The 72,089-nt window shown below is 39.8% G+C and overlaps 1 protein-coding gene across 1 annotated transcript; it reads left to right on the forward strand.

Annotated features, from left to right (window-relative positions):
* Positions 1 to 8,367: 8,367 nt before the first annotated feature.
* Positions 8,368 to 56,772, forward strand: Txlnb (taxilin beta). The gene is made up of 10 exons (XM_070010155.1): positions 8,368 to 8,473; positions 12,267 to 12,726; positions 22,462 to 22,553; positions 27,279 to 27,449; positions 37,266 to 37,460; positions 40,079 to 40,198; positions 43,422 to 43,496; positions 50,469 to 50,561; positions 52,798 to 52,893; positions 54,395 to 56,772. The coding sequence occupies exons 2-10, from the start codon at positions 12,282 to 12,284 to the stop codon at positions 55,217 to 55,219; spliced, it is 2,112 nt and encodes a 703-aa protein (XP_069866256.1). The 5' UTR covers positions 8,368 to 8,473; positions 12,267 to 12,281; the 3' UTR covers positions 55,220 to 56,772.
* The last annotated feature ends 15,317 nt before the right edge of the window (positions 56,773 to 72,089 follow it).

Raw genomic sequence — 72,089 nt, forward strand, 5'->3', positions numbered from 1 at the left:
GATGGCAGAAGGCCTCTCTAGAGAAGGAAGTTTATGTCTTATAGAAAGATAAACAATGGAGGTTTACTCAGGCCCCTAGAACCAGAGATCACTAATTACTAATCATACTTCCTATCAATACGTATTTTCCTCCTCCTTCTTGTCTCCTCCTCCTCCTCCTCCTCCTCCTCCTCCTCCTCCTCCTCCTCCTCCTCCTCCTCCTCCTCCTCTTCCCCTTCCCTTTTTTTTTTGGTTGGTCATGGGGCTTGAACTTGGGGCCTAGACACTGAGCTCTTTTGCCCAAGGTTAGCACTCTGCCACTTTGAGCCACAGCTCCACTTCCAGTTTCTGATGGTTTATTGGAAATAAGAGTCTCACGGGGACTTTTCTGTCCCAGCTGGCTCCAATCCTTGATCCTCAGATTTCAGCTTCCTGAGTAGCTAGGATTACAGGCATGAACCACTGGTGCTTGGCTTCCTTCATATTTTTTAGTGTTCTCCAATCTCTCTGGGGTATCTGGAAGGAAAGCAATCAGGAATTTGTCCTTCCCACAGACACCATGATTCTATTTGTCTACCATTCTTAGTATATAAGTTCATGTTGAATCAAGGAATACTGTGTTACACAAATCCATGGGGCCTACATCTATTTTATTTAAATAGCAACCCATGGAACTAATAAGGCAGCTCAACCATGATCCAACTACAATCTGAAGTCATAAGTTGTGCAGTTGCTAATTCATACAAGGCAAAGAGCATAAAATAGTTTAAACATTATAACTGTGGTATCTCTTCCTAAACCTTGAATTTGAAATAAAGAGCTACATGGTAAATTAATCTAATCTAGGGATGAGCCAGTTAAGAGAGTTAAGAAAGAAGGCTCTCCAAGGTCAGACAGGCAGATAGACTCAACAATGTCTGTTTCTGGACTGGGAATGTGGCTGAGTTGTAGAATGCTTGTCTAGCATGTGTGAAGTCCTGGGTTTGATTCCTCAGTACCATGTAAACAGAAAAAGCCAGAAGTCGCTCTGTGGCTTAAGTAGTAGAGTGCTAGCCTTGAGCAAAAGAAGCTCAGGGACAGTGTCCAGGCCCTGAGTTCAAGACCCAGGACTAGCAAAAAATGAAGAAGAAGAAGAAGAAGGAGGAAGAGGAGGAGGAGGACGAGGACGAGGACGAGGACGAGGATGAGGACGAGGACAAGGAGGAAGCAAGAAAGTGAGAAAGCAAGAAAGGAAGGGAGGGAAGGGAGGGAAGGAAGGAAGGAAGGAAGGGAGGGAGGGAGGGATGGAGGGAGGGAGGGAGGGAGGGAAAAATGTCTTTTCGAAGATGATCAAGCCTAAAAAGAGATATAATGAGGAGCAGAGAGAGATAAGGAATCAGAGTATGAACATTTGCTTCCTCGTTCCCCCATCTTTCTGGCCACCTTGCCATGCCAACTTATTGTAGAACAATCACCACACATTTAGACTTTTAAAATAAATGCATGCTCTTCAGAAGCACTACCTCACATTAGAGAGAAGAGCATTCATTCATTGTCTATTAACTAGGTGACTGCCATATCACACCACTGTTTTTCATCACATCAAAATAGCAGACTCCTGAGTAATGCTTTGTGACCAGCAGGGGAAGAGAGTCCTCGTGACACTCAGGTAGGGGATAGAAGAATTTAGGATCTTTGGGAAGGGAAGTAAACAGAAAAGTGGTAAAAAGGAATGTAGTAAACAGAAAAGAAAAGGTAAATCCTGTAGCCATTAGAAATCCTCAAAAATGCACTTGAAAGGAGTCAAGGTGTTTATGGAATAAAATACCATGGATCTATCATTTTTGGAGGCTGTATTTCTTTAACTATTGTGAGTAGAGCTATCTTATTAGGAATGGAGGATGTATTTTTCACATCAAATGTCATCTGCCAAAAGATGGATCAAGGTGACTCTAGACGGGACCTTGGAGCTATTTTGAAGTTTCTAATGTCAGTGGGTCTTTTGATAAACAGATTCCAGCCCAAACGACAGCCCAGAACCCATGTAGACAAGCCACTGATGAAGTCATCGTGTGTCTTGTGAAGTGGACTAAGAGAAGTGTCCGTGCTTGTCATGGGCTCTTGAGCCCTGCTCTGGCACTCGGGAGTTGGAATGTGGAGGCTGTTTGAGAGAATGTCATTGCTGCAGTATATGGCAGCTCTCAAAGCCCAACGCTGTTCTGTGGGTGGGAAGTTGACCCGCAGTCCTATGCTCCTGAAACTACCACATCAAGAAGAAGGACTCTTCAAAGAAAGAAGGTCCAATATTACTGCAGTATGATAGATTGTTATTCTGACTTTCCTGGGAGAAAATATTGGCATGAGTCAACTCCTCCTTGTAAAATGCATACAGCAAGACCTTCTTAGTTCAGATTAAACAAAGAATCAATATAAAGAAGCATTGTCTAAAACTTGTTTGCACTACTGCTAGGATGTCCATGATTAAAACTGCTTCTATGAAAAAAAATTAAGTGTAATTTAATAAGGCTATTGGAGAAGTGAAGCTCTTTACAAGTGCATACAAGTATAGTACCCAATATTTATTCAAATTTCAAACTGCTCATTTTATTCATCATAGCCAGTCCACTTTACCCTTTATTGGAAATAAGCTTTGTTTGCTTAATTCTAGCTTAACGGAAATAAAATAAAATCCTTTTCCCAGACTATGAATCATATTTTCCACATGTTGAGATCCACCACACACAACTAGTTCCAATGAGAGTTGTCACCATAAGAAATAACTATTATAAATGTGATGCATGGCTCGAGACTAATAAAAAAATACCTTCTGAGGAAGAATATAATGTTCCAACATTTACACCCTTACCCCAACTCGGATTTAACCCAGGTAAAATACATATCTGTATATCATGATATGACAGAATGGATTCTCCCACTTTGACTTGGTTCTAGACAACAATGCAAATGCCATTAGTGGAGGAAATATTAATTCCTATTCACAGGCTTAATTTCTTATCTATAATATTTATATGGAAACTATTATGGTAATTTAGTACATGTATAATAGTCAAGTGAAGTGACAAGTATTTCCACTCTTCACGCATGAATCTATATCAGGAATTGTGCACTCTCGCTATGCTAGAGAATGAGAATTCTTTCATTCTAACTTGCTTTGTTTTTGTTTGTTGTTGCTTTCTTGCTTTCTTTTTTTTTCCCCTCTCCTTTTGCTTGCTTGGTTGGTAGGTTGGGTTTTGAAATGGTCCAGCTGGCTTAGAACTTGACGTGTACCCCAAGCTGGCTTTGTACAATCCTCCTGTCTTTACTTCCAAGTGCTAGCATTACAGATGTGAGCCACCACACTCAGTTTTCTGTGTTTTGATACCCCTTATTTCATCCTGCCTTTCTCAGTCTTTGGTAAACACTGTTTCATTCCATTCTTTGATAAGATTGACTTACTGGTTTCCATCAATGAGTGATATTTGACTCAGGGTGACTGACTTATTTCACTTAACATAATGACACCCATTTCCCTCCATGTAGCTACAAAAGACAGGATTTCATTCTTTTTCTAGGACTGATTCATGTTACACTGTGTATATAGACCACATTTTCTTCATCCATTCATCCATTGAAGGTTACCTAAGTTAATTCTATATTTTAGCAATTAAGAATAGTGTTGCAGGGGCTAGGAAGGTAGCTCAGCAGTAGAACGCTTACCTTGCATGCATGAGGCCCTGGGTTCGATTCCTCAGCGCCACATAAGCAAAAAGAAAAAAGCCGGAAGTGGCGCTGTGGCTCAAGTGGTAGAGCACTAGCCTTGAGCTGAAGAGCTTAGGGACAGCGCCTAGGCCCAGAGTTCAGGCCCCACAACCAGACCACCCCTCCCCCCAAAAAAAGAGTAGTGCTGCAGCTGGGTGCTGGTGGCTCATGCCTGTAATCCTAGCTTCTCAAGAAGCTGAGATCTGAGGATCACAGTTCAAAGCCAGCCCGGGAAGGAAAGTCCATGAGACTCTTATCTCCAATAAACCACTAGAAAACCGGAAGTGGTGCTGTGGCTCAAGTGGTAGAATGCTCACCTTGAGCTGAAGAGTGCAGGGACAGCGCCCAAGCCCAGAGATCAAGCTTCACAACTGACAAAAAAAAAAAAAAAAATAGTGTTGCATTAAAGCATTTGAGTTCAAGTATCTTTTGGGGTACCATTATTTCATCTCCTTTGAATATATTCCTGGATTATGTGGTAGCTCTGTTTTTACTTTCCAGGTATTTTTAAAGAAACTTCCATAATGGGGCTGGGAAGGTGGCTCAGTGGTAGAGCACTTGTCTTGCATGCCAGAGGCCCTGAGTTCGATTCCTCAGCACCACATAAACAAAAAGAAAAAAGCCAGAAGTGGCGCTGTGACTCAAGTGGTAGAGTGCTAGCCTTGAGCTGAAGAGCTGAGGGACAGCGCCCAGGCCCAGAGTTCAGGCCCCACGACTGGAACCAAAAAAAAAAAAAAAAGAAATTTCCATAATGGCTAAAGTCATTTATCGTCCTAACAACAATGCATAAGGGTTCCATCTTCACCCTGTCCTCACTAGATCGGTTATTCTATGTCTGTTTGGAGCATAGCCATTCTAACTGGGATGAGGTGGACACAACTGACTTTTGATTTACATTTTATAAGGACCAAACATAAATCCTCATTATGGATCATTCTCCGGCTTTTGTTCTTAGTCACAGAGGAGGGAGTTTCCCTCCTGTTGTGAGTATGAATCATTACCTGGTAGACACAACCATCTAGAGCTTACTGAGGCATAACTTGGCCAGTGTAGAGTCTTTTCGAGCCAGTGCAAGTTTTCTGGAGCAGCCAAAGCCAGAGCAAGGCCTCCAGAGGCAGAAATGGTGGCTTCCGTGGCATCCAAAGCCGCGGTGGTCCTTGCAGCTGCGGTGGGGCGGCCTCGGAGTGATGCAGAAGGCCTCAAAGGCAGTGTCCGCTGGTCGCCAAAGAAGGGGCTGCTTCGCAGACAGCTCCTCACTCAAGGCAGCTGGACACAAGGGAGGGACTGTCAGCTGTCCCTCGAGCAGCAACTGGCTCACACTTGACAACTTTTGCCCATTGAAAACAGCAAAAGATGCTTACAATGCAGTCCTGGGAAAAATAGCCTTATTAGCAGTCATTTATAGGGCCTAACTCCTCGTCAAATACCCTTGGGGAAAATTGGAACCTTCAGTCTGTTTTTTTAGGGTTTTAAAGTAATATCTATTTTAATGTTAGTGTGTAAAAACTACAAATCTAAAGATGCATACCTAGTTCCCCTCTTTTTTTGGGGGGGGAGGGAGGGCACTAATAGAGTTCAAACTCAGGGCCTCACACTTGCTAAGTAGGTGCTGTACCACAAAAGCCACTTCACCAGTCCCTTTTGTCATTGGTTATTTTCAATGAGGATTTTCATTTTATGCCAAGGCTGGCCTGGTTTACTAGGATAGGTTTTCTAGGATAACAGGCATGTGACACCAGACCCAGCCATTGGCTGAGATAGAGTCTCGTAGATTTTTTTTTTTTTTTTTTTTTGGGTCCGGTCGTGGGGCCTGAACTCTGGGCCTGGGCGCTGTCCCTCAGCTCTTCAGCTCAAGGCTAGCGCTCTACCACTTGAGCCACAGCGCCACTTCCGGCTTTTTTCTTTTTGCTTATGTGGTGCTGAGGAATCGAACCCAGGGCCTCAGGCATGCAAGGCAAGCACCCTACCACTGAGCCACCTTCCCAGCCCCAGTCTCGTAGATTTTGATGCTAAAGCTGGCCTCAAACCACAATCTCCTAGTCTCTGCTTCTCAAGTTTCTAGGATGATAGAGGGTTTTTGTTTGTTCATTTTTTTGTCTTTGTGTGTGTGTGTGTGTGTGTGTGTGTGTGTGTGTGTGTGTGTGTGTGTGTGTATGTGAGTCATGGGGCTTGAACTCTGGGCCTGGGCTCTGTCCCTGCACTCTTCAGCTCAAGGTAAGCACTCTACCACTTGAGCCAAGCACCACTGCCGGTTTTCTGGTGGTTAATTGAAGATAAGAGTCTCATGGACTTTCCTGCCCAAGCTGGCTTTGAACCTTGATCCTCAGATCTCAGCCTCCTGAGTAGCTAGGATTACAGGCATGAGCCACCAGCACCCAGCTGGATGATAGGTTTGTAATTATTGTGAAGGTCTATTTTCATATGAGTACATATTGGTATAACTGATCATTTAGTTCAATCAAAGTCAGATATTTTTCCTTTAAATTAATTTCAACATAATTTAAGTTATTTTGTTAAAAAGATTCTGTATATTACTTAAATTAGAGAAGCATAGGTATATCATTAGGGTTTACTTAGAACTCTGACTGCCTTGCACCCATCCACAATATGATGCTTCCTAGTCTGACAAGTTTACAAAACACTTGGTAATGCAACACATTTTTCACTTATACATTTTACTAGCAAGCAATGCACTGACTATCTTTTATTTCTTAAGTACTGAAAAGGTTTTATTTGGAACTCTATTTGTTAGGTTAACTTATCTACATATATGTCTCTACTGAATGCAGAGAAAGAAGTAAGGAAACATTTGAGAATGGGAAGCTTTCATTTCCTTTTGCTGCTGTAAGAACTGACCACAAACTTAGTGGTTTTAAAACAACACAATGGTACTATTTTACAGTTCTGGTCCTCAAATGTCTAGCATGAATTTTGCCAGCTCACTATCAGCAGGACTGCATTCTCTGTAGGCTCTACAGGAGAATGCATTTCCTTGCCTTTCCCGGCTCCTACAAGCTTCTTGTATTTCTTGGCTGATAACTCTATACCAATTTGACCTATGCTTAGAGTACCAGATCTTTTTTTCCCCTCACTCCAACCTTCCATCTCTCAATTATAAAGACCCTAGAATGACAGTGGATTCACTCAGAAACTTCTAGATAATACCCCTACATCAAGAGTCCTAACTTAATCACATGTGCCCAGTCCCTTTTGCCATAAAGTAACATATCACTGAATACAAACATTAGAACATGGATTACTTTGGTAGACAGCATTATTTTGCCTGCTACAACTGTGCCAGATTAGCCACATAACAAAAGCTGGTGGAAGCCAGGCCCAAAGAAACATAGGTCCCATGGTTTCCCTTATTTGCAATAACTAGTATATGTCTAGGACAAGCAGAGAAGGTCAAAAGCTATATACATATGACCCTATAAGATGATGTTAAGTGAAATGAACCCCAAAACAGGGACAGAAGTGGTTTTTTTCTTGCTTGCTATTGGTTTTAACGCATTTGTAATGTACTATGTGACTTTTTTGTGTTTCTTTATATGTTCCTCCCCCACAGTATAACACCTGTTTTCACTGTATTTGATTCCGGTGCCCTGCATCTTGTATATACATTTTTCTAATTTGGGGAGGGGAAGGGAAAAAACAAAATGCTTAAATAGGGATACAGGTTGACCCATTGTAACAATGAAATGCACAAGACATTATGTTGAAAATGAACTTTACAACTTCGGCTGAGGGGTGGGGGGGAATAGTTGGGAAGGTAGGGATGGTAGGGGAAAAACAAAGGAGGAGGTAACAATGCTCGATAGGAAATGCACTCATTACCTTACTCATGTAACTGTAACCCCTCTATACAGTACTTTTACAATAAAAATATATTTAAAAACAAAACAAAGCTGGTGGAAGAAATCTGCCCCTACTGGGGAAAAGTGTCGATATACATTCTCCAGAACAAGAAGAGAGGAGTTATCTGAGAGAAAGGCACCTTGTGTTGAGTGTGGATGAGACTTGCAAAGAGTGGCGGAGCTGCAGTGCAGGCCAAAGAACAGAGCTCCCTCAGGGCTCCCCCAAGATGACATCACTTAGCAAGATTGGGGTCCCGGGTTGGGCCAGTCATGTGCACAAGAAGAGACACAAAACCCAGCTCCAAATGGCCACTTCCATTGTTTAAAATTCGAATTCTGCGAACAAACCAAGCAGTGCCACGGTCCTGGGCTTCGGCATCCTTCTTCCACGAGGGCTGGAAGAAACCTGACACTCATCAGCCTCGTCCCAAGAAGGGGGAGGAGCAGCGGGAATCACCACATTGGAGTGGAGCCAAGAAAGAAGCAAAAGGGATGTCGCCCCCACCCACCCACCCAGCCAAAGGACAATGGTGAAAACGGCCAGGGGGTTATTTATCCAAGGTTTAAAATTTTTAAAGCACAAAACATGGAGCACCCAATTTAATCTTCCAGTTGCTTTTATTCTCTTAAGATACTCCCTTGGCAACAGCTTCTGAAGCTTGGGAGGATTTGTCTCTTGCTGTGTCATCCCATGTTCCCTTCCCCGCCCCCCTCCTGCTGCCTGTGGGCTCCGTGTGTGTGTGTGTGTGTGTGTGTGTGTGTGTGTGTGTGTGTGTATTTGGTTTCTCTCTCCCCTGTAAGAGCACAGCCCTTCTCCTGTTCCTGCTCTTGCTGCTCTGCCTGGCTTTCTGCTGCCTCTTTCCTCTCCTTTCTCTTCCTGCTTAGCTCCAGGCCCTCTGGTAAGTGTGACAAACACTCCCCCAAGCCCGAAGAAGAAAGTGCAGTTTGTAGTGCTGGAAATGTGCAACTTGGACATGGCCAGGGAACTGCTGAAGAACTTGCCATTGTTGTATTCAAATTCGTGTGTTGCTCAGGAAGGGAAGTGTGTGTGTGTGTGTGTGTGTGTGTGTGTGTGTGTGTGTGTGTGTGTGTGTGTGTGTGTGTGTGTGTGTCCACTGGGACTGCCAGTGCAAAGGAAAATTCTCTCAGAGGAGGGAGGAGGGGTCAATAAAGTTTTTAGAAGATAAAATTCAGAAATTGTTTCTTGGCTATAAAATACATTGCTAAAAAGGAATAATTGAAAAATAACAAAGTTCTTTGTCCTCCTCCCTGCCCTCTTGCTAATTTGTCTAAGTTCTTCTTTTAGGAATTGTGTTGTACTGTTATGCCACTTTAAAATACTTGTGACGGTTCTTTCTCCCTTGTCATTACATTTGGAGTTTGGGGAAAGGAAAACAGGACTAGCTAGTATAATAAACAGGACACGTATATAATAAACATATACAATAAATTTCATTTCTATTTTATTTTATAGATAAGTAGTCAGAAAGAGACAGACAGATGGGTGGAGGGGTCAAGGATAAAGGGTCATTGGTAAAAGTACTTTTGTAGGACAATGAGGCCCTGTGTTCCCAGCACAACACCCAAAATACAGCAACATCAACATTAACATAAATATGGTATAGAAGCTCAAGGAATGTCCATAGAACTAAGAATGAAAACTTGAGCAATTATGACATCCGATGAATGAGTAAGTCAAGGACAAAAAAGAAAAAAAAATTTGCATGTAACCTAACTACAGCAAAACTATGGACAGACATGTCTTAATTACTTACTTGGAAGTTCAGTTTACTTTAGGTTTTTTTTCCATCCAAAAATACTTTAAAACCCACATAGGGATTTAAACCAGTAAGTGCTTACTATTTTTAATTTGATTTTAAAATTATTCTCTGCACTTCCAAGGATAAAGTGCCACACACCATGACTCATTTTAGATGAGCTTAAAATAGCTCCTGGCTGGACCGAGGGTGACATGTGTCTTCTCTGAGTTTAGGGGAGGCAGAAGTTATATATAGATGAGTTTGTCTAATAAGGAGAGAGCAGGAGAAAGAAGTTATAGTCCTAGAGACCATTGGTTTTATAGATAAGACCATTTTACTTGGTAAAAGTTGGTGAATGAACATTGATGAGCTTACTTCTTGGTAGTTAACGGGACTGAGAGGGAGTACTAGTAGTCACTTTGATTGTTCCTCTTGGGCTCGCTTCCAAGCATTTGACTTCGATCTTGACCATGGAAGAAGGAAGCCATGCAGTTAGGAGAAACAATTTTTTGTTTTCATTTTGATACCAACACAACAGCAAAAAGCTGTGAACTAGAGGGCCTTGCTGCCTTTTTGTGTGGCTAATTAGCAACTATTAAATATTATTTACAGGGGCTGGGAAGGTGGCTCAGTGGTCAAGCGCTTGCCTTGCATGCTTGAGGCCCTGGGTTCGATTCCTCAGCACCCGCCCATAAGCAAAAAAAAAAAAAAAATCCGGAAGTGGTGCTATGGCTCAAGTGGTAGAGCTCTAGCCTTGAGCTGAAGAGTGAAGAGCTGAGGGGCAGTGCCCAGGCTCAGAGTTCAGGTCCACGACCCTACCCAAAATTAAATATTATTTACAAATGAAATGCATCATACTTTAAATGTCTAAGCCAAACCTATTTACCCTACACAGGGTAATAACCAGAAGTCTTAGAATCTTTTTTTTTTTTTTTTTTTTTTGCTAGTCCTAGGCTCAAACTCAGGGCCTGGGTGCTGTCCCTGAGCTCCTTTTGCTCAACTAGTGTTCTACCACTTGATCCACAGTGTCACTTCCAGCCTTTTCTGAGTAGTTTATTGGAGATAAGAGTCTCAAGGACTTTTCTGCCCGGGCTGGTGTCAAACCATATCCTCAGATCTCAGCCTCCTGAGTAGCTAGGATTACAGGTATGATCCATCAGTCCCTGGCTTAAGTCTTGGAATTCTTAACTCATTCCCTCAACCCATATTTTCCCAAAGTTCATGGTACGTCTGAATTATATCCCTCATTGATTGACTCCCTGTGTATTATACATAGGTATTTCTTTTTAAAATATTATTAAATTTCCTAAGGGATTTTTTACTTAGAAGTGAAAGTTGTCATCTGTTTTCTTCTAAAAGGAAGTCATTTTAGAGTAGAACAAAGACTATTGTAGAAATTTAAAGAATTAATATCACAAGCATCATCATGTTTCCAAATTAGTTGGCTTATTTATGCCCTCTCTCATTCCTTGTCTTACTTATTAAATGATGATAGTTTGAACCTCAGAAAACCTGTTTTTTTAAAGTGATAATTGCATGTTCCCCTCTAAGAAAAAGAAAACAGAGAAGAAATAATTCCTATTACTAACATGTTTATATCAAAGAACACTAATCCAATGATGACTTGTGGAACAAAATAGAGCTTAGGGACTTATTTATTTATGTAAACCCATCCTAGGGCTTGCACTCAGGGCCTGACTCCTGTCCTTGTGCTTTTTTGCTCAAGGCTGGTATTCTACTGCTTTAGCCCCAGCTCCACTTCTGGCTTTTTTTAGTGGTTAATGGGAGATAAGAGTCTCAAGGACTTTCTTGCCTGGATTGGCTTTGAACTGCCATCTTCAGATCTCAGCCTCCCGAGTAGCTAGGATTACCCACGTAGCCACTGACATCCAGCTTACAAACCTAACTAGGATGAATGATTTTAGGAAGCACATTAGTTTTTGTACTAATTATTTTAACTTTGAAAAAAATGTATATATCTATGTAGCTCCAGTGATTAGGAATTATCAGTAATACTGGATACTACTGAAATCTGAAGATCAAACCAAAAATATGCCAGTAATAGATCTTGATTTGAAAAATGTTTCTTGTTGTTTCTACCTCACTAATTGTAAAGTCAATGGTTTGTGAAGGTACATTGAGATCTTCTTCCTTCTTCTTCTGCTTCTTCTTTTCTTCTTCTTCTTCCTCCTCCTCCTCTTCCTCTTCCTCCTCCTTTCTTTTGCTAGTCCTGGGGCTTGAACTCAGGGCCTGGGCACTGTCCCTAAGCTTCTTTTGCTCAAGACTAGCATTCTACCACTTGAGCCACAGCACCACTTCTGGCTTTTTGTGTGTATGGGTACTGAGGAATCAAACCCAGGGCTTTATGCATGCTAGGCAAGTACTCTATCATTAAGCCACATTCCCAGTCCCATAAAGAGTATTTTAAATATTCAGAGGAGTTACACCTTTAGGTTCCTCCCCTAAGAGCATCCTCCTTTTTAGGCTGACTGTGTGTGAATGCCTAGAGTCCTATATAATTTATCGTGTCCCAGAGTATTTTAGATCTAGCTTCCACATATGAAAGAAAACATGCGCTGTTTGTCTCTCTGATCTTGGCTTACCTCCCTTAACATGATTTTTTCTAGATCTATACAAATGACATAATCTATTTTTTTTTTTTGCCAGTCCTGGGCTTGAACTTAGAGCCTGGGCTCTGTCCCCAAGACCCTCTGTGCCCCAGCCTAGTACTTTACCACTTGACACACAGCACCACTTCCAGTTTTTTCTGTTTATGTAGTGCTGAGGAATAGAACCCAGGGCTTCATGCATTCTAGGCAAGCACTCTACCACTAAGCCACATTCCCAGCCTGGAGATCTTTTTAATTGATATCTTTGCCATTAATATGTCATTGGGTTAACTGGGTTAATACTTAACTATGTTTACCACCAGATTCTACTGCCCTTTATGGAGGCTAATCACTCTGAACAGCCCTCAACCAAACCAGCACCACAGTCAACACCCCCAAATGACAGTTCATCATCACCCAATCAAAATGTCATGGGAAAGCAAGATGGTCAGGATTCCTCAACTTCACTCCAAGCAGCAGAGCAGATGGCAAGTATACACTCTGAGAAAGGAGTTCACGATATCTCCGACGAATTGAATAGACAACTGGAAGACATCATAAGCATGTATGGGTCTGCTGCGGGTACAACCGGCAAAGAAGGCCCTGCTAAGCCCAAGGAGCAGTCTGAAAATGCAGAAGTACCTGACCATGAGGATGGGGACTGTGAAGAAACTGCTGAAGAGGCTGAAAGAGCAGCCAGTGCTCCTGGAGAGCCATCCACAGGCAAAGACCCAGCCAGCAATAAAGAGCAAAAATTGGAAAAGAAGATCCTAAAAGGATTAGGCAAGTAGATATACTCCATATTACCATTTTTTTGCGGGGGTGTTGGTACTAGAACTTGAACTTGGGGCCTGGGTACTGTTCCTGAGCTTTGTTGCTCAGGGCTAGAGCTCTACCACTTGAACTGTAGCTCCACTTCCAGTTTTTGAATGGTTAATTGGAGATAAGAGTCACCTGGACTTAACTGCCTGGATTGGCTTCAAACTGTGACCATTAGCTCTCAGCCTTTCGAGTAGCTAGTATTACAGGGATAAGCCATCAGCACCCACCCAATTATAGTACTTTAAAAAATAAAACTACAAAAGCAGTGTACTTCTTAACCTTTACTAAAAGTTACATCTAATATTTACACTACGATAGCCCCCTCAGGACTTTCCTAAATTTCTTCTTGCTTTGTTTGTCCCTGGCTTCTTCCTCTTGATAGAGGTCACATGAAATTTCAACTGGTTTTTCATCTACTCTCTATGGCAGTGGTAATTCCCATTGGTTTTGGAGAGAAGATATATTTTTTCAGAAAAAAAAACACATTTTCTAAGGCCTTGGTCAAATTCCAACCAGTCCCAGTTTTACTTCATATGAGGGTACAGCCAAAACATTCCCTTCCTGAACACCCTCTCCTATTCCATGTACACTGCAATCCTTCTGATCTTTCTCAGTGTTCAAACTTCCCGTTGTCCATCCCCTATATCCATTTCCCACTGCTCAGTTCAGCCCTCGTCTGAGATCTTTATTGTACCATGCTCTTTTTTTCTTTGTTTAATTAACCAGTATTTGAAATTATATATTTATTTTGGGGATCTTTTATCTGAAGAGTAGGGTATCAGTGTGTTTAGACATCACTGTATACCTACTGCATAGGTCAAGAAATGACATATTCTAGGCTCAATAGATATTTCTGAATATCTACTGGAAAAATTGGGAAATAGCAATTGGAAGAATTGCTTATACCCGAGCTATTGGAGTCTGCATACAAGCAAAATATAAAAAGGTAAGTTTTTTTTCCAAAAAATGATTATCAATGAGATCACTTAGTAATATATTCCATGACCACATAAAATATTTTGATTAAACACAACTCATCAGAAATGTATCGATTATCTTTGTAATTAATTGCAGAAAATATATACTCCATTGGTTTAATAAGAAAACATATACTTCATTGGTTTTATAAGTATGTTAATGTCTAGCCAGCATGGGACACTGTACTAAGTATACAAAAGTAAAGAAGCTCTAGATAGGATAGATAGATAGATAGATAGATAGATAGATAGATAGATAGATAGATAGATAGATAGATAGATAGATAGATGATATATAAACTACTTTGTATATAGATAAGTGCCAAAACAGCAGGAGGATTTTCTTTTAAGTATGGGGGACTGGTAAAACCAACAATAGTTTTAAAAGAAGAGTGAGAATGTTAATTTTCTAGAAGTAACTGAAAAGATGTTAATGTACATAGTAAAGTCCCACTACCAATCTGTCTTTCCTGGTGAAATTTCGCTGACAGTATCATTAGGTGATAATTTTCTCATTGTGCTGGGCTGAACTGAGCCCCCACCTTTTATCCTCCATTAAATTTTTTGCTGCAATCATACGACTGTCTTCCATGCTGGATAGATAGCTTATCAAGGGAAGTAGTGACATCTTATTTGTTTCTGGAAGAGACTGGGAGAATGAATAGGCATTGGGGCTCAAACTAGATTCAAACTTCAGTAATAGATTGGCCTGAAGTATGTCTACATTTGAGTAAGATAGCACTATGATGAGTAAAAATCATTGAAGGGCTAAATAATACCCCCCAATAACCCACTTGACCCACTCAATAGAGAGATCAATCTTTAAAAATCTCTTCTATTTCCAAAGTACAACCTGTGAATCAATCTAGAGAGTTTTTTTTAATATTAAGATAATGAAGTTGCTCTATGTTGCAGAGCAAGTCTCCTTCTCTAATCAAAACATCTCAGACATGCCCTTTTGAATTAATGGCGTTAAATTTTCCATAGCAAGTTACCATAAACACTTATTTCAGAGGTAAACAAATTCAAGTGTTTCTAATCAGTATGTTCCTAATGCACATCCTTAACCATTTTACCTTATCAATTCAAAACATTCACCCAGGAATCTCTGTAGAGTATGCCATATTGAAAGGAAAGATATGAGGAAAAGAGGAGTAGAGTTCAAAGTAGCCAGTTCTGGCTTCTAAACTCTTTTCCATGAGTTATTTTATAATATATATTAAGATTATAACTATAGCTGGGTGCTGATGGCTCATACCTGTAATCCTAGCCAGGTTGGAGGCCAGCCCAGACAGGAAACTTTGTGTAACTTATCTCCAACTAACCACCAGAGCAACAGAAGTAGAACTGTGGCTCAAAATGGTAGAACACTCAACCAGGCTTGAGCTGGTTGAGCTTGAGCTCAGGGACAGGTCCAGGCCCTGAGTTCAAGCCCTACAATTGACAAAATAAAAAAGCTGGATGTGGAGGTGGTTCAAGAGCTAGAGTGCCAGCCTTAAACAGAAAAGCCAATCAAGAGCATAAGGCTCTGGGTTTCAAGCCCCAATACCAGCACACACACACACACACACACACACACACACACACACACACACACACACACACGCACATATGCACACACTTCATAATTATACAATTACTAAATAATTACAATTACACAATTGCCAAATAATAATGGATATGAAAATAGATATGAATTTTGTCATTTCCTAAACTTACTGGATCAGGATGACCTTGTGTGGTTTTTCACAGCTGAATCTACAACCCAAGCATTCAGGACTTGTTTTTCCAATAGAGTATGTGTATTCTCCCACAATCAACACACCATATCCTGACGCAGTTGGGAGCATTTTTAAAATCTTTTTAGCTGGTAGAGTCTCTTTCCCCTTGATCTGAACTGAAAGAAAGAGAAGAGTCTTGCCAGTATACAGCTCCCTGCCACGTCCCATTAATATCTACCATGTCCCCCTTGTCTCCCTCACCCCCACTGCGCAAGCTCAGAACTGGCTTACTCATGACTCCCTTCACAACCTTATGTTGCCTGCATAAGCACCACATAATAACAAGCACAAGACAATGATATCATATAATATACCTTCTGCTATTTCACTTGTAACTGATGACATAGAAAATCATAGGTTTGAAGCACAAACCTGGGGGTTGAGGAAACAAAGCTAAAGTCCAGGTCCATTCTGAGCTCAGAATCTATCTACTCAACCTGCTAATTTTATAGACAGGGAAATTAAAGCCCAGGGACTTTAGGAGTCTGCCAAAAGGAAAAAAAAAAAGAGTACTCAGTGACTTGATGTGATTAGTCACAAAGAAGGCAAGGGGGTGGAACTGGTATCAGCATAGCAGGATCAAGGTATTAGAAACAACTGGCTTGTTGGTTGAAGAGAACTGGACTGTAGCTTAGTTAATGGATCTTGTCCTCCTGATGCTGAGAAGTTTCACAATTATTCTTTTCTCTCTGAAGTGTCAATACTTTTAGTTTATGAAATAAACAGATATAGGAGGGGAAAGAAAACTTAAGAATTTTATTACACGCCAAGGCATGGGGGGTATGAAACTTAAAGAAGAGCAAGATGGCTCAATCCTTATAAGGAGCTTCTGTGGGGAAGAATGGTAGCAGGTTATGGAAGGTCGAGGAGAGGATCTAACCCAAGTAAAGGGTGTTCCAGGTGACAGTAATGCATTGTGATCCGTTAGCACCACGGGACAGATCCCAATCTTGTTAGATCTCTCCTGAACAGAACAACTCTCACTGCACCTATTTACATTACTAAAAGAAAGCTTTCAGAGCCACTTCCATGACTGCAGAGATATGTAGTTTCTCTGAGCAACTGGTGCCAAAGAAATATATCTGTGGTGGGATATTTTACCCACCCACACCAGATACAGATGAATTTTAGTACCACCTTCTGAGAGGTCTCTAGCTAAGAAGTTGGTATTTCTGTGGTGTCTTCAGACACCCATTTACTTAGTCTTTCTTAGACTGACTTCTTCTGAGATGGTCTGATTCATCCTTTTTGGGTTGATATCTTTATACTCTGAGAGGATACTATCCTGTGGCTTAGATGCAGATGCTAAATGTTCTAGAAGGAAAGATAGAACATCAAAGGAATATAAGGAAAAGAGGAATTGGCAAAGACTCATGACACATAGGGAAGCTAGAACTTAGGGCAGAATCTGAGTGGAGAGCAGATTAGAGAAACAGATGCAAGAGGAAAGCGTGTCTTGAGTGATTATTGGTGATCTCTTCTGCCCATGACAGGAAATGAATGTGCCAGTATCTTACTACTCTTCCTGGATTTGTAAAAATGTTTCCTCTATGACTGTTAATATTTTTTTTAATTTTATTTTATTTTATTTGAGAACATACTGTACAGAGGGGTTACAATTACATGGGCAGGATAATGCATACATTTCTTACCAAGCATTGCAGCCTCCTCCTTTGTTTACCCTTCACCTCCCTTCCCAGCCTCCCCCCTCCCCCCCACCCAATCATACCCCCCTCCCCCCCCACACCGACATTGTAAAGCTGGTTTTGACATGACATTTTGTACTTCTCATTGTTGCAACAGGTCACCTGAATCCTTAAACGACTTGTTTGTCCCCATCTCCTCCACATGTTATACTGACATCAAATATAGTGAAAGCGGGGGTTACACTGTGGGGGAGGGACATACAAAGCAACAAAGAAATAATCTTATAAATGCATTAGAAACACATGCATGAAAGAAACGAAAACATTAAAATACATATTTAAGGGTTCATTTTCCTAACATCACATTATCTGACCTTTTCTGCTTGACTCATAGCTATACTAGATATTGCAAATAAGGGAAACCATGGGACCTATGTTTCTTTGGGCCTGGCTTACTTCACTTAATATAATTTTTTCCAAACCTTTCCATTTCCTAACAAATGGGGCAATGTCATTCTTTCTGATGGAGGCATAGAATTCCATTGTGTATATATACCACATTTTCTTGATCCATTCATCTACTGAGGGGCATCTGGGTTGGTTCCATATCTTAGCTATGGTAAATAATGCTGCAATAAACATAGTTGTGCTGGTAGCTTTAGTGTGGTCTTGTTTGTAAACATTTGGGTAAATGCCCAAAAGTGGGATTGCTGGGTCATAGGGGAGATCTATGTGAAGTCTTTTGAGGAACCTCCATACTGCTTTCCAAAGTGGTTGAACAAGTTTACATTCCCGCCAACAATGAAGTAAGGTTCCTTTCTGTCCACATCCCCTCCAGCATCTGTTGTTGTTAGAGTTCTTGATTTTTGCTGTTCTAACTGGAGTGAGGTGATATCTCAATGTTGTTTTGATTTGCATTTCTTTTATGGCTAGGGATGTTGAACATTTCTTCATGTGTCTATTGGCCATCCTTCTTTCTTCTTCAGAGAAGCTTCTCTTTAAGTCTTTCGCCCACTTATTTATTGGGCAGTTGTTTCTTTGAGGATTTGTTGTTGGGTGGTTTAATTTTTTGAGTTCCAAGTATATTTTATGACTGTTAATATTTTAAATACATCATTGGTTGAGCTAATAAGTCAAGGTCCACTCCCCAATTGCATAAGAAGCTCCCAATTTAAGATTCCTAAACTACCAGAGACACAAAATGCCAGCTAAGTGGAAAATGTTTGGCCAGAAAATACAGGTAGGGTAGTACTTTTCAAATTGAAAGTAGCAATAAAACTGTAAAACCTCTATGAGAAGAACAGTACTAGGTAGAACTCTGATAAATTTCAAAGGTGGATGAAAACCTTCTAGGATGACTAGACCATCCAAACAATGCTGCTTTGGTTTTGATTGTTATTTAAATTAAGTTACAAATGGTTACAATTTCAGTTCTAGAATTATCTAACCTTAAATGCTAAACTCAGGATCCATTTAATCAGCCCATTAATATTGTATGTGTGTGCGCGCGTGTGTGTGTGTGTGTGTGTTTACACCAGTCCTGGAGCATGAACACAGAGTCTAGGCACTGTCCCTAGCTTCTTTTGCTCAAGGTTAGCACTCTACCACTTGAACCACAGCTCTACTCCCAGTGTTTTGGTAGTTTATTGGAGATAGAGTATCATGGACTTAATGCTTGGGCTTTCTTTGAACTTTGAACTGGACTAACTTTGATACTCAGATCTCAACCTCCTGAGTAGCTAAGATTACAGGCATGAGCCACTGACACTTGGCACAACCCATTAATTATATACAAGGAAGTTGAAGCCACAGAATGTAAATGTCTACCAAATAAAGTTGCACAAATAATTGAGGACAGAGTCAGTTCTAGAATTTAGGTCTCCTGGTCTTAGTCCAATGTGAATTTAACTACCCTAACTTCATATTTTTTACATACATAAAAAATTCCCTGAAAAGATATCTGCAGATGCTCAGTGATTATTTAATTATTTTTTATAATTCATAAGAAAACAAAAAATGAAATATGATTCTGGGTCTACCATTTGAAAGAGGACACTTAATCTTCTCCTATTTTAGGTTTTGATTTCAATACATAGATATCAGAAATAGAACAGAGAAGCACACGAGTTATATTCAAGGCCAACTTTTAAACTTAAAGATAGAAAGTGTAATTTTGGAAGAGAAAAAATATATAATTCTGAACACATCAGGTTTGTGTGTTATCAAATTTAATATAAACAATTACTTCTATGTAAGAAGTTTGAGAAATATCCTGGTCCACATTTCTGGTCTAGTTGTTTGATGTGATGGATTTTACTTTTCTTCTTGAAGGATAAAGAGGTTTTTTATTTCTTAGATGTCAAAACAATTCCATTACATTCCAGTGTAACTGTGCCAAGGCCACGGCCATACAGGACACTGTGGTTTGTGCCACACGGTTGTCTTTCCTGCAGACTTCCCACTAAACTGACCACTTCCCACTACATGCCTTTGCCAGCTTTAGTGGGGGAGAAAAGGCCCTTGCTTTGGAATGACACATTAGGGAGAAGGCGGACAGAATGCCCCCACAGAAAGTCAGTTTTCCTTTTGGGTCGGTAAATGCCCCCACGTTTGTGGTCAGTTAATGGTAGCTTTTCTTAGAAGATAAGTAAGTCACTGCCCACTCCTCTTTTCCATGATCATACCATGCAGCTCTGGAGTCCAATAAAACCAACGAATGTTCAAAACCTGAGTGTTGAGTCTCTGAGTTCATAAATTTATGAATTTTGCACATTCTCCATTTTCTTAGATTTTTCTTTGATGTTTCTGTTAAAGAGAGAAATGACATTTGAAGCTATATTGACCCACCTGAATAGGAATCTTCTATCCAAAACAACACATTTTCTGAGCAGAAAGAGACCTTAGGAAATATGAAGGTTAAACAACAGAAACAAAAGCTACTTTTCACGACTACACAAGAAAAAAAAAACAAAAAACCCTAAACACATTTAGTTCAGGAAGAAAGATCTATTGGATTCATTCACTGTTTTTATGAGAGTTGTCCCAGAATTCACTAAACATCACAGAAAGACCTATTTCACTTCTAGTCAATCAAGACAGTATTCATCTGATAAACACGATTCTACTTTGTGTTACTTGGCTTTATTATCAAGCATTTACTGTGAATAGTTAAGTGTTTAGCAGAAGACTAAGCACTGTGGTAGCCCCGGCCCCATAATGATCTCTTGACTTTTCTAAGTGACTTGTGACTCAGGACCCTGGTCTTCCTATGAGCACCATCCACTGGCTGAAGTCAAGATCAAGTCAAGGGTGAAGAAATGGCCTGGTCAATGTAGATCATGTGGGCTTCTAGAGAAGTAATTGGAAGCACTTGCTTGGCAGGAGTGGGGCAGCAATTATCTTTAGGTACAAAGGACAGAGCCCTGTGTCATAGGTTATAACTGGAGAGTCAGGACACCCTCATCCCCGGCTCAACCCACTTTCTCTCTTGTCTTAGTCCGTGTTTCCTGTCTGAACTTACTCACTGGGCAAAGATAAACCAACTGTTGGGAATGTGGCCCTTTGTTCTTGTTTGCTTTCTTGCTTGATTTTTCAAAAGTTTCCATTACTTCTCTAGGTTTTCCCCACACCAAAGAAATGTAGCGATTTAAAACAAGAAGAGTCACTTTAGATTCAATCAGAGCCAAACTGATTATATAACTATGGTCTTTTCTGGGCTTTTGTTACTTTATCTAGAAGACTTAACTGTCTGGATGACCTCTGAAGTTCCTTCTGTACCTAACTTTCTTTTATTCAAGGTAGTATTGCTAGATTTAGTAAATAAAAATACTAGGTTCCCAGTAAAGTTTGAATTTCAGGCAAACAACAACTAAGTTTTACACACAAGTATGTCCCATCCATCTGTCATCGGGCTCCACCTTAGTTCTATATTCTCTGCCTCACCAAGACGAAAGCACAAATTCTAGCCAAGGGGACAATATTTATTCTTGGGGGAAAGGTGGGAAAGTTGTTAGCACTCTTCCATAGATTTATATCAGGAAACATGAGCTCTGTTTGGTGGCGTGACTCCCTGCTCTTACTAGACAGAGAAGTATCACAGAGAGTTGAGGACAGGAAAATTCCTCCATCTTGAGTGAACAGCTTGAAAAGATATCATTAGCAGTAAATGTGGGAGTTAATGTCCCAAACCTTCCTCCCAACGTGGAATGCTTGCTTGAAATCTTGAAGACAAAATGTCTAGACAGAGGCTGGGGATGTGGCTTAGTGCTAGAGTGCTTGCCTAGCATGCATGAAGCCTTGGGTTGGATTCCTCAATATGCACAGAAAAAGCCAATAGTGGTGCTGTGGGTCAAGCGGTAGAGAGCTAGCCTTGAACAAAAGAAGCTCAGAATAGTGCCAGGGCCCTGAGTTCAAGCCCTAGGACTGGCAAAATGTCTAGACATCAAAGAAGAAAAATTCTGAATAAAGGAAGAACAATGGGGAAAGAAAAGAAAAGCCTGAAAATCATTTTTCATAATTATGATGAGTTTTTAATGTAGTTTTGAAGTCCATCTAGGGACAAAAAAAATGGAACCACCAACAGAAATTAAGTCCTGGATGGGAGAAAGGAAGGTCTGAGAAAGCTAGGACACAAAAAGACTTATGGAAACAGCTTTCCCTATCTTCACTGTTTCCCTTTTATATCCATTTTATTCTGATTGGTAGAAAATATGATCAGAATTATTACCATGCAAGCCTCATGCATGGGCTTTTACACAGAGAGGAGAGAATTGGTTCCCAAATAAAGAGGAACAAGGGGTACTGGGAGAACTCAGGGGGAATGATGAGCCCAGCGCACTATCCTGCCAAGATTCTCTGCTTTTGGCTGTAATTCTAGCAAGTGCATGTTTCATACTGGCTGTTGCATGCTCATCACGAAGTTGTTTTGCTTTTTTAAAAAATTAATTTTAGAAAAGATAATTATTTTTTCATAAAGTCAGTGTTTTAATGCACTGTGTATCTTTTGAAAATTAAGATTTAGGAGGGAAAGTAACAAGATTGGAGTTGAGAATTTGGATGCAATTGTTCTATTGTTATAGCAGACATTTATCCAGTCTCCCATGAATCTGACCTTGTACTCCATACACGATCACAAACTTCCCAGCTAATCCCCACTCAAAAGCAGTCTATCTGAGACTCAGATAGTTTAAGTGATTTGGCCAGGATTGGTAGTAAATCAATCTGAGATACCAACTCATGTTAACTGACTACAATTTCAACACTCATGTTTTAAAACATCTTTATATTTTTAAGGCAAAGAAGCCAACCTGCTAATGCAGAATCTGAACAAGCTGCAAACACCTGAAGAAAAGCTCGAGGTTTTATTCAAGAAGTATGCTGAATTGGTAAGATCTTTGATCAGTTCTTTTGGGAAGACATATCTAGTCTCTTGTTAGAGCTGTGTCTCTTGTTAGACTGTTAGATTTTTATGTACTTCATTCTAGACTAGAGCTGGTTACCTCACACAAGCCAAAGATAGAATTTATAAAAGAAGAATCTTCTTTAAGGTAAAGAAATCACAGCAAAAGGAAGAAAAGAGGATTCGAGTCTGCTGTTACTAATGGTGTTTTACACAATGGAAACAGGGAATGAGAGAGAAAAGTAATGGAAAAATATGAATATTTTAAAGTTCTTTTTTTACTTCAAAACAAAACAGAAATATACCCAGAACAATGATAAGCAAAGCTTACATTTTCATCCAGTTGTCATATTTAGGGTTTCCAAGGGTTAAAAAGAGAGGAAAACAGAGAATGAGGTAAATGCCACCCTCTTGGAATACACTTGTTTGGTCTGGCCCATTTCTGTACTTTTCTTCCATTCTTTCCCTTCCCTACAATATGGGTGGTTGAGTGCTCAGTTCCAGGTCTTCCACAGGCAACCACACTCTCAGTAGATAGGGTCCTGGGAGTAAGGAAAGCCACTCCAATCCGCCCAAGGCTTCTTGCAGGGAATATCTGCATAGTGCTCTAGAATCTGCCAATGGAAGAAAGGGGGAAGGGCTTAGTGAGAAAGTCTGAGATGAAGATGACTGCTCTCTAAGGTTTGTATACTTGCACACAGAGAGAGGAAACTGGCAGCTGAGATGTTAAGGTGTCCAGACATGAAGCCAGTGACAGGAAAATGAAATTTAGGTCTGCATATTCCAAGAAAACTTAACTCTAGCCAGGCGCTGGTGGCTCATATCTATAATCCTAGTTACTTAGGAAGCTGAGATCTGAGGAGCCCAGTTCCAACCTAACCCAGAAAGGAAAAGTCTGTGAGCCTCTCATCTCCAAGTAACCACCAAAAAGCTGGAAGCAGAGCTGTGGCTCAAGTGGTAGAGTCCCAACCTTGAATGACAAAGCTAATGGACAGTAACTGGGCCCTGAGTTCAAGCCCCAATACTGACAAACATATGCAGAGAGAGAGAGAGAGAGAGAGAGAGAGAGAGAGAGAGAGAGAGAGAGAGAGAGAGAAGCACATCCACACACATGTACATTCACATTTGGGGGGGGGGGTCCAGTCATGGGGCCTGAACTCTGGGCCTGGGCGCTGTCCCTCAGCTCTTCAGCTCAAGGCTAGCGCTCTACCACTTGAGCCATAGCTCCACTTCCGGCTTTTTTTTCTTTTTGCTTATGTGGTGCTGAGGAATCGAACCCAGGGCCTCATGCATGCAAGGCAAGTGCTCTACCACTGAGCCACCTTCCCAGCCCACATTCACATTTTTAAAAGAAAAAGAAAAGAAAATCTTACTTCAGGGAGTTTATTGAAATGCCTCCCATGTCTAGGTAGATTTATTTTACAGGTAAAGAAGCCCCAACATGGGTCATCTCACTTTTTAGGGTCTCTAGAAGATCTTAGACTTTATTCTTCCTCCTTAATTTTTTTTTTCTTAAGTATACCATAAAATCTGACTAAGCTTCAGGCCCACAAATTCTCTAAGCCTGTGAATTAAGTGGAGTAAATGACTTGCATTTTTTGTTGTTCACTCTGACTTTAATCCTGTAATCTTTATTGGTTCTCTCCTACCACTTTGAGTCACAATACCACTTCTGGCTTTCTGGTGGTTTATTGGAGATGTGTCTCATAGACTTCCTGCCCTGGCTGGCTTTGAACCATGATCCTCAAATCTCACTTCCTGAGTAGCTAGGTTTATAGGCATGAGTCGCCAATGCCTGGCTTGAATTATTTGTAATCCACCAATTACATTATGGTGGTAGAAGAACCCTGAATACACAAAACTTTTTTTTTTTAACTCTAATCCCATCATCTAAAACACCAGCTTTTTAAGAGCATTCTAGTTCTGCTAAAGACACATCTTAGCTGGTATCTGGTTTTCCTGGCTCATATGACAGATATTTTCTCAGGAATTTTACAATTTTCATAGCCATATTTTATAAGTATTATGTCACATTAAATCAGGAATGGTATCATATAACTATAATTCCAGTTATCTGTAGACTGAGACAGGAAAGTTGCAAGTTCAAGGCTGGGGCTGGGAAGGTGGCTCAGTGGTAGAGCACTTGCCTTGCATGCATGAGGCCCTGGGTTCGATTCCCCAGCACCACATAAGCAAAAAGAAAAAAAGCCGGAAGTGGTGCTGTGGCTCAAGTGATAGAGCGCTAGCCTTGAGCTGAAGAGCTGAGGGACAGCACCCAGGCCCAGAGTTCAAGCTCCACGACCAAAAAAAAAAAAAAGAGTGGCCCAAGAAAAAGTAATTTTCTTAAATTCAAATTTTTGGTACTTCCTTTTAAGTACATAAAACAATAACACTAGTACAATTCTAATTTAGTATTTGATATTAACTTTACCTTGCTAATTTGGTAAGAAAGAGAGAAAACATGAAAGATTGTAGATAAAGTCATATATGCCTGTTACAATTCTACAGTCAGCTGCAGCCAAAGCCAGCACTTGGCGAAGGTTGATCCAGTGACAATATGTTCGCTTTCATTCATTCATAAAGAAATCCCAGGTACTCATGTGCATTCACATAAGTTTGAATTATTCTGAGTGTAATTATCTACCAAAAAATCAGAAAAGTTAAGGGGTTTATTTTAGAGCAAACTAAAATACAGCCAGCTAACTTTTACAATTGTATGATCTTTCAGTATAATTGTAATATTAACCAGTCAAGCACAAATCATCAGTCTTCCAACTTATAAAACACTTTTTTTCCTTCTGACCAGAGGCAGTTTTGCTCATTTCCAGGGGTCAAAAAGTATCTGTCTGGAGATGGTTTTAGATGTCAGAGTAAGATCGTGTTATTAGCATATAGTGAGTAGGTGTCAGTGACGTTAAATTGCCTACAATGTACATTGTTTTGCACAATACAAAATACATGATCCAGCATGACAATGGTGCTGAAGTTGAGCAGCCTTGACATGTACTTTAATCTTCAAAAGGTAAAGTCTAAATCATAATAAGAATCACAATGTGTAAATTCCAAGGAAGAATGCATTCACAATCCAATATAATCACATGAATCAATTGCAGCACTGTGGAATAATGGTACAAAGTCAAAGAACATATCTATCATATAAACAGGAGTTCAGCATGAGAAATATAATTTAAAAAATCATCGACTTCCAAGAGAAATATAAATTTCAGTCAATATTTTTAGTAAAATGGCTCTTGTTTCCCCCCCCCCAAGTTAATTTCTCCCTAGCAAGTAAAAAATTATACATGTGTATGGAGACATCAAATGTATATACCCTTTGCTTAATCTGGCAAGCATTTTATAATGGTTATTTCAGTGTGGCAGAAAGAAATGAATAAAGCAAAATGTCAACGTTCATACAGCTCACAAAGAATGAATTCCTTTTCAAAACATTTTAAAACTAACACATACAGCAGACACATGTGGTATGTGTATGCATTTGCATAGGCTTTTTGAGGTACCAGGAGCAGCTGGGGTCTGGAGAGGTACCTGAGAGCTCTCCATGGCTTTTCTTTTCTATTAGCCAACAAGCTCATCATTTGTACCTTCAACATAGGTACTACATCATAGTACCTTCCTGGCTTAGGCACCATTCAGGCACTAAATGAACACACAGTTACACACAAAAGGCTGGTGCGTGAATTTGGCCACACCATTGGTCTCTCTGGAACTGACATTCCAACAGTGTGCTAGTGTCTTTCTGAAGGCTTCTGAAGATTGATCCCTTAATCTGGATTAGTATTCCATGATGATGTTATCAAATTTAGTAAATAAAAAATGCATCCATTAAGTTTTCATTTCCAATAACTAATAAACACTTTTATGGTAAAAGTGTAGCTCACCTAATATCTGGAATACATTTGCCCTTAGCAACATTTCCTTACATATCTGAAATTTAAATTTAACTAGGTGTCCTGTGTTTTATCTGGCACCCCTACCCTAGAATTTTAGCATCTCAGGATGGAAAGTACAGGGGTAAATTGGTTTCATTTCACATGCCATCTGCGATTGCCAGAAACAAGTGCTTGTGGTGTCTTTGCTGTAGCACAGAGAGGGTGGGGGCTGGGTAGGCAGGAAACAGATATTTGTGTTCTGTGTTGTTGAGTTATGCAGTGGTTATTTCTGACTCTGGTGACAATTCATCAATGTTTAAGTGTTTGAAGGATGCTTTTTCTTCTACTCCTTTCCCACACCCAAAATATCCAAAGCCTAAAATTATAAAGAAGAAAATTCATATTTTGTTCACCAGTAGGCCATTTTCCTCTTTCCTTTTTTAAATAGCACTACAAGTTTGTTTTGAGAAGGACTTAGAAGAAGGGAATTATAATCCAAGCAAATTGTTGACCATTGTTTGAATGAAAGGTTTATCACAAATTCTGGCAATTTACAGATTCTGAGATATGTCCTGCTAGCTATACTGTTGAACTCAGGAAAAATAGTCCTAAGACAAACAAACAAAAAAAAAAAAGGCAAATCAAAGAAGAGACTACTCCTTCTGGTAGTACATCGAAAACCTCTAGCTATTATGTTAACACTGTCTATAATTACTGCAAAGGTGTGTGTCCACTTCATGATCATTAGGGTTTGCTTCTTTTCTGTCAACCCTCAAGAGACTCCAGTCAATTCCATTCTCATTTGCACCCCCCACCTTTAGCTGGATGAACATCGCACTGAGCAAAAGAAGTTAAAACTCCTGCAGAAAAAACTGGTACAAATCCAGAAAGAAAAAGACCAGTTACAAAGCGAGCACAGCAGAGCGATCCTCGCTAGAAGCAAACTGGAGAGTCTGTGCCGAGAGCTACAGAGACACAATAAGACACTGAAGGTATGTGTTCCCCCGCTGGATTAATGACATGTTTGCTTGTAGGCTGCATAGACACAGGCCTCTGCTACCCAGGGACAGATGAGTCCAACCATCAGAAAGCACTGAGTTTGCTTGTTTGTGACCTTCAATGCATCATTTTTCACCCTTGACTTTTCTTACCAATAAAATGAGTATTTCTATGAACTTCCTTCTGGGGTTGGGGAAAAATTAGGTAAAATTCTATATTTAAGGAATCCATAAGTACCTGATACAAAGTAGGTCCTTAATAAAATAAAGGCAAGTCTTTTCCCCTTCTTACTATGTTGTATTTTATAAGGTAGCCCTTGGTTTACTATTTAAGACATTTGCAAAACTTTAATATTTCATATTATACTAAATGCTACATGACATGAGACAGATCCAAAGCTAATTGATATGAGAAATGAGATTGAAAGCCAAAATGTCAATAGTTATCTGCCATGGCGGGGAGGGGCGGGAGGAACTACTTGAAAAAAAAAACAACCATAGGGACTCTTCAGACTTAATTATTCAATCTAAAAATAATAGACTGATCACTTCAGTCTGCACAAGGTTCATTAATTATAGCGTAAGCCCCTAACAGTGTGGTTAATTTGATTACATGCAGACACTAGCTCCATTCAATAAAATAAGATGCTGGGCCTTCTAGAATAATGCTGTCTTTGTCCATAGTTTCCTTTCAGTGGAAGATCTCAAAGCCCTGAACAAACAGTAATTAACCAGACACTAATGTTTCTGTGAGGTAGTTATTAGCGCATGTGATTAAAGGAGATACTTTAAGAGATGATGGCTTTAAGGACTCTGAGAAACTCAGGCTAGCAAGGGCCTGGAAATGGATGTGTTATCCTCTGCTCAAGATAGGCATCCATGTGTGGTTTTCTTTGCTTCGCTGAGTCTCCAAACTCTTGAGAATGTCATCTAGTGAGGACGTGCAGATTAAATCAAGCAAGTGGGAAATGTTTCAATCAGGAGAATGATGCAGGTTGGGCCCTATGATGACACAGAGAGGTAGGATGGTGGAAGAGGCAAAGACCTTGGCAGTGTGTCTACATTCCTGCAGTAATGGCTCATGGCTACAGGCGATGAAATGATGCAGCATTGCTACACCAGCTATTGTGCTATGCGCCTTATTCTTCACAAACAACCCGTGAGTGCTTATATCTCCATTCTAATGAAGTGGCAGTCCAGATCAGTCATTCAAGGCTGTGACTGCTTTAAGCATCAGAATTAGGATTCAAATTCAAAGTATTTCTAGTTAGTTCCTTTTCTGCTTTTTTTTTCTTCGACCCATGGGTTTTGTTTAGAATTACTGTTTAAATTTTATAGCCATTTGCATATGGTCTCTCTTAATAAGTATCTGGGCAACTTACTGTGCATTTGTATTCCTCTGTAACAATTAGCTTTAGGTCGTGTCTAACTGCTGAGGAATGGGTGTTAACAAAAATTACCCTAGAAAATTGTTGGAACACTCTGCTTCTTTCAACCGTATCAATTTTTGTTTCATGTATTTTGAAGCATTGATACTAAGTATATGCTCAATCATGATTGTTTTGTCTCCTTAATGTATTGGCCATTTTATCATTATGAAATATACTTTGGTATAGACCTTTGTCTTAATAGTTACACTATTTGATACCAAATTAGCCACTTTAGTTTCCTTACTCTCATTTTTTTCCCCCAAGTTATCTCCTTTCATCCACTTATTAGACCTGGGTCTATAAGTTAAAGAGTATTTCTTATAGGGAGTACATAGTTGTATTTTGCTCCTTTTCATTTGCAAATATCTCCCTTCAATTGCAGTGCCAGTCCATTAATATAGAATATAAAGATTGATGTGATTGGATGAAATGGCAGGTGCCATTTTATTCTTTGTCTACTATATACCACCTCTCTTTTCTGTTTCTCTTTTCCAGTCTTCCTTTGGATTATTTGCCATTTAAAGATTCTTAAATTATATTTAATATCTTACTTTTTTGTTTTGTTTTGTTTTTTGTCAGTCATGGGGCTTGAACTCTGGGCCTGGGTGCTATCCCTGAGCTCTTCAGCTCTACCAGTGCTCTACCACTTGAGCCACAGAGCCACTTCCAGTTTTCTGGTGGTTAATTGGAGATAAGAGTCTTGCACAGTTTCCCACTCCAGCTTGCTTTGAACCGTGATCCTCAGATCTCAGCCTACTGAGTAGTTAGGATTACAGGTGTGAGCCACAGGCACCAGGCTAATGTCTTAGATTTTTAAACTATCTCTGCATTATTGTTCAGTGATGACAATCTACATTCTTCACATTTCATATCATACCTGGAGTTCAATACTGTATCAACTCAACACATAGAACCATCACAACTAAAGAGATCTTACTTTTTATATCATTAAGCTATGGCTGTCACGTATACACAATGATGTTAGACTGTTTTCTTAACCATCATGCATATTCCTTTAAAAATTAAACTATAAAACTATCTTTTTACAAGTACCAAGATAGTTAACATTCCTGATACCTTTATTTACTCTCAGCCTAAAGAACTTGTGGTAGTACTTGTTCTATGGTACAGTTCTTCTAGCAGTCAATTCTCTTGATTGTCTTTTTTTCATATTCTATTTTTTGTTATTAAGGAGTTGTACAAAAGTGGGTTACAATCCCATGTTAGGTAATGAGTACAATGCTACTTGGGCAATGTCACCTCTTCCTTCACTTTCCCCCATTTTCCCCTTTACATTCCTGCCCATAAATTGCTTCATTCATTTTTTTACATAATGCATATTGAATACCATGGCTGCATTTGTTCACCCTCCCTCCATTTTTGTGCCCCCCTTTGTCTTTTATGTTTAAAATGTCTTTAAAAAAAAGTTTACTACTTAATATAATTTTTTCCAAGTATTTCCATTTCCTAACAAATGAGGCAATGTCATTCTTTCTGATGGAAGCATAGAATTCCTTTGTGTATATATACCACATTTTCTTGATCCATTCATCTACTGAGGGGCTTCTGAGTTGGTTCCATATCTTAGCTATGGTAAATAATGTTGCAATAAACATAGTTGTGCTGGTAGCTTTAGTGTGGTCTTGTTTGTGATCATGTGGATAAATGCCCAAAAGTGAGAAGACTTGGAAAAAATTATATTAAGTGAAGTAAGCCAGGCCCAAAGAAACATAGGTCCCATGGTTTCCCTTATTTGCAATTACTACTAAATGTCTAAGACATACAGAAACAGGTAAGTTGATGTTAGGCAAAATGAACCCCAAGATAAGGACTTAAATGTTTTTTTCTTTCTTGCCATTGTTTCTAACATATTTATAAGATGATTTCTTTGTTTCTTTGTATGTCCCTCCCCCACAGTATAACCCCTGTTTTCATTGTATTTGATGTCGGTATAATTTGTGGAGAAGGGGAAAAAACAAATTGTTTAGATAGGGATACAGGTGGACCCATTGCAACAATGAGATGTACAAGACATATGTCAAAAAATGAACTTTACAATTTTGGCAGGGGGGGAGGAAGAGGGGAGGGGAGGGGAAGATGGGAAGGGAAGGGAAACAAAGGAGGAAGCAACAATGCTTGATAAGAAATGTACTCATTACCTTGTCCATGTAATTGTAACCCCTCTCTACGGTATTTTCACAATAAATTTATTTTTTAATTAAAAAATGTTTACTACTAAAGACTATATTTATTGGCTATAAAATTCAACATTGACAGGATTTGTTTACAGTTTTTCTTTAAGCTTTTATATAAATTGTGTACTGTAGTTTCTGATGAAAATCAACAATAAATTTGAGTTGCTATTCTTCTATGTATGATATCTCATTATCTGGCTACTTTCAATTGATTTTTTTCCTATACTTTCTACTGATTTTTGGCTTTCAGAACCTTAACTATTTTATGACTAATAACAGTTTTCTTCATATATATCACACTTGGTATTTGTTGAGTATTTTGTATCTGGATGTTTTTCATCAAATTTGGGGAATTTTTCAGCCATTATTTCTTCAACTATTCTCTTTCCTCCCTCCCTATCTCCCTTCTCTGTCTCCTGATTCTAAGTCCATATGTGTCTTTTGATACTTTTTTTTCAAAGTAAAGAAGTTTATTTCATCAACAGTTTGAAATATAAGATCAAGGGGCCTTATCTATTTGGGTCTCTGGTAAGGAAAAAGCCTTTGTATCACAACATGGTAGAGAAATGAGGAGGGGAAAACCCACAGGCAGAAGAAGCCAAGTATTAAAGTGACCTGAGGTTATATCAAGCTGCTTTCATGAGAACTAATGCATTCCTTAAAACCATCACTGATGCTTTCTGAAATCAGCACCCCCAATGACTTAACCACCTTCCACAAGACCCCACCTCTTAACACCATCTCTGATTACACTACTGAACACTAACTGTAAATACTACCAAGCTGAGATCCAGCATATAGCATATAAATCCCTGGGGGACACAGTCACATCATATTTAAAACACAGTACATTTTATGACCCAGCCTCAAAAATCATGGAGTATCATTATCACAAGAGTCACTGTCCATCCAATTTCAAGAGGAAGAACATAGTGGTCACTTTGCTTTGGCAGGACTTCAAATGTGTTATTAAGAATGAAAAACTGAGCTGGGTGCTGGTGGCTCACACCTGTAATCCTAGCTACTCAGGAGGCTGACATCTGAGGATGGTAGTTCAAAGCCAGCCCAGGCTGGAAAGTCATGAGAATCTTTTATTTTTTTAACATTTATTATTATTATTATATTATAATTATAATTATAATTATTAAGTAGTTGCACAAAGAAGTTCCCATTCTACAAAACAGTATATGAATACAGGGTGTCTAACAATGTTCTTAGAGTCTATCACTGCATTGGTCATCTGTACCTCTTGCTGTTGTATCTTCAGATTTCATCATTTCTATTAGTCTATCTTCACCTTCATTGCTTCTTTCCTCTCTAATCTCTATCATACTGTAAACCCATTCCATGGCCTTAAATTTCTGATTCCATACTATTTAATGGATCATCAATTGAGACCATATATTTCCTTTACATCACTGAGCAGCATTATAATACCTATATAAAAATTCTTAGCCAGGTGCCGGTGGCTCACACCTACAATCCTAGCTACTCAGGAGGCTGAGATCTGAGAATCACGGTTCAAAGCCAGCCTAGGCTGGAGAGTCTATGACACTCTTATCTCCAATAAACCACTAGAAAACTGGAAGTGGCACTGTGGCTTAAGCAGTAGAGCACTAGCCTTGAGCCGAAGAGCTGAGGGATAGTGCCCAAGCCCAGAGTTCAAGCCCCATGACCAACAAAAATTTTTTTCTGCTATTTCCACATTGAGACTATTGTAGAACAAGCTTACTCTGTCTTTTCTTTTGATAAGTAGTCACTTTTTTCTTAGCTTTTCATGTGTCAATCCATTGCCAATTGTATCATGGATATTGTGACTGATGTCCTGGAAAACAGATTCCACCATCGCATTGACCTTTCTTGGCTGCGATGAAATACCTTAGAGAAATCATCTTAAAGGAGGTCATGTTACTTGGGATCATGGTTCAGTTTGTGGTGACTGGCTTCATGGTCTCTGGGTTGTGCTGAGGTGGCTCCAGGTGTGAAGCAGGTGGCAGAGCAGGTTCTTCCACCTTGCCACGGCCAGGAAACAAAAAGCCACGCCCAGTGACCTACTTTCTCCAAAAAGGCTTCATCTCCTAACAGGCTATGCAGCTATAAACTCATCAATGGATGAGTCCACTTGATCCCCTCATGATAGAAATAACCTCCCCAAAGCCCGTCAGTTGGGGACTCGTCCTTCAAAACATGAATCTTTAGGGTTCAAACTTGCTAGGGAAACTATAACAATTATACTCCTTTGAAGAATGTTGACTTTTTTCCCCATCCAATCAGTTTAGCTAAATTAAAGCTACAATTCTTTGTTCCTCGGACAGTAACTTAGCTCTTCGTTCAGTTCTTTTTTTTTGTTTTTTACTAAGCTGGGTTGCTTTGAGTCTACTCTACAATAGGTATGGCTCAGAATCAAAGCTTTGAGCCAGGGTTATTCATGGCATTTAGATTTCTCCCTCTCCCTCTCTTCTTCCTGGAACTCTCTCCTCCATGTCTGTGGCTATAATTGCTTAGCATTCTGACCTCTTGTTCTGCAGACCAGAAGCAGGGTAAATTTCCTAGGAAAAGTTTTACTGGCAAGTGCCAACTTGCCTCCAGGACTGTCTGATTTTCTTTCTTTCCCAGTGTTTAAATAGCTGTTTCTTGCATTATTTAGTCCAGAAATTATAGATGTGATCTTGAGAAAGTCCAACCTGGTATGACCTTTCTGGCTATACTAGTAAGACAGAGTCAGCTCCTGAATTTGTTCCTGGGAAGACCCAGGAAGACAATGCACAGCCAAATATCTTCCTACCATCATTAACGTTAACCTTCACTGTTTCTTCATTAAGGTAAAAACTCACACAAAACCTTAACAAGCTAGAAGAGTTTAGGGGGAACAAAAACAATTAAAGTATAATGTGCTAATTTTAACAAAATACTACCTATCTTTGACGTATCAAAGTTGAGTCTAAAACAATATTGTGAAAGACCTGCCTAGTTAGAGATGTTATCTCAGGGAAAAGATTTGGTAAGGAAATAAGCAACATTTGATATCATAACACAGGATTTTTAGTGTGCAAAGGACAATTGCCATCAACTCGTCCAAGCTACTCATTTGTCTATATAAAATTAATAATTTGTCAAGTAGTTAATTTTTTATTTTTATGCAGTCGTGGGGCTTGAACTCTAGGCCTGGGCGCTGTCCCTCAGCTCTTCAGCTCAAGGAGAGCACTCTACCACTTGAGCTACAGCACCACTTCTGGTTTTCTGGTGGTTTATTGGAGATAAGAGTTTCACAGACTTTCCTGACCAGGCTGGCTTTGAACCATGATCCTCAAATCTCAGCCTCCTGAGAAGCTAGGATTACAGGCATGAGCCACCAGCACCCAGTTCGAGTAGTTAAGTATTAACTGAGTACCTATGGATTATGTGCCAGGCATAGCATCAGTTCTAAGATCTGTGATAGTGTCTACAAAATTATTTCCAGACTGTGTCTTCAACCTTATTTGCTACTGATTTTTTTTCACTCTGAATAATGTACTTGGTTTTAAAAGACAAAATCTTGTCTCACTGTCCAAATGATTGCAAATTCTTTATCAGTGAACTCAAATGTGTAAGATATAGCTAAATTATGTATTTATTTTCAGTACTGGGGACTGAACTCAAGACGCCACTCTTGCCAGATAGGCATATTTACTGGTTTGCTGGGGTGTTTTTTTAATTAATCTTTATTTTAATCAAATTTTTTATTATGATGTCTGAAGTTTCTTTTTTCCCCCCACACTTACTGTTGAGACACGGCCTCCAAACTTTTCTGTGTTGGTGATTTTTGAGATAGAGCCTAGATTCCTGATTGGCGCAATGCCTAGAGGTCCCCTATTTTAGTCTTCCTGCCTTGGTGCATGCAACTGTGTCCAGCTCTTCATTTGAAAGGAGTCTCATGATTTGCCAGTCCAATCTGGCCTTCAATTGCAATCTTGCCAATCTAAGCTTCCCATCTCTAGATTTAATTATTTATTTACATGGTCGTAAGGTTTGAACTTAGGTCCTAGGTGCTGTCCCTGAGCTCTCTTGCTCAAAGCTAGTACTCTACCACTTTGAGCCACAGTTCCACTTCCAATTTTTGAGAGGTTAATTGGAGATAAAGAATCTCGTGGTGACTTTTCTGCCCAGACTAGAATCAAACTACAATCCTTATATCTCAGCCTCCTGAGTAGCTAGGATTACAGATGTGAGCCACCAGTGCCCAGCTAGATTTTTATGTCATTGAGAAACATGATAGCGAGGTATGGTGATATAATCTGTAATATCAACACTCAGAAGGCTAAAGCATAAGGATCAAAAGTTTGAGACAGGCTGGGCTCCATAGTAAAACGCTCTCAAAAAAGAGAGCGAAAGAAAAAATGAGAAGGGAAGAAAAAGGGAACCAAGAAGGGAAGAGGGGAGAGAAGATAGCAGAGAGGAGAAAGAAGAAAAGAAGAGAGGAGGAGAGAGGAGAGAGAAATGAAAGATGTATGTTTTGTGGCCAAGATTGAGTGCGGTTCCATAGTTTGCCATGAGTTTAGTGCCATCCTAACATCGGTTCCTTTTTTTGGTAGCCAGCTTCCCTGACTCACCTGTGGATGGGATCTTTATCAATTCAACTAGAGTTCAGATCATGGTCTGTATGTAGTCCTGTAATTCAGAATTTCTTGATCTCTAATCTTATCAGAAGCAATGAGATGACAGTCACTATTGCATGCATCTTGAATTGCTCTTAACAGATAGCAATAGTCATTTTTAGCGAAATATATATAGTAGACATTAGTTCAGGGAAATAATATACAGTTCATGTCTTCATATTCAGAAGTAGAACTACCTTACACAATATCCCTGAGGAGTTATTGCTGGACAAAGGTTTATAACATAACTGAATTACAAAACTGATGGCCAGGTCAGAGATAGGAAATGTTTTAATTGTATAGAAAAGATGAAAACCCAGTGATAAAAGGTTTCCAGAGCCTTTTTTCAGGATCAGTTTTTATTTTGATCACATTATTCTATTATAATAAAGATTTGTGCAATTACTCCTGCTAAAGTAATTATTTCTTTTTTAAAATCCCATTGTATAACTTGAACTTGGTAGGCAACCAAATGCAGTATATTTTTACTTGCCAACAATGAAGCAAGCTTTCATATTAACAATCAATCAGAGCTGAAAAGAATCCTAAAATGTCTGTATCATTTGTCATCAGTGTAAGTGTCTATCTTTGGTATGATGTACCAAGATCAACTCCTTTTATTCTAAAACAATGAGAGGAATAATCACAAAGCAAATAATTCTCAATATAGATGTAGCAGGAAATTGGGTATATTGTTAATGGTAAGCAAAGAATGGAGAGTTTTGATTTGGGGGAAAAAAAGAGAACAAAAATAATTTAAAAACTAATTTACAATTCTCTGTTAACAAAGGATCAGGGAGAGATTAGATGTTTTATTTTAGAGTTAAAGAGACTTAAAACTTAATATTACTTTTGATTCAAATGCTACATTGAATATTTCAATTACTCAATGTGACACACAGAATGGTTTTTCTTCCAGAAATAAAATATCCAACATACTTAGAAATTTTCCTTTTTTTATTTTTGAAAAGCTTTTATTGACATATATCTGTCTTCATTTCCCTTTTTTAGCTTTCTTATGAAAATATCTTTCTTGCTATGAAGAGGTTTACATTAGTATATTTCTAAAACCTGGGCTTGACAATTGTGTGGTTAATATGACATGGTTTTAAAAAAAAAAAAGAGGAATATTAGCTCTATCACTCCTCTCCCTGTACCTTTCTATAGGAACAAAAGGAGCTCATGATCTGTCCCATCCATCAGTAAAGTCAAGTTGCCTTTTTTTCCACTCCATAGTGAAGAGATCAAAACTGTGTGCCTGTTTGTCAGAATCACTGTAGTTCATTCACCCAGCAGGGGACACATCATCTTTAAAACAAGCCTATTCATCACCAGGATCAAATTCAAGGTCCTCCCAGCATCTGCTCTGAGTGACTGTGCACTTAACTGCCAAAACCTCTGCTCATATATTTATTTTGGGACAGGGTAACTTCAGCTCGAGAAGACTGAAAAAAAATTCCATTTACTCTGTACACTGAGTCCTCATGGTGATCCTGCATTCTCTAAGCCTATACACCAGCATAACAAAAACATTTGGCTTTTTATTCACAGGAGGAAACCCTCCAGCGGGCACGTGAAGAAGAAGAGAAAAGGAAAGAAATCACAAGTCACTTCCAGACTACCCTGACAGATATCCAGGCTCAGATAGAGCAACAGAGTGAGCGGAATATGAAGCTTTGTCAGGAGAACACGGAGCTTGCAGAAAAACTGAAAAGCATCATCGATCAGTATGAGCTCAGAGAGGAGGTGAGAATCACATCGAGCCTTTTGAAGAACTGCACATAGATCCAACTCTGGGTTGTGAAGGTGGGGAGCTTGCTTGCTTAATAACAAAAGTCATGGCCAACCCTCTTGACTGATGAATGGTGAGGCTTGGATTTCCTTTACATCCAGACAGATGGTGCTTACAAAAATGCCTGGCTGAAATTCAAACTGGATTTCTTCAAAACTGAAATCACTATAAAGGCAGTAAGTAGAAAGTGGAAGGCTTGGAAACAGTATTTCCCAGCCCTTTAAAAATGTTCTCTATATAGACAAAAGTACCTCTCATTTTCTTAATAAAAATCACTCTATCATCTAAATCAAGAGGTAGTAGTCTACAGAGCTTACAAGCCAATACTAGTACTAATAAGGTAACAATGATAATAATGATGGCATTTATTTGGCACTTACTTTTGTCAGGCAATATGCTAAGTGCTGTACTTTGCATACAATGTGTCATTTAATTGTCTCAGTCTTTTCTAAAATCAACCAGAAGAAACTATATTTTTTACATTTTGTATATGATAAGTGGAGGCTCAAAGGCAAAAATCACTTATAGTCACAAAAGCTAAGATTATTTTTTAATACTTTCGATGTTCTTAAGACCCCAGATGGCCCTTTCAGGAATTTGTTAAGCTTATATGCCTTTCCCCATCCTAGCCAAATTTTACATCTGCCTTAAAATATAACATAACATAGTCAAAGTGACTCTCTAGGCAATATTCTATGAAAAAAAAAGGAACCTGAGCCAAGAGCATATGGTCCCAGTAGTTTGGTAAGCAGGAAACGCTTCACAGTGTACCAAAATGCCTTGCAACCACTTTAGCAAGCCTAGTTCAGAAGGGAGGTTCAGATAAAGAAGAGGGGACGATGTGAAAAGAAAATGGTCACACTCTCCAGAGAGCTGCAGATGGGAAGCCCCGGTATACCAATTGTATATCCACACAATCTGATCTCTGTAAAGCCCAGGGACAGAATTGCACATGGCCTCTTTTTGATGATGGGAACATCGTCATGATTAAGTCTTCTTAAAGAGGTAGAGTGGAAAGCTTACTTTATCCAGCAAGTCCAGAGGTCAAAAGGTATGTGAATTTGCACATCTGCAAATCTGTTCTTTTGTGGCCCTTGACTTTGTCATCCTCATTTGTGTTAGTCAGCTTTCTGTGGCTGTAACAAATGTGTGTTATAATGCACTTACCCAGAGGTTTGGGTTATTTTATTTTATTGTAAAGATGCTGTGCAGGGGGGTTACAGTTACATGGGTAAGGTAATGAGTACATTTCCTATGAGCATTGTTACCTCCTCCTTGTTTTTCTCCTATTATCTGTTTTCCCTTAAGAGCACTGGAGGCTTTGTTCTACACTCCATCGGCCCCACCTATCTTGAGCCTGTGACAAGGCTACATAATCAGGGTGAGAAATGTGGAGCCAGAGAGATGCTCATGTCAAAGCAGCCAGGAAGCAAAAGAGGAATCCAAAGGAGCAGAGTCCACAGTACGCTTCGGGGCACTCACAAATCAGGCCCCACCTTTTACATTTTTCTGCCACTCCTCACTACCAGCAAGTTAGACACTAGGCTTTTAACACATGGCCTTTGAGTGCCATTTCAGATCCAAAGGACAGCACCAACCCATCAGACCAACGGAGTGGAATTCGGGGACCTGGGACTCACTCCTACACACAAGGACCACGTGGTTGTAACTCACACCTTTCTCACCATAGTGCAGATACTAAGCATGGTACATATGTTAATGTTGTAGTTAAAAGAGCCAAAATACTACAAGACAGTTTTCTGTCACTCACAGTATAGATCTTTGTGGTGGCTACCATAATGACGTCCTATCAACTACTTAATTTTTTTTTTTTTTTTTTTTGTCAGTCATGGGCCTGAACTCTGGGCCTGGACACTGTCCCTCAGCTCTTCAGCTCAAGGCTAACACTCTACCACTTGAGCCACAGCGCCACTTCCAGCCTTTTCTGCTTATGTGCTACTGAGGAATCAAACCCAGGGCCTCATGCATACAAGGCAAGCACTCAACCAATGAGCCACCTTCCCAGCCCAACTACTTAAATTTTTTTAAGTAATGTTTTTAAATAATATTAGGATCTTAGTCAGGCACCAGTGGCTCATGCCTATGATCCTAGCTACTCAGGAAGCTGAGATTTGAGATTGTGATTCAAAGCTAGTCCAGGAAGAAAAGTCCCTGAGACTCATCTCCAAGTGATCACCAAAAAAGCTGGAAGCAGAGCTGTGGCTGAAATGATAGAATGCTAGCCTTGAATAGAAAAAAGGACAGTGTCTGAGCCCTGAGCTCAAGTCCCAGAACTGGCATGCATGCATGCACACACATGCACATACTCATACATGCACACACATGCACATACACAAAATAATAACGAGGTCCAAATCAGGCATTGACATGGTTGAACTCTGGCACCTCGACGCTTGTGTCTACCACTGCACATGCAGCGATGCAAGCGCATTTATTCTGCTCCCCCTCCTTGTTAAATCTCAAAACAGAGCACTTGGGTTCCTGTGAATTCTTTTTGTTTCAAGCACCAACAATAAGCTATGTTTTCTATGTGTTCTATATTTTTTCTTAGCATCTGGACAGAATATTTAAGCACAGAGAACTGCAGCAGAAGCTGGTGGATGCAAAACTTGAGCAGGCCCAGGAGCTGATGAAGGAAGCAGAGGAGCGGCACAGTCGAGAGAAGGAATATGTACGTATCGTTTCAGTTGGCGTACATACCTGGTCTCCCTGGTGTCATAGATGCTCTAGCCAAGTCGTTTACAATCACAGATAAAGAGCACTAGACGGATGAAGGAGTCCTAACTGGGCCAGCATAGTACAAAGCACTGTACACCACTTTTCACCCCAAATACTCAACAACTATTCAATGATTTTTTTCCTTATGTCCCTGTCATCTACTGAGCACCATTGGGGTGTAGCTACGAACAAGACAGAGAAGGGTTATCTCCCTCCAGGCAGAGGAGTTTCTGATTAGGAAGAGGCAGGCAATGATTTGAGAGAACACTGTTATCTATTAGGAAAATAAGGTAGAACTGAGAAGGAACCAAAGGAGAGGATCTACTTAGGATTAGGTGATTCCAGAGGGGAGGAGGACTAGGTAAGCCCTACTCAATTAGGGGCCACCACCTGGGGCGTGGTCTCCAGCCGCAGACTCTGCAGTTAGGCTTGTGATGACACAAGCCTGACCTGCTCCCCAAATAGTAAATGGTCAGGGAAGTAAGAGTAAGTTAACCACTGGGGAAAGGCTTACAGTGAAGTTGCAGAGGTAAGCAAGTATCAATGCTACATTGTCTTGCAGGGCTTAGAAAATAGTATGGAGCCATTCATGGTGATACATGCTTATAATCCCAGTATTCAAGGGGTTAAGTCAGGAAAATCTTGAGTTCAAGACTATCCTGGGCCAGGCACTGATGGCTCACAACTGTAATCGTATCTACTGAGGAGGCTGAGATCTGAGGATCACGGTTCAAAGCCAGCCCTGGCAGAAAAGTCCGTGAGACTCTTATCTCCCAATAAACCACTAGAAAACCGGAAGTGGCACTGTTGCTCAAGCAGTAGAGTGCTCGCCTTGAGCTGGAGAGTGCAGGGATAGCACCCAAGCCCAGAGTTCAAGTCCCACAACCGACAAAAAGAAAGAAAGAAAGAAAGAAGACTATCCTGGGCTACACAGTGAGTTTGAGGTGACCCTGAGTTACAATAGCAAGTGTCTAAAACAAAATAAGAAGTAGTTTGGATTTTATCTTAAATATAGTGGGAAGTAATGGGAAGTTTTAGGAAAAGGAATGCGAGAATCCTTTGCATCTGTAATGGATTCATTGGGCTCTTGGGTGGAAAATGGCTGGGGGAATTGGCAGCTGAGACGGAAAGACGAAGATGGATAAACGTTATTGTAACACCAACAAGCAGTGTGGATGATCTAAAGATGATCATGAAGAAAAGTAGAGTCAAGGATGACTCCTAAATTTGGAGCTGACGAAGCTAAGTGGTCATATTTCCTGCTCTCATTAATCCTAAGCATCTCCTAAAAGTTTGGGGTGAAAAAGTTCAAGGAAGATACACAACTTAAGGCCACACACTGCTAAGTGACAAAATTGGGCTTCAAGTCCACATGGAACCACCCGCCAAAGAAGAAATTTTGGAGAACATAAATGTGTATCTATTTCGTATCAGAAAGCTATGCTCTAAGAAATGGATCCAATCTAGTTCTTAAAGAAAACATTCAATCATGTCTCAAAATCCAAGAAAACAGATACCCTCTTAGATAACATGCTTCGTACAGGACGGCTGAACTTTCCTATGGCATATATGAGACTTGGCAAAGGGAGAATAAGACAAAGATGCAGGTGAGGGGTCCTGGAGAGCAGATTGCAGGGAGGGGTACAGCCTTAGTGAGAAGCAAGCTCTCTATCAGATTTTCCTACCCTGGCTAACCAAAATAGCAGATGTGAGTCAAAGATAGGAGGCTCCCTGAGGCCTCAAGGCTGGTCATGTGCTTGGCTTCCAGCTGGTACCACTTCATTAGGAGCGTGGTGAGGTACTACGTCTGAGCTGGGGTCTTAATAGGCCATCAACTGGTTCCCTCCAGGCCACAGACAACAGTCCTACCTGGTTGGTTCAAAAAGACCGCTGCACGTCTACTTACAGCTGCTCCAAGCCGCTCCTAGGACCAATCAGGTGCTCTTCATAATTAGCTTTAGGTGATAGCACGGTTGTTTTTTTGAATAACAACTAGAAGTCTTATATGGCACATCATAGATTGTGCATTGTATCTAACCCAATGCAAAGGCCACAGCTTTAAAAAAATAAATTGATACACATCTTAAGCTAAAATAATATCTGTTACACAAGTGTACATGGATGCGCTGCTAAAAGTACCTTTTACAATCAACCATTCCAGGGCTCACTTCTGACCATGTCTGACCAGGTTTGGAGGTATCTGCCTGTAGAAGAGGGGTGAAGCATCTTGCTTTGTAAATTACCACAGGGCAGGACTGAGAACAGTTGGCCAAATTTCTGTTTTTTTCAAAGTACAATCCGTGGAACTCCAAGATCCAAAGCATCCTGGCTATTTACTGTAAGCAAAGGGTCTGGTCCCACCCTGTACTTCTTAAATCTTACTCCCCAAGAAGGGTCTGTCTTTTAATGTGCCCTGAGCGCATTCAGATGCATTTTGGAAACTGTGTATCAGGAATGGGGCACAAAGATGAAATATAAATCTCTTACCGCATTGCGCTCATTGTAGCGAAGCTCAGAGTCTTGGAGAATTGCTGTGATGATATAAAGCAGCAGCTGCTGCCAGTCACACCCAGGTGGAGAGGCTTAAGAGATGGTGAAGAAGAGATTGATGCTAGCTGAAGAGGATTGCTAGAGAATCTTCTAGAATTTGGTAGAAGGTTGAATTTTGTGTGATTCATCCTTGATTGGGAAAGGGTTGTTTAAATTAAAAATGCCAGTTTTTTATTTTAAAAAAATCTAAATTTAAAAAATAAAACTGTTAAACTTTTTTTTAGCCATCTCAGATTATTTTAAGTTCCAAACAAGATATAATCTGGTTAATATGAAAGAAATTAAGCTTTACCCAAATTGCAGGCAATGGTGGTTAAAAACCATTTGAAAGCTGGGTACTGAGGAGCTCATGACTATGATCCTAGCTCCTCAGGAGGCTGAGCTCTGAATGTCATGGCTCAAAGCCAGTCAGGATAGAAAAGTTTGGGAGAATCTGACCTCCGGTGAACAAACAAACAAAAACACCAAAAGTGGAACTGTGGCTCAAGTGGTAGTGTACAAGTTTTGAGTGCAAGGGCTAAGAGACAGCACTCAGGCCCTAAGTTCAAGCCCCAGTACCAGCACAAAGAAACAATAATTTAAAAAAACAATCTGACCTTCTTCCCTTGCATTCTGTCCTTTTCCAGTTGCTGAACCAGGCAGCAGAGTGGAAACTTCAGGCCAAAGTGCTGAAGGAGCAAGAGACGGTGCTGCAGGCTCAGGTAAAGTGGGGTAACAGGGCATCTTGGTTCATGTTGACCGTACTCCTCCTTACCATGAGGCTAGGGCCAGAGGTGCCTCTGCACATGGCCTCACAGATGACAGAGGATGTGGGGACAGAGGGTGGAAATTAAAAATAAAAACCAACCTCATGTTTATTATTTTTTTGGGGGGGGAGGAGTCCGGTCATAGGGCCTGAACTCTGGGCCTGGGCTCTGTCCCTCAGCTCTTCAGCTCAAGGCTAGCGCTCTACCACTTGAGCCACAGCGCCACTTCCGACTTTTTTCTTTTTAGCTTATGTGGTGCTGAGGAATCGAACCCAGGGCCTCATGCATGCAAGGCAAGTGCTCTACCACTGAGCCACCTTCCCAGCCCCATGTTTATTATTTTTAAGTAGAAATAAGAATACAGTATTACATCTATGAAAAGAAGATGTTTTGCACCAAGAACATGGACCCAAAGGTTTGTGGATGAATGAGGCCATTAAAATGGCCAGTCACAGAAAGCCACGGTCCAGATTATCACCTGCCTGGGCAGATTTCCTATTTCTTCCTTCTCCCATTACCAAATTAAGAAGAAAACACAAACTGCTGAGATGTACAATTTATAACTGTCAGTTCTTAAACTGGTGTGTGTGTATGTGTGTGTGTGTGTGTGTGTGTGTGTGTGTGTGTGTGTGTGTGTGTGTGTAAGACCATACTGGTGCTTGAACTCAGGGGATAGTGCTTTTGCTGGACTTTTTCTCTCAAAGCTGATGGTCTATACCATAAGAGTCACAGCCCTCCTTCTGCTATTTTGCTGCTTAATTGGAGCCAAGAGTCTCAGATTTGTCTGCCCAGGCTGGCTTTAAATCAAGATTCTCAAATCTCAGCCTTCTAAGTAGCTAGGGCTATAGGCATGAGCGACCAGAGCCTGGCTTGATATAATTTTTAATAGGACCTGAGAGGGAAGGTTTTCCAGGAGTTAGAGCCTTGTCATAGGGCACAGAGAGGCTCTAGCTCTGCAGCTGGAAGTGTACCAGGCAATCCCAGAGTTCATCTCATCATTGTGTAGCAAGAGGCAGGCAATGGCAGATCCCTAGCTAAGAGATCAGTAGTGGAAAAGAGGTCTGACCTTACTGTTCAGAGGTGCAAGAAAACCATGCCAGGGGTTCTGATTTACCTATCACTGTTCATTCAAAGCAGAGAGCTTGGGAGGAAGAAGAAACTACTTGGAACTATGCAATGCTACATCATCCATTATATACAGTCTCTACTCTTCTGTGCTAAATATGGATGAATTTGACAAGAGTCAATCAATATGATTAGATTCTGAGCTGAATTATTCAAGTGGCACTAGAATCTAGAGTTGTAATAATCTGAAAAATAAAACATAAAGATGCAATCCAACCTTCAAACCCTAACATTTCAAACTTGGAAAAGAACCTATCAAGGGTTCTAGATTTGCCCTTGATTCTCATTCATCCCTCAGGCCTGGACAGCTCTAGGAACCAAAGTCAGGATCCTATTTCTCTATGTGACCCTGTGGACCTCTACTCAACCTATGTAAGACTAACTTTCCTTATCTGTAGGGTGACATGCCAAGCTGGAGGCCTCTGGGATACCCAATGCTTTTTAGTGTCAAAAAAAATAGCATAACTCCAGGCACTGGTTGCTCATGCCTATAATTCTAGCTACTCAGGTGACTGAAATCTGAGGATTAAAGTTCAAAGCCAGCTCAGGAAGGGAGGTCCATAAGACTCTTATCTCCAATTAACCACCAAAAGAACTGGAAGTGGAACAGTAACTCAAGAGGTAGGGCACTAACCTTGAGCAATAAAAGCTCAGGGACAGTGTCTAGGCCCTGAGTTTAAGCCCCTGGGCCAGTATACACACAAAAGAAAATGAGGCTTCACTAATAAATATATAAAATGTATACAGTTGTTTACTAAATTATCTGTGCAAAGCACCAGGCCAGTTCCTAGTCCCAAACAAGTACAATTAACTCAACCCATACCTACTGTACATTTTCCAAATGTACAGAACCAAAGGGTTCTAGGTGATAGTATACAGCCAAGAAACAGAAAAATCACTGCCTGAATTGACTCCCTTTCTAGTGCTTTCCCTAAGGCTAACAAAATGCTAACTAGCAATCAGTGTGTGAGCTAGTATAGTATTTCATAGGTAATCATCATGTGAGAAAATAAGAGAGTCTTAAGTTGAAAAAGTTTTAAGAAGATGACCTCAGGACTGGCTCTTGAGGATAGCTGTGAAGAACTTCCAGAGCTGAAGAACTTGGCTCTTGTCTGAATTAACCCTAACTTCTCTCCCTTTGCCCATAGTTGCCCACAGTGTAGGCTACCTCTCAGGTTGCAGAGACTCTCCTTTTCTTTCCTCTTTAGACAAAAGCAGTGCTTTCAAAACTCCAATTATTACTTAATCTTCCAGAAGGAAAGAAAGGCTGTAATCATTATGTGTAATGGTGAAGCAAGCTCCCCCCCCCCACCCCTGAAGAATCAGCATTATTAGTGGTAAGCTTTTGCTGGGGATGGTAGCACACATACACAGCCTCAGCTACTGAGGAAGCTGAGGCAGGAAGATCTGAGCTGCAGCCCCAGGGTAATGCAAGGCTAACCCAGACAACATAAACAAGTCCTTGTGTCAAAAAACACCACACTTGCCAGGCACTGGTAGCTCACGCCTGTAATCCTAGCTACTCAGGCAGCTGAGATCTGAGGATCACGGTTCAAAGCCAGCCCAGGTAGGAAAGTCTGTGAGACTCTTATCCTTAATAAACCACTAGAGAACCAGAAGTGGTGCTGTGGCTCAAGCGGTAGAGTGCTCGCCTTGAGCTGAAGAGCTGAGGGACAGCCCCCAGGCCCAGAGTTCAAGCCCCACAACCGACAAAACAAAACACCTTGACAAGCAACCTTATTGCAAATCTTACTTAGCACTCTCACATTTCCTTTGGTTTTATGCAGTCTTTAAAGGGGTGTGAGTGGCACCACTCCAGGCCTCCATCCCCAGATCTAAGGCCTGAGCAAGAGAAAACTCAAGGACAGACAACATTGTTTGTTCAAACTGAAGTCACATTTTATTCATAAGGCAACAGCTGGCCAGCTGGGAACATGTTTCTTACTTAGGGAAGAGATGTCTGGCTTTCAATTATATAGACTGAGGCAAGAGAGGGACTGTCAGAGAAGATCAATGGCATACAATTGTCACTACAAATGAAGTATTCATTGGATCAATAAGGATGCAGACGGTAGCTGATGTGGAAAGTCAGTAGTATCTGACAGCACAGGCACAAACCACCACCAGAGGGGAAGATCAGTGAGTACACTCATAAAAATGTGTGACCATGGTCTCAGAAGTCTTCTCCCTGGTCCATCCATGATGAGAGGAAAGCCCCTGCAAGTAGTTACTGTCTCCACACCATTCTCAAAGGCTAGCAAAGACAATTCCTGGACATGAGTTCAGTTTCCTACACTCTACAGATGTTTATAATTAAAATTCAGTGCTCAGTTAAAAGAATATGTGAGTCCCTTGCCCCATTTAAAAATGAAATGTTGAAGCAATTAGCATGACTTTGAACAATAGAGTAGTTTTCTTTCTATTTCTGCCTCTGGTAGGAAAAATACTGCATACAACCTCTAGCTGTCCTCTGCTGGATTCTCTGAAACCCCAGGATGAGCACAGGAACATCCCTTGTCTATTCAAACATGCATTGTATCAGCATAATCCTCAGAGGGAAAGTACAATTGGACAAATAGCCATTAAGGAAATAAGTTTTTTTAGGGGATAGTGTTGAGGCTGGTTACCTGAAAAATACATAACTCACACATGTTTTGCCACTTAGGAAAAATAAGTCAGGTAAAAGAAAAGCAGACTATTAAATGCAGGTTACTAGAAGGAAGAAATAGAGTTGACAATAGGTTATAGGGTTTACATTTTTCATTTCTGAAAACTTCTAGAGATTGGCTTACAGCCATGGGAACATATTTACTACTGAACTATATATTCAAAAGTGGTTAGAACTATATATATATATATATATATATATATATATATATAGAGAGAGAGAGAGAGAGAGAGAGAGAGAGAGAGAGAGAGAGAGAGAGAGAGAGAGAGAGAGAGAGAGAACTATATATATAGAACTATATACAGTCCCCTACTGGAACTCAAACTTGGTACCTGATGCTTTCATTCACTCACTAGCATTTTACCAACTGAGCCATGCCTCCCACCTTAGGATGATAAATTTTGTTATATGCATTTTATCACAATTAAAATGGTTCTCAAAAGTGGATGTGGAAGGAAACAAAAATAGTCACCAGGAAAAGCCCAGAAGAGGTGGTAATGGAGCAAGGCATGCTTCTTGGTACTTGTCTGCCTTCTTCATGCCTCAAGCCAGCAATAAGAAAAAATGGCAAAGGAACAAAAACACCTGCCCAATTAATTCACAAAAAAATAAAAATTCTGATTTTCTCCCTTAGATCTTTTACTTTGAGAAATGATGGGGGGAAACTACTTTATAAGTACATGCAAGTAAAAGTCACTACAGCTGAGTGAAGACAGTCTAACCAAAAACAAAACAAAACAAACAAAACCAAGAATGCCTGTCAACACTGTTGAAGTTGAAGTTCAGATGCAACTGTTTCTGACTGTGTCAGTGTCACATCTGGGAGTGGAGAGACCATGCAGGTTGCCTAACTGAATCCTGAAACTCTAGAGTGTAAGAAAGGATTGGGAAGACCAGTTTAGGAGACCACAGTTTTTCAGCAACCCCCACATTTGTGAAACTGCTGAGATTAGTAGTAAATTATTAAAAGATTCAGGGGACATAAGGGATAAGAAAAAGAAAATTTGGGCTGGGAAGGTGGCTCAGTGGTAGAGCACTTGTCTTGCATGCTCGAGGCCCTGGGTTCGATTCCTCAGCACCACATAAGCAAAAAGAAAAAAAAAGCCAGAAGTGGTGCTGTGGCTCAAGTGGTAGAGTGCTAGCCTTGAGCTGAAGAGCTGCGGGACAGCGCCCAGGCCCAGAGTTAAGGCCCCACGACCGGACCCAAAAAAAAAAAAAAGAAAAGAAAAAGAAAATTTCAGGATGGACTTGGCCAAGAATGCAAATGAATAAATTTTGTGATAGATGATTCCAAGATGTTTTAAGGAACAGACCACTAATGTATAGTATAGATAGCCAGACACACAAGAGTTTACACTAGGATTATTATTATTTTATACACTCTGTGTGTGTGTGTGTGTGTGTGTGTGTGTGTGTGTGTGTGAAATCCAAGAGCATTTTCCTAACCATGAATTCCTTGCTGCCCCTTTACTCAATTTTCTGTAACCTTTCTGCCAAGGAATCATGAGAAACAAACATAATTTCAATTCTGTCATATGGCAAATGAGAGATTGCAGACTGATGGTCATTTGTTTGTCTTCTCTTTGGAAAATTTATATCCTATGAAAGAATTTATGCTAATATTTTGTTGCTGCTTGCTGTACTAAACCTTCTATTATTCTGCATTATTTAGAAATCAACCAATGTGATAAGCTGCTTTCTGAGATCTAGGGGGTCCTTTCTTCACATACACTCATACACTCGCCTGACACTCCCTCCACCTGTGAGCATTCTCCAGTCTCCTACTATTTTAGTCTGTGTGCTCTTCTCTCTTTTAGAAAAGAGAATCCCATCGAAACTACCAGTTGCTCAGCTTTTCAGACAGCCCAGTCCACCAAGTCTAGCCATATTTGTTATTGAGCGCTGTAAATTTGTTGTAACCATCTGAGGACCTAGGACTGTTTCCCACACTGAAGAGTACTGAACTGAAAATGGAGGCTTAACTATGTTAATTCATCTCTATTAAGTCTCTTCACTCAAAACAAGCCACCCGGATTCCATTTTCAGAACCAAGGTTTTGATGTTAGTGTCATTCACAATCAGAGATTTAAACCCTTTTCTTCCTAGTGCTGCCCACTGTTGTCATCTCAGATGCAAACCTGGAAATTAACCATGTGAAGATACAACAGCCCTTTTCAGTTCCTCACCTCTCAAGAAAGCTAATCCCTTGGATGCTTTTTGTATAAATTAGAAAAGGCATCTCTTTATCAACACTCGCTGCTCTCATCTGTGATTTTGCTGGAAGGGGGCATTGTGAAGAACTAGTGGCTAGAATACCGTGTTGATAAGCATACAAAAGCTGAATGTCTACGGCAGAAATGGTAATTGCTTACAGTGATTACAGTCTGCACAAAAGGTAGCCACCCTGGTCCTTGGCCATCCACCTTCCTTTTTTTTTTTTTTCTTTTGCCAGTCCTGGGGCTTGAACTCAGGGCCTGGGCACTGTCCCGTGGCTTCATTTGCTCAAGGCTAGCGCTGGATCACTTGAGCCACAGTGCCACTTCTGGCTTTTTCTGTTTATGTGTTACTTAGGAATCGAACCCAAGGCTTCATGCATGCTAGTCAAGCACTCTACCACTAAGCTACATTCCCAGCCCCACACCTTCCTTTTATCGATTAGTTCATTTGTCTACATTCTGCCTCCCTTCAAGATACCTTCCCTACCAACTCACATCTCACACAATCACCCACTGTACCTACTGGCTGATGTGGCAATTTGTCTCTATTATCATAGAGTCGTTGTCTTTGAGATTAGCCTCTCATTAGGAGTGAGGGTCCCTCAAGAACAAAATCCCCACGTGAAATACCTTTGTGCCTATAGTCCACGTATATGTATTCAGTGCTTACTTAATGTTGGTAAAGGCTTGATACAATGAAATAGTGGAAATATATTTTATCATTGTTTTCCTTTATGGAAACAAATCAGCCATGTTCACTCACCTGGGCCGATCTTATAGTGAATAATACAACTGAACACATGATTAACACTCTACTGAGAATTCCTTTAAATCGTTTGTCTTCTCAAATAATAAACAATGACATGTTGTTTTGTTCTGGAAGCAGCCTTAAAATAGTTCTCTTTCCTCTGTTTACAGCTTACTCTTTACTCAGGAAGGTTTGAAGAGTTCCAGAACACTCTGGCAAAGAGCAATGAAGTGTTTGCCACTTTCAAGCAGGAAATGGATAAAGTGAGTCTTACTTACCATCTATGAAATATTGACATTTTCTGACAGGCAGCCCTCCTTTGGGTTCATTTTCCCATGCTATTTTGGTGTATATCATGAAGTAATGAAGTATTAAAGGTAGGAATGAGACTTGAGTCATATTTTTTTGGTAAATTTGTGGTGAATTGATCTTAACAAGAGCCCAAAACTTCTAGGATATATTTCAGTCTGGGGAACAGTATTTCTTTTTTCTTCTTCATGGCTAACATGTATATAGCAAGGGCCAATATTATATTGTATCTATTAAAGTCTAACCTTCTAAAAGTTAATAAAAATCTTTCATATAATTATATAAAAGTATAATATTAGAGGAGAAAATACTGTTAGAGTGGCTCCTTCTAGACTCCTGACTAAAGATGTGAAAGTCCAATTTTACATTTTGAGTGTTTTCTCATACACTCAGTACGGCTGGACAGTACTTGTTGAAGAAGTGAATTCACTTTCCTCTACTGAATTTTATTTTTCTTATCTATAAATTGAGATATTATCTTTCCTCATTCACGTGATTGAAAAACTCATAAATTAATGTACTTCAAAAGGGGTTTCAAATTTTTGAGAATATTTAACAAATACATGCTATGAGTAGGTATGAATAGTATAACTAGACATTTTGTTTCATTTTGTTTCATTTTGTTTTGTTTGTGCTGACCCTGGGGGGCTGAACTTTTGGGCACTATCCGTGAACTTTTTTTGCTCAAGGTTCTAGCACTCAGTCGGTTGAGCCACAGCTCTACTTCTGGCTTTTTTTTTTTTTTTTTTTTTTTTGGTGGTTAATTGGAGATTAGAGTCTCATGGACTTTCTTGCAGTGGCTTTGAACTGGAATTCTCAGATCGTAGCCTCTTGAGTAGCAGAAATTATAGGCGCGAGCCACCAGGCTCACTGCAGGCTTGGATGTGTTTAATTAAATCTCATTCAATTCAGTATTTTTGTAAGCATGTCAGTAGCATAACTGTTTTGATGGGTATGACAGCTTAATTCTATAGTCCTAGCTACTTGGGAGGTGGGGTAAAGGAGCCGCATGGTTTGAGCTAGTCCAGGCAAAAAGGTCACAAGACCTCAACTCAACCAACAAAAAGCTGAGCACAGATGGTGTATATTTATCATCCCACCTATGTGGTAAGGGTAAACAGGAACATCACAGGCCGGGTGGATACTGGCAGAACGGGAATCCCTAGCCTCAAAATAACCTTAAGCTAAAAGGGCAAAGGGTGTAGCTCAAATGATAGAACAGCCGTGTAACACGGCAAACCCCTGACTCTCACGTGAGTCCAGCCCCCACCACCATTCTGGAATGAATCAATTTATGGGTGGACATATTTTGGGCAATATTTTCATGAAATCCTGTAATTAATTTCACAATTAAGAACGTTAATGCTCGGTAAAAGCTAGTTTTCTCCAGTTTGCATGTATATATAATCCCAGTTACTCCACAGGTAGAGATGAGGGGGACAGCAGTTCAAGGCCAGCCCTGGCTCACCGTTAGTGAGACTCCCCACACGCCAACTGTTAGATACTGGCAGCTCGTGCCTATAATCCCAGCTACTCAAGAGGCTGAGACACAAAATTCACTAACTGAACTGAAATGGAATACATCCAGCCCATTCTGTTAACTCTCTGAATATGATTCCACTTCTCTGAGACTCAGTTTCCCCACGCGTGAAGTAGGGGGTAACCACAGAACCTTTTTTCAAAGACTAAATAAATAATTTAATTAATCACATTCTGAGAACTCGCCTTCATCCTGCAAACAAACACAGATAGAGGACACAGAGAGTTGCTTTACTGTGGCCAGTGCCCAGATATTACCAATATTGCAAGGACTAAAGGCTATGCCAGCTTTGTGATTGTGATAGTCTTCTGCTCAGTAAAATAAATGATCTAATTTGCAAGTTTATTCATGGGTCTTGGTTAAGAAATCTTGACTTTGAATGAAAGGAAAAGCAGCAACAAAACAATGTGCTCCTAAGTAGTTTTCTTTCTCTTGAATTGGCTCTCAGACAAATCCATTCATTCACCATTGACCTAGAGAACTCAGAAATAAGTCCTGACTCTTCCACAACCTTCATTCTTAGCATTCAACATCTGTTTGCTTTAGCATCTGACAACAGAAGGACTGCTCTAGATGCCACATATGGAACTAGTAGCTTCCTTGATACATTCTCTCTTCAGAGTTAACACAAAACATTCTGGTTTCTGTAGACAACTAAGAAAATGAAGAGGCTGGAAAAGGACACTGCCACATGGAAAGCCCGGTTTGAGAACTGTAACAAAGCTCTGTTGGACATGATTGAAGAGGTGAGGAAATTGTTCTGTTAGTTTTTATTCCCTATGTCCCTCCTCTCTAGTCAAAATATTCACACACAATATAAGCTAACAGTACAAGTGATTACATTGGGGGGAAAATGGGCTGAATTTTGCAAGGATGTAACCTGTTAAATTGTCATGAAAGTAATAAAACAAGGGTAATTCAGAATCCAGGCCTGTGTCATAAAAGAGCTTTATGACCCTTGATCACATGCTTGTTAATACAAAAGCTGTCCCCAGAACAGCACTAGGCCTGCTGTGCCTTACTTAAAAGTAGGAAGAGTGCCGGGCTCACACTTGTAATCCTATCTACTCAGGAGGCTGAGCTCTGAGGATCATGGTTCAAATCTAGCCCCCAGGCACAAAAGTCTGTGAGACTCTTATCTCCAAATAACCAGCAGTAAGCCAGAAGTGGAGCTGTGGCTCAAGTGGTAGAATATTAACCTTAAGCAAAAAAGTTTAGGGACAGCTCCTTGGCTCTTAGTTCAAGCACTGGGACTGGTACACACACACACACACACACACACACACACACACACACACACACACACACACACACACACACACACACACACACACACCACATACAATTTTTTTTTCATTTCCCCAATGCCTATCATCTAAGAGGCACAACCAATGATGTGAATACACTAAGAGTCAACATCAACCCATTCACCCAGAGCATATGTAATTTTATAGACAGATATGGAGAAATATTTTCTTATGCTCCTTAAACAGGCATTTAAATACTAATATCATACCAGGATCTAAAGGTTTTTCAGTTGTAATGGCAAATATCCATGACCCTGACATTATAGACAGGGTTTATATGTTACATATGACCCCCAAAAAAGTCTTAAAGGTACAGAGTAGCTCAAAGGAGAATGAGTATGTGCATGGTGACTAGATGAAGAACCTGTCTCTGCACAGATACACCATTATTTCTAGAGAAAGAAGTCGATAGTTTGGCCACTACAGTCATGAATTAGTATACGGTGAGTTTCTATGGTTATAATTGCTGTTCTAACAATTCATCCCATATTGCAAACCATTCTAAAGACATATGCTCAGTGATCATCAACATAAATCAAATAATTGCTTGGATTAACACACATTCATCTATATCTTCATCAATATAGGGTCTAAGGCACCACTTAGGGAAAGTCTGAGTCTGTCTTATTCATTTTACCCACAAGCTTTCACTCACAGCTTGTAGGTATTTAGAAAAAAAAAATCACCTAGTGTAAGATTTGAGAGGCTCAGGCTTAATTCAGAGAAGAAGCCTTAGCATCTTTCTTTCCCAAAGAAAGATTCAAGTTCTACTATGGTAATTAAAATTCTACATACAATGCAAAAAAAAAAAAAAAAACCATACAACAACTTGTCTCCAACCACAGGTCTGTTCAGCTACCACTCCGATGCTTTCTTCCAGAAAGCATCCTGGAAATTCAGTTTTTCATTGCATTGTGTTTTGTGTGTGTTCAAATCACAGAAAGCACTGAGAGCCAAGGAATACGAGTGCTTCGTGATGAAAATTGGGAGGCTGGAGAAGCTCTGCCGCGCTCTACAAGAAGAGAGAACTGAACTCTACAGAAAAATCAGAGAGGCAAAAATATCTGAGAAAGATGACCAAAGTCAGCATAGCTCCGATGAGGAGCCCGAGTCAGATATCAGTGCAGAGAAAGAGGTGAACACAGAGGAAGCCAACAGTGTTCAAGACACTATAAAGAACTTGACCACCGCCTTTATGGTAATCCATCACCCAGAGTCCACACTGGACCCATCAGAAGTAGAAGCAGAACTGAGTGGTCCTCAGGAAGGTGGGGACCCTGCCCTCCAGAAGCCTGAACAACCCCCTCAGATCCCTAGTGGACATCCAGGGAGCCTTCTGCCTCTCCCAGCTACCCAGACAGAGGCTGGAATAGGCCAGGCTGCCACACCCGCCACTATGGCCAGTCATGTCCTGGAAAGGTCAGGAGGAGAACCTCAGAGCCTCTCCACTGGGGCACAGGCTTCGAGTCAGTTCTCACAGCCCCCAGCCCAGGCCTTCCTATCCCAAGTGGAAGCAAATGGTCCTGCTCATGTAGAAACTTCTAATCAGGCCCCACAACCTCCAGCTCAGGTCTCCCTCCTGCAGTTAGAGGCAAATGACCCTGATCCACTCTCTACAGTCAGTGATCAAGTTCCAGCCATAGTACCTGAGTGTGAGCCCAGGGGGCAGCCATTGCCAGTAGCCTCAGAGGAACTGACCCCAGAGTCCTCTGCCCAGCCCCAACTGCCCAAAGCAGGTGACAGCAACCTGGAAGGAGTGGACTAAGCATCATCATGTCTTCAGAGGTTGTCGTCCTGACTTTGGGTCTTGTCAGAGCAGACGCTCCCTAGAAAGGGCATTAAGCAATGGGTATGTCAAATGAAAGAAAGTTAGGATCAAGACCAGATTTTTTAAACATAGGATTCAAAGCACATTCAGACTTTTTTCTATGTTCTCAATTCATAACTGAAGTGGAACATTTCTACTTAACATTGAGTGATAGTATAATGTTCCCAAATGGCAGCAAAACATACAATAACAAGTTTATATTACTTTTCCACTAAAAATATACTTTATCCGATCTCTAAATCAGCAGTAAGATTTGGTATTTCAAGACTTTCACTGCAAATTCATAAATACTGACAATGTTGTATTTATTTCTATAAATAGCTCAAGAATTCCCATAATAAAAGATGTCTCCTTTCCATTCAATAACATAGGGAACATATATATGCATAGGTGTTGGTGTACATGTGTATCTATTCACATATGTACAGTGTGAATACATACATATGTGTATTACATAGACACGTGTATATATTTTACATGCAGATATACACATTTGTAAATTTATTTCTCTTACCCATTATGTATTTTTCTCTGTGCAAGATCTTTAGAAGCTAATCAAATGATTACCTCTTATCTGTACCTGTACCAAAGGTTCAGAACTTTATTCATTTAGGCCATCACTAGATGTGGCAAAAATAAATAACCCAATAAGAGATCAATAAATTCAGCCAAGTGGTCAAGCCACAAAATAGCAGTTGTGCTAGACTGCAAGTCTGTGACCAGCATGGACACAAAGGTGGTCACAGGAGACCCCCAAGGGAAAAGGAAAGAACACAGCTGCTTCTACACTCCTCAGCCAGCTTCCTCCCAACCTCTACCACCCCCAGTATAAGACAGCCATTCCTGACTGCCCACACTCCACCACCACCACCACCACCACCACCACCACCCCCGCCCCAAGTTGGATTGGAAATGGGCAAGGGAACTAGCTAGTGATTGAGGGCTGAGGCTGTGGCTAGGTGTCTTCGTCTTATGCTCCTTATGTCTCATGACAGGATATTTACTTCTTGCTATTTTTGACCCAATCTGTATTCTCAAAGCATCTGTTCCCTTCCCTCCAATGACCCTCCTTTGTAGCAGGGAATTACACCTGGCCCTCAGCTCAATTAAAGTTAAATAAAGCTGTTATTTTTCTGCAGTAGAAACCCACACAGGGTCTCGATATGAGTGAGGAGGCTTACAAACACATTTTCTGCTTTGAGGGTTTTGTTTAAAGGCCAGAAATACAAAGTAAAAAAAAAACAATAGGTCCCTACTCAAAATAGTGAGAAACAGATGAAAACTCAAAAAAGGCAAAAACTAAAAACATCTGGAACTGTCTACATAAAGATCATATTATCATTGCTTGACAGGGGTTCTAACAATACCAGCAGCATAATTACTGGACCTGGGATAAAGGATCCTGCAACAATGATGCCGAAAGGAAAATAGGGAGAGTAGAGAACAGAGAATGGAGGAAATGGAAGGAAAGAATGAAAAAAAAAAGAAGTCTACTCAATCTCTGTGTTAAAAAGCTGGGCACTAAGCCGGGCGCCGGTGGCTCACGCCCATCATCCTAGCTACCCAGGAGGCTGAGATCTGAGGATCACAGTTCAAAGCCAGCCCAGGCAAGAAGGTCCGTGAGACTCTTATCTCCAATTAACCACCAGAAAACTGGAAGTGGCACTGTGGCTCAAGTGGTAGAGCACTTGTCTTGAGCTGAAGAGCTGAGGGACAGTGCCAAGGCCCGGGAGTTCAAGCCCCATGACTGACAAAACAAAAACAAAAACAAAAACAAAACTGGGCACTGATGGCTCACACCTGTTATCCTAGCTACTCAGGAGGCTGAGATCTGAGGATCACAGTTCAAAGCCAGCCTGGGCAGGAAAGTCTGTGAGATCTTACCTCCAGCTTACTATCACAAAACCAGAAGTGGTGCTATGGCTTAAAGTGGTAGAGCACTACCCTTGAGCAAAAGAGCTCAGGGACAGCACCCAGGCCCCAAGTTCAAATCCCACAACTGACAAAAAAAAAAAGTTGAGGGCTGGGAAGTTGGCTCAGTGGTAGAAGCGCTTGCCTTGCAAGCCTGAGGCCCTGGGTTCGATTCCTCAGCACCACATAAGCAAAAGGAAAAAAGCCGGAAGTGGTGCTGTGGCTCAAGTGGTAGAGCGCTAGCCTTGAGCTGAAGAGCTGAGGGACAGCGCCCAGGCCCAGAGTTCAGGCCCCACGACTGGACCCAAAAAAAAAAAAAAAAAAAAAAAAAGTTGAATCGAGAACTTTAACTCCCCTTTCCTGTCTGGGGATCAGGAGAAATTTCTTTCTTCTCTATTTCTCTCTACTTTGACCCTGACTGACTAAAATAAATCCTTGCTGAAAATAAAAATGATAAAAATAAAGTTAAACCCAAGTACAACACCACCCTTCAGAGCCAACTACTAACTTTTCATGAATTCTGATAGTCAAATATAGCCATTTTCCAATGCCAAATTAGGTGATTTTTAAAATCAAATCAACGATATTAAAAACAAATAGAAAAAAAAAACCCAAGTTCAAACTGGGGCATGGCTCAAGTAGGAGAGTGCTTGCAACTGCTCCACCATTAGGTCAGTCCCTAGTGCAAATAAAAAAATTGAGCCCAAGAAGAAAAAATGGATAAAAGCAAGATTGTCAATTATGCAGCCAAGAAATCATTCTTCAGTACTGGGCGTGGCTGATTGCCAGGGCACAGGAAGAGCTTGTAGGTAGTAGCCATATGTTACAAGAATTATAAACTGCTTAAAAAGTAGACAATGAGAGAGAGAACAGAAATGCTACTCAGTGGAGAAAAAAAAAAAAAAAAAACAGGAAATAACCATGGCCCTAATTTGAGAATGTAGGTGTTTTTAAAGGCTTAAAATATTATATCCACAGGGATATACAATCAAAGTTTCAACATTATTGGAAATTAAACACCCCAAACCAAATATTCACAATCCATAATGATCCAAGACAGTCTCCTTTCCATCTGTTTACACAAGTTAAACTTCCAAGGATGGAGTAAGATTAGATAATCACAATGAAGTCTCAGTCTGAATGCTTAACAAGAGAAACAGACAGCTGTGCCAACAATCACTAAATCAAATATTCTCATATCCAAAGTTTATTATTTTCATCCAAGAGGCTTTCAAGGCAACACATTACTCACTGCTGTGTATTTCTTCAACAGATTTTCTGACATAATATCTTGCTTGAAATTTGTAAAACTTAAATATTAGCTTTGGGAGAATTATTTTAATATTCAAAAATGTTTTATTGCACTCCTTTGTTAGAATTTGGCCTTGGTAATTATAACAATAACTCATAAAGTTGAAAAGCAGAAGTTCCTATTCTTTACTAAGTTCATGTAACTATTTTTAGAGATGCCCAAATATACTTTCTAGAAACCTACTTAAACAACATAATTTATGTATCTATTAAAAAAGTACTTCTTCTCCTGCCAAATTTTATCAAAGTAATTTTTTTTACTTAATTTTCACTTATCTTTCTGTTACTTCTGTGTTTCAACAACATATAGCAAAAATTATGGTTTTATTTTATTGTCATCTGACCTTCGTGAAGAATCGATATGGAGTCCACACGTTGAAAACTCTGTGTGTGTGTGTGTGTGTGTGTGTGTGTGTGTGTGTGTGTGTGTGTGTGTGTGTGTTCAGAATACAGAGGAAGGATACAATGACAGAGAGATCCTTAACAATAAGGCTACAGTCAAAAACCACTGGAGCTTACAAGATAAAAAGGCTAGAAACAGAATGCCAAGGTGCTATGGTTTGAATGCGTTTTCTCAAATTCAAGTGTCAGAAACTTAATCCCCAGATTCGATTTAGTGGTATTTGGAGGTCAGTCCTTTGGGAAGTAATCACATTGTGTGTGCTAGTGAGGTGGGGCACAGACACCACAGATACACATGTGTGAAATTAAATTTGACCTGTTTACTTCTGTTCTCGTAGGTGAGGCTTGACACCGGTATTTGCAAAAAGATGGTTAATGTTATCTTCTTTGCCAAGGAAATACTATAAAAAACAATTATTTCCTATGTGACTAAAAATATTTGAAAGAAACAGCTAGCAATATAAATCCAGAAATTCATTGATCTATGGCACATAAATTACCTACAGGAGCTGTTTCATTTACCAGGGTATAAAATGACTAAATCACTTCAACAAGCATATGCAAGCTCAGCTAAATCCAAATGCGTGTCCTCCTTTGTGCTAAATTTAAGAACCCAAGATTTCTACCATTGCCAATGACTATCCCACTTTCAATGATATATTGTAACTTCATGCCATAACTAATGTCTATAGAAAACATATGATTTCCAAAAACATCAATTGATGACATTTTATGTTGAATAACCCCCCCCAAAAAAAAGCCCAGAAGACAAACAAAGAGACATTATGTTAAGAGAAGGAAAACAAGAAAAGAAAAATAAGACTTTCAGTCTGGTAGCTGTAATATAATACAAAAGGAAAAGTTAAAAGTTAAAACCCAAAGAGAACTGGAAACAATAAAGGGAAGAGGCATATAAGTTGCATAAATTGGAAGTAGACTGACCGTGAATAATGCCAATGCATTTCAACACTATATCTCCCAAGCTGAGAAATTTTTAGTAACATGGTGTTTAGTGTTGATACATCATTATCTTTCTTCTTTTTTGTCTTCCTTTTAAAATGAAAAATACATTCTTTCCCATGTCAAAATAAAGTTATGTTATAAAACTCATAGAAAAACAGGTCACTAGCAAATGTCAGTGAAAGCTGTTGATCAGTAGCTGGGATGAGGGGAGACAATAAGGGAAAACAAGAGAGAAGGATACTCGGGAAAACAGAATATATACACATCTGAAATTCCATGGTGAACGTCCTTAGTGCAACAAATACATATTAAAAATAAAAAGAATAGCGAGTTTTAACAGGTAAATTCATAAGCTACAGTCAGCCCTCATGGCATGTGTACTATTCAAGTAAGCAGAGATTAAAAATAGTCAAGAAACAAAAAGTTCCAGAAAGTTTTAGAAAACAACACTGATGTGATGTATGCACACACCCTGCTGCAGCCTCTGGCCAGCCCATAGATCTTGTTTCTCTCCAGCATGTGTTTGAAGAACTTGTCTCATGCCTCATTCAGTGGCGTTCTATGGACTTAGGCCTAATGATTGCATCCTCCCTGGTCATTCTTCCACAGTGTGCTTTACCTAGCAATTATTCTGTACATGTCATCTAAAAGTGATTCAAACGCTAAGGAGGATACACATAGATAACATGAATACTGCTGTCTTATAGAAGTATCTTGAGCATCCTCAGAATTTGGTATCTGAAGGTTTCTTCCAACAACTCCCCTAGGGATACCAAGGTATAGTTGTGTGTAACCCAGAAGATAATAAACTAAGACCAATGGAAAACAATTGAAAATAAAAATGTTACCAACCCAGAATTCTATGCCTAATGGGAAAAGAAAACCTTTTAGACTTTTATTTTTAAAGCAGTTTTAGATCAGGGCAAAACTAAACAGAAAATACAGTACATAGACCCATGCCAATGTCAGCCACCCCCACCAGGAAATTCCCACACCACAGTGCTGCTTATGTTCACGGACCGACAATGACACATAACTAGCACACCAAGTCCACAGCCTACAACTGGTGTGGACACCTGACAGGGCCTGCTAAATACTCAATGGCAGGTAGCTCCTGCGTCGAACCATACAGATTCCATCACTTCCCTCGATGTTTCAAGAAATCCTCAGGTTCCACCCCTTCATTTCCTTCCTGACAATCACTCCTCATCTATTCACTGTCTCTGGTTTTGCCTTGTCCAAAAAGTCCTGTAGTTTGACTCATATTCTGTGGCCTTTCAGATCACCATTTTTTAAAACTGAACAACATCCACTTAATGCTCCAATTTTTTGTGGCTCCATAGCTCATTTCTTTATACTGCTCAATAGTATTTCATTGTATAAATGTATCATGGTTTGTTTTTCCATTTACCTATTAGAGGATATTTTGGCTGCAAGCAGGCTTAGAAATTATAAAGCAAAGAGGATATTCTTAGGACAGGATCACAAAGGTTCAACAGTTATGTGCATATGATCATATAAGATGAGGTTTATCAAAATGAACTCCAAGAAATGGAAATGAGGGGTTTTGTTTATTTTGCTTTTTTTTTCTCCTTTGTCACTGTTTTTGTTTCCTGTACCTTTGGTCTTGTATGTAAGTTTATCCATTTGGGGAAGAGTAAAGAGGAACACAGAAATGGGACAAAGGGTGAACCAATGCAGCAGTGAGACTCACCAGACACTATGTTGAAAATGGAAAAACCATGAGAAAACAAGGGAAGAGGTGACATTGTTCAAAAAGAAATGTACTCATTTCCTGATTTATGCAACTGTAATTCCTGTACATCACCTTCACAATCACAATAAAAATTTTAAAAAAATTTTAAAAATGCATAAAGCCACTATAAACAGAAAATAAATCACCTTAATTTAATTATGGTTCATAATCACTAAATGACAGTATATTCTAAATTATCTATGTTAGTTTCTCTTTTAGGAAGGACCTGGTAGTTCAAATGAGAATGTAAATTAATAGCTACCAGATTTGAGTGTTTACACTGTGTATTTAAACTTAAAAAATTATACCTTTTGCTTATATACTAACTCCTATTATAGAATCTACATGACTATGAAAATTCAAATACTTAACACACATATACATTGTTTGAAAAGAGTACACTATGCATTGCACTTAAACATTCCACCACCACACATATAAGTTCCCATTCCACACATTCAAGTTTGTACTGGACACAGAACAGAACAAGATGCTTAAACTCAATATAGCTCAGAAAAAATCAAAATCCAATTCTAGACAGACACAAAGTACAAATAAGCAACCAAACAAAAGAAAAAGTCAGACTCCTATGTGACAAGAAAGCTAATACCATAAATTATAGCATTGGCTAAACAAAGGTCACAGTTCTAAGACAAGTAAATCTAAGCTCTTCAAAACTGATGATTCACTGTAGTGAAGTGATAGTCTCAGAACCATCCACATCACATCCATTAAGTGAGGCAAGGCTAAGAATCATTGTGAATACAAGCTTGCTCCAATATATCTGCTACACAGATGTTACTACTGAGATTTCAGAGACTTCATATACTAAGAACATTTGAGAGCCAGAATTCAAGCTTATAGAAATAGCACAATAAGCATACCTTTAACTCTGCTACAGTGCCTCTGGCTGAATACGTTAGATAGACCAGATTTATGATGGTGTAATAAATGTTTTATGCAAACCAGCATAATCCCTCAATTAAGACTATTGTAATACTCTGAGTAAAAACAAATCATGTTCAACTCACTTCTTTCTTAGCATTCTTATCAAAGAGTTGTTTCTGGAATAAAACTACCCAGGTCTAATCCAGGCCAGCACTAATCCAAGAAGCAGATTATTGAATCCTTGGTATTCTATCAGGTAAGTGTCTTTAGAGAAATCACTAACAATTTGGATTTACTTTTCTATACAATAAGAACCTGACCTAGAAGACAGGTAGAATTTTGGGTGTCTCGGATTAAATCCTCAAGGTTACAAAGTTCAGGGAGAAATTTTCACTCTTCAAGGAAATTTCTATTCCAGACCTTGAATGCTTGTATTACAAGCAGGCAAAAGAAAGGAGACAAGAAATCACTCAACTAAAAGGTTTTAATTCTAGAAATCAGACAAAGTTAAGGTTGAGTTGGATAAGCCTGTATGAATTTCAGGGCCAGACTCTGGAATAAATGGTAACAAATACCATCTCTACTCCCACTGAAACTACATCTGGTCATCTGACTCAAGCCTGAAGATTCCCACCATCTGTAATGAGAGTTGCACACCGAGCAAAGGCCTCACTCCACAGGGTTCAGAAACTACAAAACAGGGACAATTCCGCTAAGGAACTTTTTTTTTAATTTTGGTCAGTTGTGGTGCTTGAACTCTGGGCCTGGACACTGTCCCTCAGCTCTTCAGCTCAAGGCTAGTGCTCTACCGCTTGAGCCACAGCACCACTTCCAGTTTTTTAGTGGTTTTTAGTGGGGATAAGAGTCTCATGGACTTTCCTGCCCTGGCTGGCTGTGAACAGCGATCCTCAGATCTCAGCCTGCTGAGTAGCTAAGATTAGAGTCATGAGATACCTGTGCCTGGGTAGGAACAATTTTATTATAACTGATACTGATATCTAAAAGTGGTAAAGTGAAAGTCCATGGTTCAGAATGAGATTTTATTTAGCATCTGTGGAATTTGTGTGTATGTATGGTATATATTCCCACTATATCTACAGAGAGAGAAAATGAGTATATTCTTGAGTATGAGGATATATGTATGGATGTAATGTGTACCAGGGTATGTGTGTAGTGTTGTATGTATAGATGGAGTTCTGTGACTATATGTGTGTGTGACTATATATATTTTTGTGTGTGTGGAGGGGGGTTCTGAGGTTTGAACTCAGTGTCTGGGCACTGTCCCTAAGGTTTTTTGGTTTTTGTTTGTTTTTTGCTTAAGACTAGTTCTCTAACACTTGAGCCACAGCTCCACTTCCTGGGTTTTTTTTTTGTTTTTTTGGTTTTTTTTTTGGTGATTAATTGGAAATAAGCGTCTCACGGACTTTCTTCCCCATGGTTTTGAACCTTGATCTTCCAGTCTCAGTCTCCTGGATCAGTACCTGATCCATATGTCATTATAGTTTACATAAAGCTGTTGTGAATAGTTGGGTGGTTGCGTTTTGGGTCTGTGAAATGAAGTCACATTGTAAATGTGACACCAGTCATAAGGCTAACTGGTTTTCTTAAGATCCCATTATGCTAAAGATTTCTGTTTGCTCAGGTAATCCTCTTTGGTTTACAGTGTCACGGAGCTTACTTTTTTTGGCTGATAATCTGCCTTTTGAACAAACAGGCAGGTCAGCGAGGCTGCATGCGCCGTGGCGGCTGTTCATGAAATCATTTGCACACACCTCCAGCCCAAGATGACAGACACCACTCACTCGCAGCTCCCATCTCCAGGAAGGGATGTGGGTGTATGGAGAAATTCTCCATGCTATTTCTCATACAGCCGCGTAGCTGGAGCAGAACACAAGACTGACCCCAAAGGGCCTGTGTTGGCTCTGGTCTTCCTAAGAGAGAAAGAGGCTCTTCACATGGTCTCTGTCTCTCATAAGGGTAAAATTCCTGAAGGAAGAATTAGTCTCCTTATCTTTATGCTACCACCCTACCAAAACCAAAACCTAGAATATTAAGAATGGTTTCCTGAACTAAAACCCAAAGAGTGATAGTGTTTAATCCATTTCTGCTTTCACCTGTGGGTTAGGAGGTAGTAAACCAGAGCTGATTGCAATCACTCACACCCATGACTCATTCTTTTTTGTAGAAAGATTTTTGTTTTTGCTGTGATACAATTCATCTCCTAAAATATCTACTATTGACTAGCTGAGCTGTCAGAGCTGGGCCATCTGGCTGCTCCTTGCTTGTTATTAGGAAACTCATCCAGAAACCTTCTAATTCCGTCTGGGAGTAATTTAAAGCAATGCCCAAAGGAAGGAGAGTGAGAGCGTTTCATAACAAATTAATCACCAGCCATACAAGCTAACTGATGATCTTCCAAAGGTAAGGGGAGAAGAATGAGTACACATAAATTAAAAGACAAGAACAGAGGAAATGGTCACAATAAATACAATAAAACAACGATGTCCAGAATTCCAACTGAAACAGTACAAAAGCATTGAGAAAAGGCAAACTATTCCGGCGTAAGCAGAGAAAGTGGGCCCGGATACCTGAGGTGGGTGGCTTGTCTACAGAGAATTAAAATAGTAATAGATCTGATGACCAGCCACCAGTTTGCTTTTAATCCATCACGTACTACAATTCTCAATAATAGCCATGAGAAGCTGTCTTCCTTCCCTTCTTGTCAGATCACTGCTGATGGGGAGACTCCAGGGCACCAAGCCCCAGCCATAGACCTTGGCCATGAATGGAAAGTTCCTAAAAAATACTAATGACCAAAATGCATCAGACAAATAGATGGAACAAGAAGACACCATCACTTTTGTTCATTAGACGGACAAAAGTTTAAATATTGTAACATCCAATATGAATAGCAAGGAAGAGGGCCAATGGGTACACTCATAAACTGACGGGACAGTATGAAACCATCTGTCCATTCATAGGAATTCTTTCAATTTGACAGCATTTTTTTCAATTTTTTTTCTAATGTACACCACCAAAAATTACTTGGCAAAGAATATACGTGTGTGTGTGTGTGTGTGTGTGTGTGTGTGTGTGTGTGTGTGTGTGTGTGTGTGCGTGCCAGTGCTTGGCTTGAATTCAGAGGCTTAGGCAGGACATCTGAGTGTTTTTTTTCTTTTTTCTTTTCTTTTTCTTTTTTTTCTTTTCCTTTTTTTTTTTTTTGGCTCAATAATAGCTCTCTACTACTTGAGCCACAGCTCCATTTGTAGCTTTTTAGTGGATAATTGTACTTTCCTGCTGGAGATGACTTTAAACTGCAATACTCATATCCCAGCTCCTTGAATAGCTAGGATTACAGGCGTGAGGCATCAGCACCCTGCTAATACATACATACTTCGACTGCCTGCACCTCTTTCTTGAAGGAAGTTCATTGCCTGGTCTATTTACAGTCTAGCTGGGGTCAGTCACAGAGGCCCACTCCTTTCACCTACTCACATGGACTGCCAACACAAAGCCCTCCCACTCATCTAGTCCCAGGGTCAGTCACAGAGCTGTCAATCACAGAGCTCCATCCCTCAAGCTGCACCTATAAAGCAGAATAGTTGGTACACTACTGAGTTCAATTTCCATTGAAAAGGGGCTCATACACCTATAGCCTAATTAAAAGAGAGTCATGAGGCTATTTGACTCTTCATGAAGTTGCATTTGCCTAAAGATAACCACACTGGTTTTACTGAGATATATTTGGAGTGGGGGGTGGGGAAGGGATGGGAGGAGGTATGGTTGTGTGTTACATGCTCTGAAGGCCTTCCAATCCAAACTGAACAAGTTTTCTATCTAATCTAGCTGTTGGTTTATGTATACACATGTGTATATGCATATGAGGGAAGGCAATTTTTATATCTCATAAATGATTGCTCATACATTATATATGAGCAATATATACTATAAATAATATGCATATGTATACATGTGTATATTAAATGTATATTTATATTATGTATGCATTATGTATATTCTATGTATATAGTATAGATACTACACATCTTATATGCATATATGTATATTATATATTACATGTATATTAGATGTATATGCTTTGACTCTTGGTAGCTTATTCATTTTCATTGCTATATATGACTATACTATAATTTATTCATCCCAATGCAGATGTTTAAATTGTTTTGAATTATGGGGTATTACAAGTAATACTTCTGTGGCACTTCCTAAATTATTATCCTGAAGAGAAGTATTAAAGGAGAATGTGGAAGATGTCTGCTCAGCTAGAGAAGATACCACCCAACAGTTCTTTTTTTTTTTTTTTTTTGTCTTTTCTTTTTTTTGGTACTGGGGATCGAACCCAGGACGTTGCACTTGCTAAGCAAGCGCTTTGCCACTGAGCTACATCCCAGCCCCACCCAACAGTTCTTTAGAGAGACTGTACCCATCATTTCACTACAGTAACCAAGAGTTCTAGGTGCTCCATGTCCTCCCCAATATATAATGTTATCAGTTGTCTTAATGTTAGCCATTTGGAGCTGTGACCTATCATTTGCTATAGTTTTATAGTTTTGCATTTCCAAGATGAGTAATGATGTTGAGTACTTTTCTGTATAATCATTGGCCAGATGGATATCCTCTTTTGAAACATGCATTCCTGATTGTGATGCTAGTCTTTCAGATTATCTCCTGGAAGATCTAGTGTTCTACCTTTTACATTTATATCTGCCTAGATTTTTTTGGAAATTAGCGATGTAGAGATCAGATGAAATTTTTTTCTATTTAGGAATGTAATTGATTAAGCCCCATCTATTTAAATAAAATATATTCCCCATGTTATTTTAGTGGATTCTTGGTCATGAATTCAGTGTCATGTATGAGTGGGTCTTTTTCTAGACTAATATATATTATATATACATATATATATGTTTCACCTTGCAACCAAGACTATATTGTTTTTAATTATTGTTATTTTATTTTTATCATTCATCACGTTATCTCACCATAAAGGTATTTTCTTTTTAGTTTTATATATATATATATATATATATATATATATATATACACACTTCTATAATATTTACCCTTGTTGCTATTTTCCCCACTCCTTCATCCCACTGCCCTCTCACAACAACCCTCCTTTTACACTGATTTTTTTAATTCTTATTTTAGGCCTCGATCTCATTTGTAAGTAAAAACATATTATATTTGTCTTTGTGAGCTTGGCTTAATCCCCCTTAACATGATGACTTCTAGTTCCATCCATTTTCCAACAAAGTGATTTCGTTCTTCTTTATTGCTGGATAACACCTTTTGTATATACATATCACATCTTTATCCAATCATCAGTTGACAGGAACCTAGGCTCATTTCATACATTGGCTATTATAAATACCGTTGCCATAAACATGGATGTGTAGGAATCTCAACTATATGTTGACTCACATTCCCTTAGATGTATGCCCAGGAGTGCTATGGCAAGATCATATGGAAGTTCTATTTTTAGTTTCTTGAGGGTTCTCCACAGTGACTGGACTGATTTACATTACTACCATCAGTGCATGATGGTTCCTTACCTTCCCCCACTGCCCCTCCCCCACACCTCCACATCCCCAACAGCATTTGCTATTGTCCATTTTTTTCTGATAGGCCTCTGACTGGGTTGAGATAGAATCTTGGGGTCATCTTGATATTCCTTTCCTTTATGGTTAAAGGTATTAAACATTTTTTCATGTATTTAACCATTGTACTTCCTCTTTTGAGATTTCGTTCAATTTATGGTTCATTTATTAATCAGATGAACAGTTCTTTGGGTGTTTCACTTTTATTAGCTCTTTGTATATTCTAGATTTTAATCCTTTGATGAATAGCTTCCAAAAATTTTTCTCTCACTCTGTGGGTTGTCTCTTAATTCTGAAAACTGTTCCTTTTGCTGTACAGAAGCTTTTTAATTTGATGAAATCTTATTTGTCAATTCTTGCTCTTAATTTGATGAATTATTGATGTCCTATTCAAAAGGTGTTGCCTGTGCTTAAGTTTTCCAGTATTTTCCCTGTGGCTTCATGCAGTATTCAATGTTTCAGGTATTAGAACAAGGTATTTGATCTACTTTGAATTGATTTTTAGTACAGGGCAAAAGACAGAGATCTGGTTTTAGTTTTCTACATGTAGATATCCAATTTTCCCACCACCGTTTGCTGAAGAGGTTAGGCTGTCTTTTCTCCAACATATGTTTTTAGCTCCTTTGTCAAAACTCAGTTGGCTGTTGGTATGTGGGTTTATTTCTGGATCCTATTCTATTCTATTCCATTGGTCTACCTTCTATTTTTGTAGCAGTACCATGCTGTTTTTGTAGAATAATTTGAAGTCAGGTATCACGATACTTCTGGTGTTGGATCTTTTTACCCAGGATTGCTTTGGCTATTCTGAGTCTCTTATGCTTTTGTATGAATTTTTGGATTGATTTTTTTTTATCTTGGTGAATGAAAAGTGGCACTGGGATTTTGACTGTCACTTCATTTTTTTTATTTGTCTTTTTCTTGCCTCTTTTAGTTTTTACTTTCTAGAGAACTATCCAGTACCTTCAAATAGACATTGAATGCATTTTATCAAGCTTTCCTAGTTATTGCTGGATGAAAGATTTCCTCGAAACAATGGATTTCCTATTCAAGAAGCAGAATTTGCCTGTAATCCCAACTACTTGGAAGGTAGATCTAGGAAAGTTGCATTTCAAGGCTAGCACACACCAAAAAACTATCAAGACTCTATCTAATCAAACAAGTTGGGATTGGTGGTGATTGTCTGTAATTTCAGTTGCTTGAAAGGCAGAGATAGGTTTATAGTCTTAGGCTGACTCAGGCAGAACTATAAAACTCGATTTTTTTTTAAAGCAAAGCTAAAAGGGCTGAAGACATATCTCAAGTAGTAGAACTCTAGAGTATTTGCCTAACAAGTGTGAAAAGAAACTGAATGCCTTCTCCATCAGAAAGAATGGCACTGCCCCATTTGTTAGGAAATGGAAAGACTTGGAGAAAATTATATTAAGTGAAGTAAGCCAAGCCCAAAGAAACATAGGTCCCATGGTTCCCTTATTTGCAATAACTAGTATATGTCTGAGTCAAGCAGAAAAGGTCAGTAAAGTTGATGTTAAGGAAATGAACCCTAAGATATGTATTCAAATGGTTTTTTTCTTTCATGTGATTGTTTCTAACACATTTATAAGATTATTTCTTTGTTGCTTTGTATGGTATAATTTGTGGAGGGGAAGGAAAAAAACAAATCGTTTAAATAGGGATACAGGTGGACCCATTGCAACAATGAGATGTACAAGTCATTATGTCGAAAAACAAACTTTACAACTTTGGGAGGGGAGATCAAGTGGGGGAAGGGGGAGGATAGGAAGGAAGGGGAAGGGGAAACAAAGGAGGAGGCAACAATGCTTGATAAGAAATGTATTCGTTATCTTGCCCATGTAATTGTAACCCCTCTGTACGGTATTTTCACAATAATTTTTAAAAAAAAACAGGGAAGAGTTTACCAGAAAAAAAAAAGAAACTGAATGCCTATCCAGCGTTGTCCTTTCAGCATATAATTTCATCAGCATGAGATTCTGGTGACTCCTCAGGGTTCTTTGGATCCAAGTGTAAATGATTCTGGATGACATTGCCTTCCTAGAGTTGGTGATTCTTTTAGGAAGAACTCTGAAGGTTCTGATTCATTATATCTAGATAAGATTTTAGCCTTTGACATAACTACTATATAATGGAAACACTAAAGAACAAACATGGTTGAAACCTAAGAAATGAGTTTTATTCCATATGCCAAAGATTCTGAAACCACAACTGGTACAGTAGGAAAGTATGCCATACGAAGCAAAAACTACCCATCTTAGAAAGAGGGTGATAGACCTATGTATGGCAGACACCTGCCCAGCTCTATCTGATGTCCACAAGCAGATCCATCATTCTGCATTGTTTTGCATCCATTCCAACTTCAAGGCACACAGCTACTCTCTTGAAAGTGAACAAGGATTTGCTAGCATGTCAGACATTCAACCCATGAATTAAAGTATTAGAAAACAAATAAAATCCTATGGAGTCATCATTTCCCATTACTCTGTATAAAAGTTTGGTAAGTTTGGATTAAATATGGGGAAAAAAGACATATTGTTGGTTGTCTTAACCCATCAAGGTTGCTGTAACAAAAATACCACAGATTTGAGCAACTTATAAATACATGCATTGCTCACAGTTCTAGAGGCTGGACAGTCCAAGACCCTGGTGTCTGGTGAGGACCCCTTCCTCATGGATAGTCATCTTCTCACTGTAACTGATGTTCCTTTAAGTAAGAGCACTAACGTATACTATGTCCACACTGATGACCTAATCACATCAATCTGAAAGCCCCATCTCCTAGTAGCATCATCTTGGATATAAGGATTTTAACATATAATTTTGGGGGGAAATCAAGGATTTAGTGGATATGTCAGTGGAGACTCCATCAGGAAATGAAGGGTAATTACAGTGACCATACAGTAGAAATTCTGACAAGGCCTAATGTTCTTTTTTTTTCTTTCTAATGTTCTTCTAGAAAATAGAACATAGCTGGGTGCTGGTAGCTCATGTCTATAATCCTACCTACTCAGGAGTCTGATCAAGGCTTGAAGCCAGCCAGGACAGAAACATCCTTGAGATTCTTATCTCTAATAAACTACTCAGAAAAAGCTGGAAGTGGTAGAGCACTAGCCTTGAGCAGAAACAGGCTCAGAGACATTGCTCTGTTCCTGAGTTCGAACCCCAGGACCAGAAAACAAAAAACAAAAAACCAGAACATAAGAAACCAAGGCTGACCAAGATAAGCCAGCACCTTCGATATCACCAATTCAGGACAGTTTAAATGTTCCATGATGTGCTTTAGAGATCTGGCCAGTTTGATTAAGACTTTGGAGAACAGAGGCACCTAGACACCAGTGGCTCATGCCTAGATAATCTGAGGACTGTGCTTTAAAGTCAGCCCCGGACAGAAAATTCCAAAAGACTCAATCTACAATTTAGCCAGTAACATACTTGTAAGGCATGGCTCAAGGGGTAGAGTGCCAACTGTCACTGAAACCACAGAGAGAGCACAGGGCCCTGAATCCAAGCCCAGTACTGGCATAAAAATAATTAATTTAATTTAAACTGAAAAAAAAAAGAGTTATAGGAATGAAGGGCCTGCCTGTGGCTCAGTTTCCCTCTTGCTCTGAGACATGCCTGGAGGGGACCAGATAACTGATTCCCAACCAGCTTCTTTTAGACTCTGGCTTAGCATCCTGACTACTCCAGTCTCAAAGACAGATTCTGAGGCCCTTGCTCTAAAACTTCCTGCAAGCAGAGACAGGCAACAACAGCTGTTTCCACATATAGAATGGGTTTGTGCTGCTACTCGCCCAAAAAAAGAATGCAGGTTGCTCTGGTATTGCTGATTTGCATTCCTGTCTGCCCAAACACAGAGCCTCTGAGCCGCCACCTTCAAGAGAGAACAGCAGTGCCACCTACTGAACCACTGGAGATGTAGCCGGCGTGCCTAGACAAGCTT

This window comes from Dipodomys merriami, unplaced genomic scaffold (genome assembly GCF_024711535.1).
Source record: "Dipodomys merriami isolate MVZ:Mamm:240054 unplaced genomic scaffold, mDipMer1.0.p SCAF_8, whole genome shotgun sequence".
NCBI classification, from domain to species: Eukaryota; Metazoa; Chordata; class Mammalia; order Rodentia; family Heteromyidae; genus Dipodomys; species Dipodomys merriami.

Coding starts and splice junctions, on each gene's coding strand:
- Txlnb (XM_070010155.1), top strand. CDS start 12,282: ATGGAGGCTAATCACTCTGAACAGCCCTCAACCAAACCAGCACCACAG. Junction 27,450..37,265: donor GACACAATAAGACACTGAAG/GTATGTGTTCCC, acceptor TTTTATTCACAG/GAGGAAACCCTCCAGCGGGC. Junction 37,461..40,078: donor AGTATGAGCTCAGAGAGGAG/GTGAGAATCACA, acceptor ATTTTTTCTTAG/CATCTGGACAGAATATTTAA.